This window comes from Heptranchias perlo, chromosome 22 (genome assembly GCF_035084215.1).
Source record: "Heptranchias perlo isolate sHepPer1 chromosome 22, sHepPer1.hap1, whole genome shotgun sequence".
NCBI lineage: Eukaryota > Metazoa > Chordata > Chondrichthyes > Hexanchiformes > Hexanchidae > Heptranchias > Heptranchias perlo.
This window is the reverse complement of record NC_090346.1, coordinates 13,310,463-13,382,551: the sequence shown is the minus strand read 5'-3', so window position 1 is coordinate 13,382,551 and position 72,089 is coordinate 13,310,463. Positions and strand designations below refer to the sequence as shown.

At 45.6% G+C, this 72,089-nt stretch overlaps 2 protein-coding genes across 2 annotated transcripts; both read right to left on the bottom strand.

Moving 5' to 3' along the window:
• Window positions 1–35,560: 35,560 nt before the first annotated feature.
• LOC137340870 (protein ELFN1-like) lies at window positions 35,561–37,987 on the bottom strand. Its single transcript, XM_068003675.1, has one exon. It carries the CDS (start codon window positions 37,959–37,961, stop codon window positions 35,589–35,591), a length of 2,373 nt encoding a protein of 790 aa, XP_067859776.1. The 5' UTR covers window positions 37,962–37,987; the 3' UTR covers window positions 35,561–35,588.
• A 21,222-nt stretch (window positions 37,988–59,209) lies between these two features.
• LOC137340869 (protein ELFN1-like) lies at window positions 59,210–61,731 on the bottom strand. The gene has a single exon (XM_068003674.1). It carries the CDS (start codon window positions 61,621–61,623, stop codon window positions 59,257–59,259), a length of 2,367 nt encoding a protein of 788 aa, XP_067859775.1. The 5' UTR covers window positions 61,624–61,731; the 3' UTR covers window positions 59,210–59,256.
• Window positions 61,732–72,089: the final 10,358 nt, after the last annotated feature.

Here is a 72,089-nt window from a genome sequence, read left to right as displayed (position 1 = left end):
TCTCTGTCAGTGTGCAGCACTCTGTTGGTCCATGGTATGCTCTCTCTCTCCCTCTCTCTCTCCCTCTCTCTCTGTCAGTGTGTAGCACTCTGCTGGTCCATAGTATGCTCTCTCTCTCTCTCTCCCCCTCTGTCAGTGTGTAGCACTCTGTTGGTCCATAGTATGCTCTCTCTCTCTCTGTCATTGAGTAGCAATCTGTTGGTCCATAGTATGCTCTCTCTCTCCCTCTCTCTCTCTGTCAGTTTGTAGCACTCTGTTGGTGCGTAGCATGCTCTCTCTCTCTCTCTCTCTCTGTCAGTGTGCAGCACTCTGTTGGTCCATAGTATGCTCTCTCTCTCTCTCCCTCTCTCTCTGTCAGTGTGTTGCACTCTGTTGGTGCGTAGCATGCTCTCTCTCTCTCTCTCTGTCAGTGTGTAGCACTCTGTTGGTCCATAGTATGCTCTCTCTCTCTCTCTCTCTCTCTGTCAGTGTGCAGCACTCTGTTGGTCCATAGTATGCTCTCTCTCTCTCCCTCTCTCTCTGTCAGTGTGTAGCACTCTGTTGGTGCGTAGTATGCTCTCTCTCTCTCTCCCTCTCTGTCAGTGTGTAGCACTCTGTTGGTGCGTAGTATGCTCTCTCTCTCTCTGTCAGTGTGTCGCACTCTGTTGGTCCATAGTATGCTCTCTCTCTCTCTCTCTCCCTCACCCTGGCTCTCCGTCAGTGCGTAGCACTCTGTTGGTGCATCGTATGCTCTCTCTATCTCTCCCTCTCTCTCTGTCAGTGTGTAGCACTCTGTTGGTGCGTAGTATGCTCTCTCTCTCTCTCCCTCTCTCTCTGTCAGTGTGTAGCACTCTGTTGGTCCATAGTCTGCTCTCTCTCTCCCTCTCTCTCTCTGTCAGTGTGTAGCACTCTGTTGGTGCATCGTATGCTCTCTCTCTCTCTCCCTCTCTCTCTGCCAGTGTGCAGCACTATGTTGGTCCATAGTATGCTCTCTCTCTCTCTCTCTCTGTCAGTGTGCAGCACTCTGTTGGTCCATAGTACGCTCTCTCTCTCTCTCTCTGCCAGTGTGTAGCACTCTGTTGGTCCATTGTATGCTCTCTCTCTCTCTCTCTCTCTGCCAGTGTGCAGCACTCTGTTGGTCCATAGTATGCTCTCTCTCTCCCTCTCTCTCTGTCTGTGTGTCGCACTCTTTTGGTGCGTAGCCTGCTCTCTCTCTCTCTCCCTCTCTCTCTGTCAGTGTGTAGCACTCTGCTGGTCCATAGTATGCTCTCTCTCTCTCTCTCCCTCTCTCTCTGTCAGTGTGTAGCACTCTGCTGGTCCATAGTATGCTCTCTCTCTCTCCCTCTCTCTCTGTCAGTGTGTAGCACTCTGTTGGTCCATAGTATGCTCTCTCTCTCCCTCTCTCTCTGTCTGTGTGTCGCACTCTTTTGGTGCGTAGCCTGCTCTCTCTCTCTCTCCCTCTCTCTCTGTCAGTGTGTAGCACTCTGCTGGTCCATAGTATGCTCTCTCTCTCTCTCTCTGTCATTGAGTAGCAATCTGTTGGTCCATAGTATGCTCTCTCTCTCTCCCTCTCTCTCTGTCAGTGTGTAGCACTCTGCTGGTCCATAGTATGCTCTCTCTCTCTCCCTCTCTCTCTGTCAGTGTGTAGCACTCTGTTTGTCCATTGTACTCTCTCTCTCTCTCCCTCTGTCAGTGTGTAGCACTCTGTTGGTCCATAGTATGCTCTGTCTCTCTCTGTCATTGAGTAGCAATCTGTTGGTGCATAGCATGCTCTCTCTCTCTCTCTCTCTGTCAGTGTGCAGCACTCTGTTGGTCCATAGTATGCTCTCTCTCTCTCTCCCTCTCTCTCTGTCAGTGTGTTGCACTCTGTTGGTGCGTAGCATGCTCTCTCTCTCTCTCTCTGTCAGTGTGTAGCACTCTGTTGGTCCATAGTATGCTCTCTCTCTCTCTCTCTCTCTCTGTCAGTGTGCAGCACTCTGTTGGTCCATAATATGCTCTCTCTCTCTCTCCCGCTCTCTCTCTGTCAGTGTGTAGCACTCTGTTGGTGCATAGTATGCTCTCTCTCTCTCCCTCTCTCTCTGTCAGTGTGTAGCACTCTGTTGGTCCATAGTATGCTCTCTCGCTCTCTCTCTCTCTGTCAGTGTGCAGAACTCTATTGGTGCGTAGTATGCTCTCTCTCTCTCTCCCTCTCTGTCAGTGTGTAGCACTCTGTTGGTGCGTAGTATGCTCTCTCTCTCTGTCAGTGTGTCGCACTCTGTTGGTCCATAGTATGCTCTCTCTCTCTCTCTCTCCCTCTCCCTGTCTCTCCGTCAGTGTGTAGCACTCTGTTGGTGCATCGTATGCTCTCTCTCTCTCTCCCTCTCTCTCTGTCAGTGTGTAGCACTCTGTTGGTGCGTAGTATGCTCTCTCTCTCTCTCCCTCTCTCTCTGCCAGTGTGCAGCACTCTGTTGGTCCATAGTATGCTCTCTCTCTCTCTCTGTCTGCCAGTGTGCAGCACTCTGTTGGTCCATTGTATGCTCTCTCTCTCTCTCTCTCTGCCAGTGTGCAGCACTCTGTTGGCCCATAGTATGCTGTCTCTCTCCCTCTCTCTCTGTGTGTCGCACTCTTTTGGTGCGTAGCCTGCTCTCTCTCTCTCTCCCTCTCTCTCTGTCAGTGTGTAGCACTCTGCTGGTCCATAGTATGCTCTCTCTCTCTCCCTCTCTCTCTGTCAGTGTGTAGCACTCTGTTGGTCCATAGTATGCTCTCTCTCTCCCTCTCTCTCTGTCTGTGTGTCGCACTCTTTTGGTGCGTAGCCTGCTCTCTCTCTCTCTCCCTCTCTCTCTGTCAGTGTGTAGCACTCTGCTGGTCCATAGTATACTCTCTCTCTCTCTCCCTCTCTTTCTGTCAGTGTGTAGCACTCTGCTGGTCCATAGTATGCTCTCTCTCTCTCCCTCTCTCTCTGTCAGTGTGTAGCACTCTGTTGGTCCATAGTATGCTCTCTTTCTCTCTCTCTCTGTCATTGAGTAGCAATCTGTTGGTCCATAGTCTGCTCTCTCTCTCTCTCTCTCTCTGTCAGTGTGTAGCACTCTGTTTGTGCGTAGCATGCTCTCTCTCTCTCTCTCTCTCGCTCTCTCTCTGTCAGTGTGTAGCACTCTGTTGGTCCATGGTATGCTCTCTCTCTCCCTCTCTCTCTGTCAGTGTGTAGCACTCTGCTGGTCCATAGTATGCTCTCTCTCTCTCTCTCTTTCTCTGTCAGGGTGTAGCACTCTGTTTGTCCATTGTACTCTCTCTCTCTCTCCCTCTGTCAGTGTGTAGCACTCTGTTGGTCCATAGTATGCTCTCTCTCTCTCTCTCCCTCTCTCTCTGTCAGTGTGTTGCACTCTGTTTGTGCGTAGCATGCTCTCTCTCTCTCTCTCTCTGTCAGTGTGTAGCACTCTGTTGGTCCATAGTATGCTCTCTCTCTCTCTCTCTCTGTCAGTGTGCAGCACTCTGTTGGTCCAAAGCATGCTCTCTCTCTCCCTCTCTCCCTGTCAGTGTGTCGCACTCTGTTGGTCCATAGTATGCTCTCTCTCTCCCTCTCTCTCTGTCAGTGTGTAGCACTCTGTTTGTGCGTAGCATGCTCTCTCTCTCTCTCGCTCTCTCTCTGTCAGTGTGTCGCACTCTGTTGGTGCATAGCATGCTCTCTCTCTCTGTCAGTGTGTAGCACTCTGTTTGTGCGTAGCATGCTCTCTCTCTCTCTCTCTGTCGGTGTGTAGCACTCTGTTGGTGCGTAGCATGCTCTCTCTCTCTCTCTCTCTCACACAGAGTCAGTGTGAACTGTGAAGGGTTTTTAATACTTACCCTACTTTTTCCTGACACCTCTTCACGTGAATATACACAGGAGTAAGTCTGACCATTCACATCAGGCTCTGGATGTGAGGGGCTGTGTTTCGGTCCCTTTTAATATGTGCTGTGGCTGATGGGTCCTTGAGTAAGAAAAGCCACTTATTCCGTGTGAGTTCTGCAGCAATAACCTGGGCTGAGCTGAGATTAGAGGGGAGTCCCTGCACGACACACATATTGCCCAATTTGTGTAACTAAAGCAATTCGTACAAATTGGATGATTTCTGACCTCTGTCGGACTCCTGATTAAGTTTCAAATCACTGTGATTTCGGTCTGACCATGTTCACATTTGACGCTGAAATACAGCATTGATCACGGCTTGGGCTTCGGCTGATTTTGGGGTTTTTTTGTTTGTTCTATAGTTGTCCCCAGAGTTTCTTAGTTTTTTCTGTCAAGGCTTTTTGTGACTTTCCTCTGACCTTTTACAAGTGAGGAAGGGGGTGGAGTAATGAAAGAAAGAAAGGAAACATTTGCATTTATATAGCTCCTTTCACGACCTCAGGACTTGAGGTTTGACTTACAAGAGATTGTTGCAAGAGAGTAAATGTTATACCCTGCATCTAACCCGTGCTATACCCTGTGTCTAACCCATGCTATACCCTGCGTCTAACCCGTGCTATACCCTGCGTCTAACCCGTGCTATACCCTGTGTCTAACCCATGCTACAGCCTGTGTCTAACCCGTGCTATACCCTGCATCTAACCCGTGCTATACCCTGCATCTAACCCATGCTATACCCTGCATCTAACCCGTGCTATACCCTGCGTCTAACCCGTGCTATACCCTGTGTCTAACCCATGCTATAGCCTGTGTCTAACCCGTGCTATACCCTGCATCTAACCCGTGCTATACCCTGCGTCTAACCCATGCTATACCCTGCGTCTAACCCATGCTATACCCTGCGTCTAACCCATGCTATACCCTGCGTCTAACCCATGCTATACCCTGCGTCTAACCCATGCTATACCCTGCATCTAACCCATGCTATACCCTGCATCTAACCCGTGCTATACCCTGTGTCTAACCCATGCTATACCCTGCATCTAACCCATGCTATACCCTGCATCTAACCCGTGCTATACCCTGTGTATATCCCATGCTATACCCTGCATCTAACCCATGCTATACCCTGCATCGAACCCGTGCTATACCCTGTGTATATCCCATGCTATACCCTGCATCTAACCCATGCTATACCCTGCATCTAACCCGTGCTATACCCTGTGTCTAACCCGTGCTATACCCTGTGTCTAACCCGTGCTATACCCTGTGTCTAACCTATGCTATACCCTGTGTCTAACCCACGCTATACCCTGTGTCTAACCCATGTTATACCCTGCGTCTAACCCGTGCTATACCCTGCATCTAACCCGTGCTATACCCTGTGTCTAACCCATGCTATACCCTGCATCTAACCCATGCTATACCCTGCATCTAACCCATGCTATACCCTGCATCTAACCCATGCTATACCCTGCGTCTAACCCATGCTATACCCTGTGTCTAACCCATGTTATACCCTGCTTCTAACCCGTGCTATACCCTGCGTCTAACCCGTGCTATACCCTGTGTCTAACCCATGTTATACCCTGCATCTAACCCGTGCTATACCCTGTGTCCAACCCGTGCTATACCCTGCGTCTAACCCATGTTATACCCTGCATCTAACCCGTGCTATACCCTGCGTCTAACCCGTGCTATACCCTGTGTCTAACCCGTGCTATACCCTGCATCTAACCCGTGCTATACCCTGCGTCTAACCCGTGCTATACCCTGTGTCTAACCCATGCTATACCCTGTGTCTAACCCGTGCTATACCCTGTGTCTAACCCATGCTATACCCTGCATCTAACCCATGCTATACCCTGCATCTAACCCATGCTATACCCTGCATCTAACCCATGCTATACCCTGCATCTAACCCATGCTATACCCTGCGTCTAACCCATGCTATACCCTGTGTCTAACCCATGTTATACCCTGCATCTAACCCGTGCTATACCCTGCGTCTAACCCGTGCTATACCCTGTGTCTAACCCATGTTATACCCTGCATCTAACCCGTGCTATACCCTGTGTCTAACCCGTGCTATACCCTGCGTCTAACCCGTGTTATACCCTGCATCTAACCCGTGCTATACCCTGTGTCTAACCCATGTTATACCCTGCATCTAACCCGTGCTATACCCTGTGTCTAGCCCATGCTATACCCTGCGTCTAACCCGTGCTATACCCTGCGTCTAACCCGTGCTATACCCTGTGTCTAGCCCATGCTATACCCTGCATCTAACCCGAAGGGATTCGCAAAATTTCACATGGTTCCCCCCCCCCCACCCGAAGATTTATTGAAGTTATTAAAGAAACCCTGGTGTGACTGTGTTTTAAAAAAATCCAGGGTCTTTCAAAATGGCTGCGGTCAAACACATGGCAGGCTTCGTTTTTCAGACAGGTTTCCTTGAACAATGCAGTTGTATTCAAGCCCTGAGGCAAGCCATCAACATGGCCGGCCTACACATCAAAATTCATGGAGTCATAGAGTTATACAGCACGGATAAAGGCCCTTCGGCCCATCGTGTCCGCGCCGGCCATCAAGCCCTGTCTAATCTAATCCCATATTCCAGCATTTGGTCCGTAGCCTTGTATGCTATGGCATTTCAAGTGCTCATCCAAATGCTTCTTGAATGTTGTGAGGGTTCCTGCCTCCACAACCCTTTCAGGCAGTGAGTTCCAGACTCCAACCACCCTCTGGGTGAAAAAGTTCTTTCTCAAATCCCCTCTAAACCTCCCGCCTTTTACCTTGAATCTATGCCCCCTTGTTATAGAACCCTCAACGAAGGGAAAAAGCTCCTTAGTATCCATCCTATCTGTGCCCCTCATAATTTTGTACACCTCAATCATGTCCCCCCTCAGCCTCCTCTGCTCCAAGGAAAACAAACCCAATCTTCCCAGTCTCTCTTCATAGCTGAAGCGCTCCAGCCCTGGTAACATCCTGGTGAATCTCCTCTGCACCCTCTCCAAAGCGATCACATCCTTCCTGTAGTGTGGCGACCAGAACTGCACACAGTACTCCAGCTGTGGCCTAACCAGTGTTTTATACAGCTCCATCATAACCTCCTTGCTCTTATATTCTATGCCTCGGCTAATAAAGGCAAGTATCCCATATGCCTTCTTTACCACCTTATCTACCTGTTCCGCCGCCTTCAGGGATCTGTGAACTTGCACACCAAGATCCCTCTGACCCTCTGTCTTGCCTAGGGTCCTCCCATTCATTGTGTATTCCCTTGCCTTGTTAGTCCCTCCAAAGTGCATCACCTCGCACTTTTCCGGGTTAAATTCCATTTGCCACTGTTCCGCCCATCTGACCAACCCATCTATATCGTCCTGCAGACTGAGGCTATCCTCCTCGCTATTTACCACCCAACCAATTTTTGTATCATCAGCGAACTTACTGATCATACCTTTTACATTCATATCCAAGTCGTTAATGTAGACCACAAACAGCAAGGGACCCAGCACCTATCCCTGTGGTACCCCACTGGCCACAGGCTTCCAGTCACAAAAACAACCTTCGACCATCACCCTCTGCCTTCTGCCACTAAGCCAGTTTTGTATCCAAAGTGCCAAGGCACCCTGGATTCCATGGGCTCGTACCTTCTTGACCAGTCTCCTGTGCGGGACTTTATCGAAGGCCTTACTGAAATCCATGTATACCACATCCACTGCGTTACCCTCATCCACACGCCTAGTCACCCCCTCAAAAAATTCAATCAAATTAGTCAGACATGATCTTCCCTTGACAAAGCCATGTTGACTATCCCTGATTAATCCTTGCTTCTCCAAGTGGAGACTAATTTTGTCCTTCAGAACTTTTTCCAATAATTTTTCTACCACTGGTGTTAGGCTCACTGGCCTGTAGTTCCCCAGTTTTTCCTTACTCCCCTTCTTGAATAATGGTACTACATTAGCGGTTCTCCAGTCCTCTGGCACATCCCCTGTGGCCAGAGAGGTTCTGAATATATGTGTTAGAGCCCCCGCAATCTCCTCCTTTGCCTCACACAGTAGCCTGGGATACATTTCGTCCGGGCCTGGGGATTTATCCATTTTTAGGCCTGCTAAAACCGCCAATACCTCCTCCCGCCCGATGTTAATATGTTCGAGTATATCACAGTCCCCCTGCCGTATTTCTATGTCTACATCGTCCTTCTCCATAGTGAAAACAGATGCAAAAAATTCATTTAGAACCCCTCCTACATCTGCCGGCTCCACACACAGATTGCCATTTTTGTCCCTAATGGGCCCTATTTTTTCCCTAGTCATCCTCTTACCCTTAATATACTTATAAAACATCTTAGGATTTTCCTTTATTTTGCTCGCCAGTGTTATTTCATGGCCCCTCCTTGATCTCCTAATTTCTTTTTTAAGTATCCCCCTGCACTTTTTGTACTCCTCTAGGGCTTCCTCCGTCTTTAGCCTTTTGTATCTGCCAAAAGCCCTCCTTTTTTTCCTAATCCATTCTCGTATATCCCCTGACATCCAAGGTTCCCTGGAGTTCTTGGAACCACCCTTGACCTTTACGGGAACATGTTGCCATTGCATGGTCTCAATCTCCCTTCTGAAAGACTCCCATTGCTCCGATGCGGATTTTCCTACAAGCAGCTGATCCCAGTCCATTTTGGCCAGATCCTGCATTATCCTATTAAAATCGGCCTTCCCCCAATTTAGAACCTTTATTTCTGGCCCCTCCCTGTCCTTTTCCATGACCACCTTAAATCTCACCGAATTATGGTCACTGTCACCAAAGTGCTCACCTACTAGCACTTCTTCCACTTGGCCGGCCACATTCCCTAGAATTAGGTCCAGTACCGCCCCCTCTCTTGTAGGACTTTCTACATGCTGGCTCAAAAAGCTCTCCTGGATGCACGTTAAGAATTTTGTACCCTCTAAGCCTTTTACACTCTGAGTATCCCAGTTAATATTGGGGAAGTTGAAATCCCCCACTATTATTACCCTATTATTTGCACAATTTTCTGAGATTTGCCTACATATCTGTTCCTCTATCTCCCCCTGACTGTTTGGGGGCCTATAGTACACTCCCATCAAAGTGCTTTCCCCCTTTTTGTTTTTAAGCTCCACCCATATGGCCTCATTAGAGGAACCTGCTAATATATCATCCCTCCTTATGGCAGTAATTGATTCTTTAATTAATATTGCGACCCCCCCTCCTCTTATACCTCCCCCTCTGTCTCGCCTGAAGATTCTGTACCCTGGAATATTGAGCTGCCAGTCTTGCCCCTCCCTCAACCATGTCTCTGTGACAGCAACAATATCATACTCCCATGTGTTTATCAACACCTTCAGTTCATCCACCTTATTCGCAAGACTCCTTGCATTAAAATAGATGCCATCCAGCCTTGCCCTCACATATTTGCCCTGTCTTCCAAGCTGACTTTTTTTTTCTCTATATTTGGCTGCACATCATCCCCTATTGTAGCTCCACTCTGTATCCCATCCCCCTGCCAAGTTAGTTTAAGCCCCCCCCAACAGTGCTAGCAAACCTCCCCGCAAGGATATTTGTCCCACTCTGGTTCAGGTGCAACCCGTCCAACTTGCACAAGTCCCACCTTCCCCAGAAGCAGGCCCAGTGATCCAGGAAACTGAAACCCTCCCTCCTGCACCAACTCTTTAGCCACGCATTCATCTGTTCTATCCTCCTATTTCTATACTCACTAGCCCGTGGCACTGGGAGTAATCCAGAGATTACAACCTTTGAGGTCCTGCTCTTTAATCTGCTACCTAGCTCCCTAAATTCTTGATGCAGGACCTCATCTCCCTTCCTACCTATGTCGTTGGTCCCAATGTGGACCACGACCTCTGCCTGCTCACCCTCCCCCTTGAGAATGCCCTGTAGCCGCTCAGTGACATCCATGACCCTGGCACCAGGGAGGCAACAAACCATCCTGGAGTCACGTTTACGGCCACAGAAACGCCTGTCTGTTCCCCTTACGATAGAATCCCCTACCACTATAGCTCTTCCACTCTTTTTCCTCCCAGCCTGTGCAGCAGAGCTACCCCTGGTGCCAGGAAGTTGGCTGTTGCTGCCTTCCCCTGATAAGTCATCCCCCTCAACAATATCCAAAGTGGTATATTTGTTTGAGAGGGGAACGGCCACAGGGGACCCCTGCACTGCCTGCCTGCTCCTCTTACTCTGCCTGGTGGTCACCCAATTACTTCCTGCCTGTACAACCTTTACCTGCGGTGTGACCATCTCACTAAACGTGCTATCCACGACGTTCTCAGCATCGCGAATGCTCCTTAATGAATCCATCCGCAGCTCCAGCGCCGCAATGCGGTTTGTCAGTAGCTGCAGCTGGATACATTTCCCGCACACATGGTCGTCAGGGACACCGGAAGGGTCCCTGATTTCCCATATAGAGCAGGAAGAGCATAACACGGGGCTGGGCTGTCCTGACATGACTTACCCTTTAACTAATTAATTCAAATTAAATGAATCCCACCAATTTCACTTCAATTAAAAGGTATACTCGAGCAGGATAAATCCCAAAAGGTGAACCATCAAGGTACATTCGGAACAATGGAAAACAGTTATGGAACAGATCAGTACAGGAACCGGCCATTTATGTAAATGGGCCAGAGATTGGGGTCCTTTGTCTTACGTTTTCGTGCTTAAATCGAACAATGAAGCAAGCTGATGAGGTACGAAAAAAACCTGTTACCAGGAGGGTATAACTGGGGCTTGCCCAGTATCTCTCGCTCTCTTCTCTCTTCGCCTCATGGCCCGGTGTCCTGTCTGCTTACTAGCAACTAAGAAGGAAGGCCAGCCAGTAAACCTCGCAACCACATGTCGACGGCAGCAGCAGAGCACCGGGGCCAGGCCTTTTCATCTGTTTTCACCGGTGAGCATTAATTTTCTGGCCGCCACAAGACAACCTAGCTAATGTAAGGGTGGGGGTTAAAGGGGTATTGCTAAAATTGTGATTTTAGAATTTTCCCTCGATGTGTCCGTTTTCTTCCACCCCGTTAAGTGTAAGACTGTATTGCATCCATAGCGATTTTCTTTTTTTATCTTCTGTATAATACTGTTTACCTTGTAGTTTCAGTTTTCTTATCAATAAACATTGGTTTTCCTTGTACCAATCCACTGGTCTGTTGGTCTGTCTTTGTTACCGCCCGATAAGTCCTCAGCTCAGAATCAGGAAGGGGTAAGCGATTCGCAACCGCACAGCGGGCAGGGCAGCTCAGGAAATCATAACTGGCTGACCTATAATAAGCCCGAGAAACAGTAAAAACCCCTTACAAACCCATGCTATACCCTGTGTCTAACCCATGCTATACCCTATGTCTAACCCATGCTATACCCTGCGTCTAACCCATGCTATACCCTGCGTCTAACCTGTGCTATACCCTGTGTCTAACCCATGCTATACCCTGCATCTAACATCTAACCCATGCTATACCCTACATCTAATCCATGCTATAACCTTTGTCTAATCCATGCTATACCCTATGTCTAACCCATGCTATACCCTGTGTCTAACCCATGCTACATCCTGCATCTAATCCGTGCTATACCCTGTGTCTAACCCATGCTATACCCTGCATCTAACCTATGCTATACCCTGCGTCTAACCTATGCCATACCCTGTGTCTAACCTATGCTATACCCTGTGTCTAACCCATGATATCCCCTGCATCTAACCCGTGTTATACCCTACATCTAACCTGTGCTATACCCTGCATCTAACCTGTGCTAAACCCTGTGTCTAACCCTTGCTGTACCCTATATCTAACCCATGCTATACCCTACATCTAACCTGTGCTATACCCTGTGTCTAACCCATGTTATACCCTACATCTAACCTGTACTATACACTACATCTAACCCGTGCTATACCCTGCATTTAACCTGTGCTATACCATACATCTAACCCGTGCTATACCCTGCATTTAACCCGTGTTATACCCTGCATTTAACCCGTGCTATACCATACATCTAACCCGTGCTATACCCTGCATTTAACCCGTGTTATACCCTGCATTTAACCCGTGCTATACCATACATCTAACCCGTGCTATACCCTGCATTTAACCCGTGCTATCCCCAGTCAGGGATTGGGTGATAGATGCAAAAGGTGGAAGAGTTCCATTCTTCTTCAATAAGCAAAAAATCCACTTCGCTTCCCTACAAAAGTTGAAAAGATTACTGTTAAGTGTGTGGAAGTAGCGAAAAGCAATTGTACTGTAAGGTTCAGTACACTGCTAAAGGGCAATGGTTTCAGATTTCATTGAAGGTAAATAGAGGAGAAACCAGCTCAGCCAACATGAACCATGAGCTGTCAGCTCAAAGTGAGTCAGAGACTGGAGCTGAGCGAAGTTCAGGAACAGTCATAAGAGGCCAGCATGAAAGTGCTTAATCGTTACACTGAGCTTCACCAGGGAACGGATTCAAAACCAGGAGACGATGTTTGAACAATGAGTATCGAGACACATACCCAGCAGCAATGACTCTGCACTCATGCTTCACAGCACAGCACTGTCTAATGTTTGAATCCACCAGCACAAGGGGAAAGGGGATTCAATCAATTCTCCCATTCCAGTGTCAAATCATTAGCTAAAAGACAGCGCAATGTATTTTTCAAAAGAGACAGATAGGATTTGAATTGCCCCCTCCCTCTGCCCCTTCCCCAGGCCCAGGGTTTGGCGTTTAGCCATACTTACAATGAGTTTATTAGTTCTCTTGGCTGTTAAGCAGGATTCTTTGCAATTTTCTTACATCCTCTCACCTCAGGAGGAGAGCAATCTAATATCTTTTCTCTCACCCACAGCACGGTGCCTTCCTGACAGTGGAGTGAATTGCAGTAATGGTGCCAAAGTCTTGGTTCAATAGTTTGCCTTCTATTAGAGGGTTAGTGGAGAATGAAAGAATTGGGGCAAGTAGTCTGGTCCAAGAGCAGTTTATAATGAGGATCTTTTACTCAAATCATATTGTAATAAGATGTCATTTCTGTTGCCAAGTTGATATATTAGGAGGCCGTTCTGTGTTGCAAAGTTGACATTTATGTTATGTTCCTTTTGCAGTAGAAAATAAGAAAGACAGACTTACATTTCTACAGCTTTTCACAGCCTCAGGACGTCCCAAAGCGCTTTACAGCCAATGAAGTACTTTTGAAGTGTAGTCACTGTTGGGTAAACTCTGGGTAAAGCATTCATATAATTAAATATAACTGACATTTACCCACGTGGAGGTGCGCTTTCGCCTGAGCCAGCACTGTTGGTTTAAAAGAGACACACTCAGGAGTGGAACGGCACCGTCAATTCATGTCAGCCCATATCAGTCCATGCCAGTCCATGTCAACCTGTGTCAACCCATGTCAGCCCATATCAACCCATGCCAGTCCATATCAACCCATGCCAGCCCATGTCAACCTATGCCAGTCCATTTCAACCCATGCTAGTCCATGTCAATCCATCAGCCCATGTCAGCCCATGCCAGTCCATGTCAACCCATGTCAGCCCATGCTAGTCCATGTCAATCCATCATCCCACGTCAGTCCATGTCAGCCCATGTCAACCCATGTCAACCCATGTCAGCCCATGCCAGTTCACATGGAAGCTGAACTTCTGCAGGAGAGTTGGATGAACCATGACAGATATCAACCATGTTGGCTTGGTTTGAAGAGGTCAAAGAGCAAAGGGAGCATTTGTTGAAGGAAGAATGAAGACTTTCGTTGAGAGAGTGAAGTAGCTCCTGCAGCACAAAGCTACATGTAGGATTTTAATATGAAGAAAGCAGCTTGTTTTATTGAAGATAAAGGCACACTGGTTCTTTCATCTAGTTGGTCTTGGATTCTTTGCCTTGCAGTGTTCACTCTCTGAAGTCCAGCAGTGAATAGTGTAGTGTAAATAACTTTAGCTGAGGAAAGCCAAGAAAAACATACCAACTGTGTCTATGACACGAAAGCTTTTCCCTTTCCGCATTGATTTTGAAATTATTCTTCAATGAATTGGAGATGAGTGGATTTTGACCAACTGGGAAGCGGCTTTTACCAGTCCTTTAGGTCCAGCAAGCTTTAAAGAGCTGGAGTCTTCTCCCCACACCCTGTGTTGCTTTACTGACCCCAAAACCAGATCTCTCCCACCTCCTGTGGTCATAGAGCAAATGTCTTTGGACTCGGGAATTATGTTATTGAAATTAATGGAATCTTTGTGAAGATGTGTTGTGGTGTGAAAGGAGGGCGAGGGTGGGGGAGTGGGGGGGGAGAGAGCGCGAGAGAAGCAGAGAGTGGGAAAGAAAGAGAGAGAAGCAGAGGAGGGAGAGAGAGAAGTAGAGCAGAGATAAAGAATGAAAGGGAAAGGGGTCAGATGAAAAGAGAGATGACCAAAAAAGGAAAGGGGGAGGGGTGGCTAGGAAGATAGAGAAAGAATAAGAGAAGAGAAAAGAAAATAAATATTTGTATTTATATGGCACCTTTCACTACCTCTCAACATCCAAAAGTGCTTTACAGCCAATGAAGTATTTTTGAAGTGTAGTCACGGCTGTAATGTAAGAAATGCGGCAGCCAATTTGCACAGAGCAAGGTCCCACAAACAGCAATATGGGTAATGATCAGATAATCTGTTTTTTATTTAGTGATGTTGGTTGAGGGATAAATATCAGCCAGGATGCTGGGGAGAATTCCCCTGCCCTTCTTTGAATTAATGCGATGCGATCTTTTATGTCCACCAGAGAGGGGGCCTCGGTTTAATGTCTCATCTGAAAGACAGCACCTCCAACGGTGCAACACTCCCTCAGTACTGCACTGGGAGTGTCAGCCAAGGTTATGTGCTCAAGTCTCTGGAATGGGACCTGAACACATGACCTTCTGTCTCAGAGGCAAGAGGAGAGAAAGAACCAGGCTTCAGAGGAATAGGAAGGTGGGGGATAAGGAGGATGAGTGGAAAGGAAGATTGGTGTCTCACTTTTTAATATATGGGGGCTTGCAGTATTGTGTGATCGAATGCAGCCCACTGGTTTTGACACATGTATCTTGCCACCAATTCCAAAAGGTTGCACGTCGCTGATATACAACTCACTGTAAAGGAAGGACATAGAGGGGCTATTCAGTGAATGAGGAAATCCAGATAACTCAGAAGTGAAGTTACAGTATACCATATTACAAATGGAGTACACAGAAAGGAGACTCATTGAAAGCCATATGTGAGCTAAAAGATTAATTTCCTATGGTAGTGCAGTGATACATCAGAGCTGCACACTAAAGGGGTGTTCAACCTGTCAGCACAACAATAGAGTGGGCTGCAGAAGTCTAAAGCTCAAGCCCTCTTTTGGTCGTGGTAGAGCCTGATGACACCTGAGAACCATTATAAGTGTGAGTTGTGAATTCAGGAAAATTGAACGGGAGTAAAACTAAAATATTCCATAGAATTACATGGAATTTTACAGCATAAGAACTGGGCTGTGCCAGTGTTTATGCTCCACATGAGCTTCCTCCCATCTTACATCATCTAACCCTATCAGCATATCCTTCTATCCCTTTCTACCTCGTGTTTATCCAGCTTCCCCTTAAATACACCTATGCTATTTGCCTCAACTACTCTATGCGATAGCGAGTTCCACATTCTAACCACTCTCCGGGTAAAGAAGTTTCTTCTGAATTCCCTATTGGATTTATTAGTGAATATCTTATATTTATGTCCTCTAGTCTTGGACTCCCCCACAAGTGGAAACATCTTCTCTACCCCTTCATAATTCATCTTATCCAACCCCTTCATAATTTTAAAGACCTCTATTAGGTCACCCCTCAGCCTAAATAATACATCTATACTCTAATCATAATTCCTTGCTTAATATTCCAATTACACCATTCAGCAGCTTGATTTTTTTTAAGATAACTGAAAAAGAATGTGTTCCTGTAATGAGGACCATTATAAATATGTGCGGGCGTGAAGGCTTGAATACAACTTGCATTGAGCTCTCGGCCCACCCTAGGATTGAGTGGGTGCCATTTTGAAAGTTCCTCTCAGTGTAGGATTAAAAATATTAAATTCATGAGACAATCTTGGTCCAAAATAGAACATATTGTGTCACTGAGTTACAAGTTTTAGTTCCATGCCCTATGTAAAGAGAAAAAAAGAAAAAACATTCTTCTTAACTCATAGTAAAATCTACTGAGCTGTGTGAAAATCAACTATCCCAACGGGCTGAAAACCTTATTGTAAACCATGCAGTTCATAGCAACATAAGAAATTATGGAACAAGAAAAGACCATTTAGCCCATCAAGCCTGCTCCATCCATACCATATCATAGACCCAGGCCTACCCGTTCAATCTCCTGAAAGTTCGACATAAATATTTCCTGTTACCCAAAGTTAATCAACGCCCCTTTTATCCTGACCTTTGAACCTGGGAAATGGGTGTTCCCTGGGGGGGGGCAAAGGTCAGGAAAATCAACCTCTCCACTTGTCTTGCTGGAGGTATATCAGTTTTAACTTTGTGTCCTCTAGTTTCTAGTCTAAATCAAGTAACCTACTTACTTTGATATCATCTGCGACTCTTTTGAAGGCCTGGATCATGTCCCCTATAGATCTTCTTTTCAGAAATGGAAACCTGTTCAGCTCTGCTACAGAAGCCTGAATAAAAGGCCACATAATCCTAACCTCCCATGGAACTCATCAAATACATGAAACCAATAATTTCTCATAAATATTGGGATAGATTGCAGTTTGATAAATTACTGTTCTTTCCTTTTATTAGATATAAATATTAAAAAAGAAAGACTTGCATTTATATAGTGCCTTTCACAAACTCAGCACATCCCAAAGAGCTTTACATCCAATGAAATACTTTTGAAGTGAAGTCACTGTTGTAGGAAACGCGGCCAAGAATTGCGCACAGCAAGATCCCACAAGCAGCAAGGAGATTATTTGTTTTTTAGTGATGTTGGTTGAGAATAAATATTGGCCAGGACATTGGGGAGAATTCCCCTGCTCTTCTATGAAATAGTGTCACAGGATCTTTTACGTCCACCTGAGAGGGCAGACAGGGCATCCAAAAGATGGCACCTCTGACAGTGCAGCACTCCCTCAGTACTGCACCAGGAGTGTCAGCCTGGATTATGTGCTCAAGTCTCTGGAGTGAGAGACTTGAACCCACAACCTTCTGAGTCAGAATTGAGAGTGCTACCCACTGAGCCACAGCTAACTACTTTTTTTTAATTCGTTCATGGGATGTGGGCGTCGCTGGCGAGGCCAGCATTTATTGCCTATCCCTAATTGCCCTTGAGAAGGTGGTGGTGAGCCGCCTTCTTGAACCGCTGCAGTCCGTGTGGTGACGGTTCTCCCACAGTGCTGTTAGGAAGGGAGTTCCAGGATTTTGACCCAGCGACAATGAAGGAACGGCGATATATTTCCAAGTCGGGATGGTGTGTGACTTGGAGGGGAACGTATAGGTGGTGTTGTTCCCATGTGCCTGCTGCTCTTGTCCTTCTAGGTGGTAGAGGTCGCGGGTTTGGGAGGTGCTGTCGAAGAAGCCATGGCGAGTTGCTGCAGTGCATCCTGTGGATGGTGCACACTGCAGCCACAGTACGCCGGTGGTGAAGGGAGTGAATGTTTAGGGTGGTGGATGGGGTGCCAATCAAGCGGGCTGCTTTATCTTGGATGGTGTCGAGCTTCTTGAGTGTTGTTGGAGCTGCACTCATCCAGGCAAGTGGAGAGTATTCCATCACACTCCTGACTTGTGCCTTGTAGATGGTGGAAAGGCTTTGGGGAGTCAGGAGGTGAGTCACTCGCCGCAGAATACCCAGCCTCTGACCTGCTCTCGTAGCCACAGTATTTATATGGCTGGTCCAGTTAAGTTTCTGGTCAATGGTGACCCCCAGGATGTTGATTGTGGGGGATTTGGCGACGGTAATGCCGTTGAATGTCAAGGGGAGGTGGTTAGACTCTCTCTTGTTGGAGATGGTCATTGCCTGGCACTTGTCTGGCGCAAATGTTACTTGCCACTTATCAGCCCAAGCCTGGATGTTGTCCAGGTCTTGCTGCATGCGGGCTCGGACTGCTTCATTATTTGAGGGGTTGCGAATGGAACTGAACACTGTGCAGTCATCAGCGAACATCCCCATTTCTGACCTTATGATGGAGGGAAGGTCATTGATGAAGCAGCTGAAGATGGTTGGGCCTAGGACACTGCCCTGAGGAACTCCTGCAGCAATGTCCTGGGGGGCCAGTCAAAAACATCAACCAGCAGGTACGATAGCTTTTAATTTTTCCCACGAGCAGAATCTTACCTTTTTCCATCACAGTAAAACCTCTCTCCTTGGCAGGAAGGTTTAATTATATGAAGAAATCCATAAGTACATAAAAAGCAATGGAGCGAGTGGCTACATGTTGCAGTAAATGTATAAAACTTCAGTGAATAATTGCGCTGATAAATTTAGACATGAATCTTTGAATGAATGAGAAGCAATCAACAGAAGTAAAAAAAAAACACTCATAAGTGAGTTCACATACCGAGGAAAAAATCAATGTAACATTAAATATATAAATAGAGTAATGGACCCAGGGAGTGATTACATGGCTATAATCTAATTGAGGGATTCAGATGACATTATAAAGCATGAGAACCAAGAACTACTGTCTGTTTATTTTCTGATTTCTATTTTTCTGTTTTTGGAATGGTGCGATGTCTATGGACATATTGCCTGTGGCACAGGCTGGTGTACTGCCATTGTACTGCCATTGGAACAGAAATTGACTGTCAGTACTTCGAGAAAACTCCCTCTATGCACTTCAGTTCGAGGTGACTCGGATTGTACTGCTGCAGGGCACCGGCTGAATGGTTATGTGTACAGGAAGCTCTTGGACTGTACTAACACAGGGGTACAGGCGATGGAGACCTGTTTCTGATTCCAACCCAGATTGATGAGATCAAAGTATTCTCTTTCTGCCAGGACTGAACATCCTAATTAAAATGAGTTTGAGACACTCTCAACCCAGATCCCGGCAAGCATGAGTTCTCCCCACAGAACCAATCGGAATTTGGCACTAATTTAGTGCTGAATTGACACACTCAGTCAGAGATGGCACAGGTCGAATGAATGGCTGGTGTGCAAAAAAAAGACAGGCCTTGAACACTGAGGACTACCAGCTCTCTCACACATGGTGAGGATCTAAAGGGAGAGATTGCAATCGTCTGATCTTCTGTCAGACAGCAAGAGGAACCAAGAGATCACCATGGAAGTAGCACTATCCCAGCATTCACAGCAATAGTGAAAGCCTTGTATTAAACGTATTGGACTTGCAGTTTTAAATGGAGGGCTTTCACTACCATTATGAATGCTGGGATAGCCATGTCAGTAAGAGCTAGCCCGATTATCTCCCCCAGTAAGAGACAGTAAGAGAGAAATCTTGCATGGACCAATAGGCAGGTAGGCTGTGAGGAAAGAGACTTACAGAGAAAGAGAGAAAAATAAATGAAAGACAGGGAGCAGAGCATAAAAGAAGGGGAGCGAGAAATATAATTAGTGCCACTTAGCCATTCCCTGAGGCCCATGTGAAGAGACGCAGCCTGCCACTTTGAGCCATGTTTGAATTTGCAATGTGAGATGACTCCTGCGAATTACTGCTTGTGACTGAAAGTCTCACAGCCAGAATCCTTGGTTTTATAAGCAGAGGCACAGAGTACAAAAGCAAGGAAGTTATGCTAAATCTTTATAAATCACTGGTTAGGCCCCAGCTGGATTATTGTGTTCAATTCTGGACACCACACTTTAGGAAGGATGTTGAGGACGTGGAGAGGGTGCAGACGAGATTTATCAGAATGGTACCAGGGATGAGGGATCTCAGTTATGTGGATAGGCTGAAGAAGCTGGGATTTTTCTCTTAAGAACAGAGAAGATTAAGGAGAGATTTGATAGAGGTGTTCAAAATTATGAGGGGTTTTGATAGAGTAAATAAGGAGAAACTGTTTCCACTGGCAGGAGGGTCAGTAACCAGAGGATACAGATTTAAGATAATTGGCAAAAGAACCAGAGAGGAGATGAGGAGAAATGTTTTTACGCAGCGAGTTGTTATGATCTGGAATGCGCTGCCTCAAAGGGTGGAGGAAGCAGATTCAATAATAACTTTTAAAAAGTAAATGGATAAATAGTGGAAATGGAAACATTTGCAGGGATATGGAGAAAGGGCAGGGGGGAGTGGGACTAATTGGATAGCTCTTTCAAAGAGCCGGCATAGGCACGATGGGCCAAATGGCCTCCTTCTATGCTGTATGATTCTATCTGCCTGATGTTCGACAGCTCCACAAACGCTTGACTCGCTCGCTCTTCTGGGTCTGTTGGCTGTACCCACTGCTGTTCTACATGAAAGGTGCAGCTTGTCTGATTATCTTGTTTTGGTACATTATAACTCAGCCCAGCAGGCTTCCTGTTCAAAACAATAGGGTTCTGTAGCAGACAATGATTTACCTGATTGCTACTGAGAATGCAGTTTCCCCTGTATTTATCGAAATAGTCATTATCCAATATTCATGCACAGGTAGCAATGAAAGAATCTCTTGCAGTGTGTACTTGCTTGGTAATAAATATGTGGCAGATCCTTTATCTGCTTGCCACAAGAGCTGTATTAATGGTACATCTGAGAACTCTTTTCATTTTCACTTACATGACAAGTGTGGAGAGAACTTTCTAGATTTAGTATTCGAACGCTGCATGGAGCAGGAAAAAGACAAGCAGTGTGTTTCATAATATTAAATACAATTATTGGGGCGGCATATTGGAATGTTTCGGAGGAATAACACTGCAGGCAAAGCACCAGCCCAACCTTTAGTGAATTGACCCCATTATGCGTCGTCAATGTCAGCCTTATAACATAGGCATGGATCTCCTCTGCAATTGGGAGCTCAACTCTTGGTGAGCAGGGAAATCAGGACTTGCTGCAGGATTTAAAGGCCTGCAGCAGCACAAAGGGGCAAGATTAGGATCTGAGCAAGCTTCTTGAGAAAACAACGTAAGGAGAATAGTGAGCACTTCACTTTTGGATGGTGCTATTGAAGGAGAGGTAGAGGAAGGGTAGTATACCGTAGACTATACCGTGGAAGCCATGCAGCAACCGTATGGTGCTATGGTATGACTGCACCTTGAGCACTGTGTCAAGTTCTGATCACCGAGACACAAGAACAACATTCAAGCACTGGTAGCAGTGCAGAGAGGAGGCACGAGGCTGATTTGCAGCACCAGGGGCCTGAATTATGAGAAAAGATTGGAGGAATTGGACTTTTCAGTCCAATGAGGCATCAGAGAGATGAAGTTATAGAAGATAGTTATGGGTATGGAAAAGTAAATCCTGAAAAATTATTTGAAGTTAAATTGCAAGAGTAGGTCAATGTGACATAGGTTCAAGCTAATAAAAGGTAAGTTTAGGTCTGATATCTGGAAGTTCTTCTTCACACAAAGAGCGATCAACGCATGGAATGGACTCCTGAATGGTCACCGTAGGGTTTGTGATCATCTTCTGCTTCCCCTTCTCATTCTGTTCCTTCATTCACTCACTTGGAGTGAAGTATATATTGAGGTACTTTACCACCTCACTCCTACTGAAAGCTGTATCTGAAGGCTGCTCATAAGCATATAACTGTGACCTTCTCTTTCTCTAGTGTGCTATGAGAAGCCGAGCCAATCCCCTCTACCTCCGGGCTCACCAGTATTTCACAGTGTACACTTTTACTCACTCCCAAGCCTTGGTTCAGATGCACCCACACTGGGAGATCTGGACAGTGAGATAGAGGGGGGAGTGCACTGCGGAGAGGCACAACATGAGTGAGGAGGAACATAGGAACAGGAGGAGGCCATTCAGCCCCCCAAGCTTGTTCCACCATTCAATGAGATCATGGCTGATCAGTGTCTTAACTCCATCCACCACCTTGGTTCCATATCCCTTAATACCTTTCTTTTATCCTCTGCTCCCCATCTTGCATTTCTCCTTGTCTGTATATCTCGTTCCTCACAGCCTGCCTGCCTGTTGGGCATGCAAGTGTTCTCAGAGGCAAGAACGCTACCACTGAGCCACAGCTGACACCCATATCTCCTCCTAGCAGTCTGGGTGGGGAAGGAGGGGGAAATTCAGTCCAGGGTCCTAGAAGAGTAGGTGGTGGTTGCAGAAGAAGAGGAGATACCTGCTTTGCCCTGCCTCAGCTGCTGCAGCCTTGGGTTCTGGGCCTCAAGGAACCTGCTTTTAAAAGAAGAAGGCTCTGAACATCGAGGCATTGGGGATCATGCCAAGCAATAGACTGCTGATGGCAGCTTGGATGAAAGGGTTCACCAGCCACAATTGCACAGACTTTCCCAGTTGTTTTGTAACGCTGCAGTCCACCATGGAGCATATAGCGACTCCAGGAACATCTGCAGAGGCCCTGAAGACATTTGGTTCTTCTCCCATGGATGCTCAGGCTGCTGCCATAAAGGTCTGGACTTCCAGAGTGGGACAGGTTGTCTCTTTCAGCTTCAACAGGCTTGGGGATTGATTAGAGAGAACTACGGCGGGGGGTGGCAAGGCTTCACTGATTGGTGCCGTTAGATCTTTTGTCGTGCCAATCAGTGGCCACAGTGGGGCTAGTCGAGCATGGTTTATGGTGCTGTCCCTCAAGGCAGAAACACCCAGACCCTCCCACCCAGCCTACCCAAATGCCTCCATTTGTCGTACAATGCGTATAAGCCACCCAGCTGCTCTAATAAAGCCCTCAATCCACGGCACAATCTCAGCAAACAAAAGTGTTGTGCCAAGAATTGCTGTTTGCTTGAATCAGGATTTCCATAAACCAATGAATAAAAACAGCCCTCGGCAAATCATTGCACTACACTCCATTCAATCATTTCATTCATTAATTCATTCTGCAATTCAACCTCAATAACAGTCCTTAACAGTAAAAGTGATTACCTTTCTAAAATGTGTTTCTTGTCTCTGAAATTTGGCAGTGTATTTATTTTAGTTACATTGAAATTCCATCTAAACTACAGCACAGAAACAGGCCATTCAGCCCAACTGGCCTAGGCTGGCGCTTATGCTCCACACGAGCCATCATTAGGATAATGTTTTTGTTAATATATGTTTTCAATTCATCTTTTTCTTTGCCTTCTTAGGAATTTTTCTTTTTTCTTTTTTTTGATTGCTTCCTACATTACAACAGTGGCTACACTTCAAAAGTACTTAATTGGCTGTAAAGCCCTTTAGGACGTCCTGAGGTCATGAAAGGCGCTATATAAATTCAAGTTCTTTCTTTTTCTTTCTTTTTTTCCTTCCCCTCTTTCTGTCCCCATTTCCCAGCCCCAGGTCTGCCATTGAATGTATTTGGCCCATCGTGCCTGTGTCAGCATCCATTAGATGTGTGAGGGGGCGGTCCAACGTTCCATCTGATTTTTCCTCCCCGCAGGTTTTCAGGATTATGAAGGAGATTGGCAGAACTGACCCAGGCAAATTTTTTTTATTCATGCATGGGATGTGGGCGTCGCTGGCGAGGCCGGCATTTATTGCCCATCCCTAATTGCCCTTGAGAAGGTGGTGGTGAGCCGCCTTCTTGAACCGCTGCAGTCCGTGTGGTGACGGTTCTCCCACAGTGCTGTTAGGAAGGGAGTTCCAGGATTTTGACCCAGCGATGATGAAGGAACGGCGATATATTTCCAAGTCGAGGTGGTGTGTGACTTGGAGGGGAACGTGCAGGTGGTGTTCCCATGTGCCTGCTGCTCTTGTCCTTCTAGGCGGTAGAGGTCGCGAAGTTGGGAGGTGCTGTCGAAGAAGCCTTGGCGAGTTGCTGCAGTGCATCCTGTGGATGGTACACACTGCAGCCACGGTGTGCCAGTGGTGAAGGGAGTGAATGTTTAGGGTAGTGGATGGGGTGCCAATCAAGCGGGCTGCTTTTCCTGGATGGTGTCGAGCTTCTCGAGTGTTGTTGGAGCTGCACTCATCCAGGCAAGTGGAGAGTATTCCATCACACTCATGACTTGTGCCTTGTAGATGGTGGAAAGGCTTTGGGGAGTCAGGAAGTGAGTTACGCGCCGCAGAATACCCAGCCTCTGACCTGCTCTGGTAGCTATAGTATTTATATGGCTGGTCCAGTTAAGTTTCTGGTCAGTGGTGACCCCCAGAATGTTGATGGTGGGGGATTCGGCGATGGTAATGCCGTTGAATGTCAAGGGGAGGTGGTTAGACTCTCTCTTGTTGGAGATGGTCATTGCCTGGCACTTGTCTGGCGCAAATGTTACTTGCCACTTATCAGCCCAAGCCTGGATGTTGTCCAGGTCTTGCTGCTTGCGGGCACGGACTGCTTCATTATTTGAGGGGTTGCGAACACTGCGGAACTGAACACTGTGCAATTATCAGCGAACATCCCCATTTCTGACCTTATGATGGAGGGAAGGTCATTGATGAAGCAGCTGAAGATGGTGGGGCCTAGGACACTGCCCTGAGGAACTCCTGCAGCAATGTCCTGATGCTGAGATAATTGGCCTCCAACAACCACGACCATCTTCCTTTGTGCCAGGTATGACACCAGCCACTGGAGAGTTTCCCCCCTGATTCCCAATGACTTCAATTTTACTCGGGCTCCTTGGTGCCACACTCGGTTAAATGCTGCCTTGATGTCAAGGGCAGTCACTCTCACCTCACCTCTGGAATTCAGCTCTTTTGTCCATGTTTGGACCAAGGCTGTAATGAGGTCTGGAGCCGAGTGGTCCTGGCGGAACCCAAACTGAGCATCGGTGAGGAGGTTATTGGTGAGTAAGCGCCACTTGATAGCACTGTCGATGACACCTTCCATCACTTTGCTGATGATTGAGAGTAGACTGATGGGGTGGTAATTGGCCGGATTGGATTTGTCCTGCTTTTTGTGGATAGGACATACCTGGGCAATTTTCCACATTGTTGGGTAGATGCCAGTGTTGTAGCTATATTGGAACAGCTTGGCTAGAGGCGCAGCTAGTTCTGGAGCACAAGTCTTCAGCACTACAGCTGGGATGTTGTCGGGGCCCATGGCCTTTGCTGTTTGAATACCAGGAGCTGCAAAGTTATTAATTATGAAGCTGGGGGTGAGAAGGGAAGTTCGGCAGAACTTAGTCATCCAATAGAGTTGTGGAATAAGTGGAGGCCACTCCTGTTGACAAGAGCATTGGGCTCGAGAGGCAATTAGAACATAAGAAATAGGAGCAGGAGTAGGCCACATGGCCCCTCAAGCCTGCTCCGACATTCAATCAGATCATGGCTGATCTTTGACCTCAACTCCAGTTTCCCGCCCAATCCCCATATCCCTTGATTCCCCTAGAGTCCAAAAATCTATCGATTTCAGTCTTGAATGTATTCAATGACTCAGCATCCACAGCCCTTTGTGGTAGAGAATTCCAAATATTCAAGACTCTCTGAGTAATGAAATTCCTCCTCATCTCAGTAATAAATGGCCGACCCCTTATCCTGAGACTGTGCTCCCTAGCTCTAGACTCTCCAGCCAGGGGAAACATCCTCTCAGCATCTACCCTGTCAAGCCCACTTAGAATCTTATATGTTTCAATGAGATCACCTGTCATTCTTCTGAACTCCAGGGAATATAGGCCCATTCTACTCAGTGGTGCAATTAGATGCATTTCAGGAGAGTAAAGGGATTGAGGCATAAGACAGATGACTGGGTTGAGGTCTGTTAGAAAGGAATGGCCTTGTTGGGCCCTGTAACTAAAGTTCCTGTAACTAAATATTCTACCTTCTTAAATGCCCAGCATCCCCCTCCTGGGAGCCTCATTAATCACTGAACATCACTCGAATGTGATGAACCATCATCGACCTGAAACATTAACTGTTTCTCTCTCCACAGATGCTGCCTTGACCTGCTGAGTGTTTCCAGCAATTTTTGTTTTTATTTCAGATTTCCAGCATCCGCAGTGTTCTGCTCTTGTGTCAGTAATTGTGATGCTGCTTATCAACCTTTTTGCTGGTTTTCTAGGTTGCTGTGTCTGGACTCCATGCTTCAATGACTTCAGGCTTTCTTATGAAACATGGGTAAAAGGGGACGATGTCAGATAGCGCACAGGCGGGAAACTGCTCTCTGTTCTCAGTCAGCCTCATTAGGCTGAATGCTTCTCTTTCTTATTTTATTGATCTGCATGAACAGCATTGCAGCTTGTATCAGTGAAATGCAGTAGCTGAGATTATGAACAGTGGCAGGAGTTTCACCATCACACTGTACAGGTTCAGACAAGATCAAACACAATGATGCAGACAACTAGATTATTTCGATTAAAGTAGCTGTTGCAATTGCATTTTGTAATTGCATCAAATTATCACATGTGGGAATATTATAAACTTAGCCTTGTAGTTTTCTGTTTGGAACTACAGGATCTAGTGTTAGTCCAGTGGGCCTGGGCACAGTAAGTTAGTGCATTATCCTATTACCTCTGGAATTCCTGGACTGAATATCCTCCTCCTTCCTCACCCAGACCGATAGGAGGTGATATAGGTGTACGCCATGGCTCAGTGGTAGCACTCTTGCCTTTGTGTCAGAAGGTTGCAGGTTCAAGTGCCTCTCCAGGGACTTGAGCACATAATCTAGGCTGACACTCCCAGTGTTGCACTGTCGGAGGTGCTGTCTTTTGGATGAAACCTCTCAGGTGGATGTAAAAGATCCCACAGCACTATTTGGGAAATGCAGGGGAAGTGACCTGGGCCAATATTTATTCCTCAACCAACAAAACAGATTATCTGGTCGTTATCTCATTGCTCTTTGTGGGATCTTGCTGTGCGCAAATTGGCTGCTGCGTTTCCTACATTACAACAGTGACTACACTTCAAAAGTACTTTGTTGGCTGTAAAGCGCTTTAGGACGTCCTGAGGTCATGAAAGACGCTATATAAATAATACAAGTCTTTGTTTTTATATAGGAAGATAAAAAAGCTTTGAATATAGCTTTGTCTCTTGCACTCACTTGCTGGGCTCTACCATGGTTGAAGATGGGGATGTTCACGGAGCAGCCTCTACCCACTAGGAATATAGGAATCGCCAGATGAGGAAAGACCAAGGTCCATCTAGTTCACCTGCTACCATCCTGGTAGTCACATGGCTTAACAATAATGGAGTTGTTGACTAATCATAACAATCAATCTCTATCAATTAGTCTACAACAGACCCAGATACAAGGCGAGGAAAGAAAGAAAGAACTTGCATTTATATAGAGCCTTTTACGACCTCAGGGCATCCCAAAGCTCTTTTCAGCCAATGAAGCACTTTTGAAGTGTAGTCACCGTTGTAATGTAGGAAACGCAGCAGCCAATTTGCACACAGCAAGATCCCACAAACAGCAGTGTGATAATGACCAGATCATCAGTTTTCTTAGGTGTTGGTTAAGGGATAAATATTGGCCAGGACACCAGGGGGAGCTCCCCTGTTCTTCTTTGAAAAAGATAGCCCACCATGAGGGCAACTAAGGATGGGCAACAAATGCCAGCCTTGCCAGTGATGCCCACATCCCATGAACGAAGTTAAAAAATGAGGGAGCTTCCAGCCCAGCTGAATAGCTGGAACAGTCAAAGAACAGCTCGCTCTGAAAATTCCACCAGAATGATGGCAGCATGAAAATTTTCAAAGCTGAATTTCATATTTTGTTTGGGTTAGAACGAGGCATGAAGAGATAAAATTTGGTGCTTGACGTGGTAACTAATTCATACAGGCAAAGACTAGGTTTGGTACCCTTCTCAGTGCTGATTTCAGCCAGGGTGACACTTTTAACTGCCTGCCCATGCCTTCATTCTCTCGCAGTGCTCCACGTGACCAGACCAGGCCATTAAAAGAGCCTCAGCATGGAGCGGGACGAACAGGAGGCTTCTCAAACAGGAGGCAGCCCCTTTCAAGGCTGGGGCTGCCAATTAGGGGTGACACGAGCCTGTCTTCTGAGGGCTGATCTTAGACAGGCTGTGCTCCCTTCACTCGCAACACGAGAGGCCTGTTCGTGCAGACGCTGGAGCTGACGAGATCAGCCGCAGGTTTCCAGGGATGGTGCCTGTGTCTGTCAAGTTAATCAGTGCATGACTAAGACCGCTCCAGTGGATACCGACCGATCTCATTAGTGGATTGGCGCAATTCAGCACTGCTGGCCTGCTGACTCTATTTCTTTCAGGAATCAGTTTGTAGGTGATCGGATTCTTTCTAATCCTCTTAGAAATATGTGCGGAAATAATGATTGCATGCTGCTTAATCCAACACACTGCTGCGTGCTTTACCATTCCAGCCCAGATATGCTGAAGCTTCTGCTTCTAAGGTCAGATCTGTCGGAAATTCTCATCTTCATGTTCAAATTCCTCCATGGCCTCGCCCCTCCCTAGCTCTGTAACCTCCTTCAGCCCTACAGCCCTCCGAGATCTCTGCGTTCCTCCAATTCTAGCCTCTTGCGCATCCTGCACTTCCTTCACCCTACTATTGGCGGCCGTGCCTTCAACTGTCTTGGCCCTAAACTCTAGAATTCCCTCCCTAAACCTCTCCGCCTCTCTTTCCTCCTTTAAGACACTCCTTGAAACCTACCTCTTAGACCAAGCTTTTGGTCACCTGTCCTAATGTCTCCTTCTTTGGCCTGGTATCAATTTCTGTCTGATAATCATTCCTGTGAAGCACCTCAGGACGTTTTATCATGTTGAAGGCGCTATATAAATGCAAGTATTATTGTAGTTGTAGTTTTCAGTGCTGCCCATGGTGAATAAACTTGTATACACTGCATTACTGAGCCCTTACAGAGCAGTAGGTCTTAAGTCCCTGGTCTGTGCGGAGTTAGCTGGTCTCAGCTAGGGCACCATTTAGGATGCTACAATTGGCCATGGTGACTCTGCGCAATGGAGAGGAACAATCAGTCAAGGTTCCTGTTCCCGATGGCGATTCCTGGATACTGCATGTGTACGGACATCGGGCGAGCACGGGATGGGATGAGTTTCAGCTCAAGTTGTTCCAGGGACATCATTGACCCGACCTCTTCCCCACACCTACGATTCAACAATACACCTTTAAGGCCCACCCAGGTGTAAGTGTTGTTCTTCCTTTGGTGATATTCTGTAATGATCACAAAACTTTTCGATAAAAAAATGACTGAAATCTCTTGCCCTTAAAGGGGGTAAATCGAAAACCAAATGGGCTCACTTGCTCCTGCTGCCCTTCTCACAGGTTTTACCTTCATCTGTAAATCTCATTGAAGAGTTGGTATTAAACATGAAAGCAAAGCCCTTGAAAGCATGAATATCAAGCCCCCTCAGTCCCAAACCATTAACACCACAACACCTAACCTTCTACAGCTTTGTGTCGCTGTGTTACAGCCTCAGTCACAGTTTGTAGAGTATTAACAGTGGAAGCTGCTGTGTATTGAGTCAGTAAGGGGCAGCATTGAGTATAAATAAACATTCCAGCAGCGTTTTGTTATTGGAAGCTGCTCAGTTAGAGATGCCAACTGCCTGCAGTAAAGGATCGCCAGCTGAAAGATTAACTTGCGGGGTGGATTTTAACCCCTCCCGCTTGGCGGAAACCGGGCAGGTAAGAGGTTAAAATCCACCGGGCAACTTACCCGCCGATGTCCCGCCCGGATCCAGCCATTTCCAATTTCCAGCAGACCTTCTGGACAGGTGGTTAAACCGCCCGCCTAAAGCTGGCGGGGTCCTTCATTAAATGTGCAGATTGAGGTCAGATGATGTCATCGGAGTCAGATGATGTCATCTGGATCTAATGATGTAATCGAGGTCCGATGATGTATTCAGAGTCCCGACTGCAATTTTAACTCTGGCCTGAGGGGGGCAGGGAATAGTCTTTCCCCTCCGCTCAGGCTGGACCAGGTCAGAAGAGGATTGTGACGTGAAGACACCCTGAAAGGTGAGTCTTTCGCTTTTCTTTGTGGGGTCAGGAGGAGCAGGAGGAGCACCTCCGGACCCCACGAGGAAAGTTTAGGCCTCCCCTGCCCGGGTCTACTCCCCCTTCCCTCCCATGAGACCCTCCTGTTACCCCCGTCCCCACACTTACATGCAAGTGTAGATACATGAGGAGAGGGTCCCTAAACCCCACACAGGAAAATTGGAAAACCACTAGTTAAGGATTAGGTAACAATTCAGTTCACTGCCCCTTTAAGAATATTTATTTTTAAATGAAGTTTTTCTGCTGCTTGGCTATATATTTTTGGCATAGACATAGAGGTCACTTTAAGTAGGAACAGTGACTTACCTACTTTAACAGTGCAGTTATTGATCAAATTGGCAGCGCAGAACTCTGCTTCCAAACAGACGTTTGAAAATCTGAATACAACAAGCATTGGATAAATACTTGAAGGGAAGAAAATTGCCCGCTCTGGTGGACGTAAAAGATCCCACGGCACTATTTCAAAGAAGAGCAGGTGAGTTCTCCCCAGTGTCCTGGCCAATATTTATCCCTCAACCAACATCACTTAAAAACACATTACCTGGTTATTATCTTATTCCTGTTTGTGGGATCTTGCTGTGCAAAAATTGGCTGCCATGTTTCCTACATTACAACAGTGACTACAATTCAAAAGTACTTCATTGGCTATGAAGTGCTTTGGGACGTCCTGAGGTCGTGAAAGGCGCTATATAAATGCAAGTTCTTTTTTTTCAATAACTACCAGGCTTCATATGGCTTCCCCTCTCTCCGGAACGACACAGTTTTCATGATCTTCTCCATCTCATGAAGACTTACACCTCCCTCCACCCCAGGGCCCTTCATTTGCGTGCTTCTGGTTTCAAATTTTTACCCTCATTGTAAATGATGGGAGAGCACTGTCTGATTATTCCTGGCCGTGTGGAGCCTACGCTCCCTTGCCCATGCACCAGCCAGCAGAGGAAAGATAGGCAACTCTCTCAAAGTGGAGGTTGAAATCAGCTGAGAAACCAAGCGCCTGTTAAATGTAGAAGGTGACAATGAATTAGCACTCCCCGACTCATTCCTTGACAATGCCAGACAAGGAGGAACTATTTTCACATTATCTCTGCATGATCCCTGCTCTCTTGTCCCGCTTTCCTCCAGACTTGCTCGGTCCGCACTTGTTGTAATGTCGCTCACTCCCTTCCATCCTGCACAGCTGCAAAGAAAGATACCATCTGGCTTCTTTAAACCAGGAGGGAACTTGTTGTGGCAGCCAATGCCAAATGCTTTTTTAAGTAGCGGATGAGTTAGTAATTGTTACAATTGTCTATGACAAGTGGGAAAAAAAGCCCTCCACTGCAATTATTTCATCATTGTACTGAGCTCTGAGGAACTGTTTACTAACCTTGGTGTGTGACACTGGTGCTTTGTTCCATTTGTTTTACTGCTGTCGGAATGTTTGAACCGAAGCCAGCACAGTGCAAGGCAGTACTAGCCTTTTCTTTAAAACAAGTGAGATTCACCCTTTCGAGATATTGTTATGGGTTGCCAATAAGAGTCCCTAACTTCCTTCTCTTTGCAATCAAATCAAAACTTTTTGCGTTGCCTCCCTGCTCTAACTCATTCTTACTCTGAAACTCAACGCTGTCGAATTCTTCACCTTCATCAGTCTTCCTTCATGCAATCCTCAAACTCTTGAAACCTGAAGTCAGCGTCGCTAATTCTTGATTTACCTCGTTGTTTAAAGGAGCAGCCATGTCTTCAGCTACCTACGCCCTAAGCTCTGGAATTCCCTCCTTAAACCTCTCCATCTCTCCACCTCTCTCTCCTATTTTAGGACGCTCTTTAAAACCTACCTCTTTGCACTGTCCTAATATCTCCTTATGTGGCTTGGTGTCAAATTCTGTGAAGTGCCTTGGAACATTTTACTAAGTTAAAGTCGCTATATAAATGCAAGTTGTTGTTGATGGAGTATTTACAACCAATGAGCCTTTGAGTGAAAAAGTTGGAGGGGTGGGGGTTCTAAGTGTCCTGCCAACCACCCATCGAGGACAACAGCAGCATTCCTGTCAATCACGTAAGCCCCACCCAGCCCAGTTGGCAAATGCATGATGGTACTGAGCAATACGGAGACACAGTGCTGAATCAGTGATGAGCTGGCAAACAACGTGTTACCATTGGCCTCTGCATCCCTGGGTTAGAAAGGGGTGAGGGGTGAGGGGGGGGGGCAGTGGTTGGCAATCAAGCAAGCCTTCCTCTCTCCATCAATACCCAGTAGCCTCCTGCTGCAGAGTCTGTGTATGACTGTTGAGTGAGAACAGGATTGGGCTTGTGTGGGACAACCCCCCAATGTCACCAAGGATCAACAATCCTGTCACTAGTCACTGTCAGAGTTCATAATGGTGGCTTGAGTGAGGTGGCAGAGGGTTACTCGTGTCCATAGAAAGACATCCCAGAATAACTCAGTGCCTTCAAGACAGGAGAGATTAGGGACAAAATCGCAAATAAAAAAATTAGTAATGTAACAAGATAATTTTTGCTTAATGAGATCTATGTCAAGAAATGCAAGTTTAAATCATGGTTATTAACCTGCTTTGGGAGATTAATCCAAAACAGAATAAGTTTCACCTGGTCCATTGGAAGGAGTAGACTTTATCGGCCCAAATGGCCTTTTCCCTTTTCTGTAGTGATGTGGATATGTCCAGTTATTCTTAAAGATCACCACATTGATCCAGGAGGTATGACCATGTCAGCCCAGAGTCTTCTCACCATAGGAATAAGATAGAGGAGGAAACAGAACAGGGAAACAATGGGACGTAAAAGGTGCAAGAACGCAAAGATTGATCTTCACTCTAGATGCTGTACAGCACATTGGTGTTCCAACAAGCCATGGCACCTATTAGTGGGGCACTGGTGTATGAATGAGATTGCCCCTCATACCATGATTCAAGTTATAGGCATGGGGAGAGGAAGAAGGGAGAGAGAGAGAGAGAGAGAGAGAGATGGAGGAGAAGCCAGACACTGTACAATATTGAGGGATGAAAAGTGGAGGAGACCCTAGGACCACTTTTGTGCACCCGCTGACAGCTGGGTATAGAGCAGTAGTAGAGGGAGTGTGTACACAGCAAAGGTTAGCACTCTGATGGAGGATGGGCTGAGCACCTCTTCTATGAAGTTTAGGTAGAAGCTGACACTTCTGCCTTCCTGGATCATCCTGACCAATAGTTTGCACTGGTTTAGCTGCAACAAGTTATTATCTGATTTCAGCATTTACCATTGATCCATACACATTTCCTATTGCAGTTAGCAAAAAAGTTACAGCTTGCTGAAAAAAATACAGATTAAGTGAAAGATCAATTTTTTTTTCTCCTTTGAATCTCCATCTGTGGGTATTTCGTGTTAAAAAAAAAGTGTGAACTACTGAAAATTCCTTGCTGGCAAATCTCATGTGACTTGGTGTGATCTGAATGGATTGTGTGTTGTATATCTGTCTGGCACTGAACTGGAATGGATTCAGTGTTGTGTGATTTTAATTAATCTGAGTGTTCATTATCCATGGGGTGTTTAAAAGTTTAAACAAATGAGTCATTAGTACATGGATAATAAAAGTGATTAATATTTTCAAACCACATGGATGGTTGGTTTTACTTCAGTGAAAGGCTTGTGTTTACAAAGAGAGAAGGGAGTTGAGGAAATGGTTGCAGAACTGGGAAGTCTTGAGGTCATCATATACAATGATGAGATCAGGGGGTGGAGCAGCATTTCTGTTTGTGGGGAAGTCAAAGCGGTGGGTGAGGTTGAGGGAAATGAGCGCAAGATTGGCCACTGCTGTGATGTATCATAAGATACTATACCGCATAGTAGACTCATAGCTAACATCAGAGCATGTGGAGTCAGGGGACAAGTAGTAGAATGGATAGCAAACTGGCGACAAAACAGAAAGGAGAGGAGGGGTTAAGGGTAGTTACTCAGACTGGCAAAAGGTGGGAAGTGGTGTTCCACAAGGATTGGTGCTGGGACCACTGTTGTTTACCATTTACACAAACAATTTGGACTCGGGAATCGGAAGCACAATTTCAAAATTTGCTGATGGCACCAATAGTTAGATCCGAGGGGGACTGCAACAAAATACAGGGAGACATTAATAAACTTACAGAATGGGTGTGTAACTGGCAAATGAAATTCAATATAGGCAAGAGTGAAGTGGTACATTTTGGTAGGAATAATAAGGAGGCCACTTACTTCTTGGATAATAAGAGTCTAAATGGGGTAGAGGAGCAGAGGGATCTGGGGGTACAGATACACAAATCATTAAAAGTAGTGCTGCAGGTTAATAAGGCCATAAAAAAGCAAACCAAGCACTGGGGTTCATTTCTAGTGGGATAGAATTGAAAAGCAGAGGAGTTATGTTAAACTTATATAGAACCTTGGTTAGACCACATTTGGAGTATTGTGCACAGTTCTGGTCTCCATATTATAAAAAGGATATAGAGGCACTGGAGAAGGTGCAAAAAAGATTCACAAGGATGCTACCAGAATTGAGAGGTTATACCTATCAGGGAAGACTGAACAGGCTGGGGGTCTTTTCTCTAGAAAAGAGAAGGCTGAGGGGTGACCTAATAGAGGTCTTTAAAATTATGAAAGGGTTTGATAGGGTAGACGTAGAGAAAATGTTTCCACTTGTGGGGGAGACCAGAACTAGGGGCCATAATTATAAGATAGTCACTAATAAATCCAATAGGGAATTCAGGAAAAACTTCTTTATCCAGAGAGTGGTTGGAATGTGGAACTCGCTACTACATGCAGTAGTTGAGGTGAATAACATAGATGCATTTAAGGGGAAGCTAGATAAACACATGAGGGAGAAAGGAATAGAAGGATATGCTGATAGGGTGAGATGAAGTAGGGTGGGAGGAGACTGGTATGGAGCATAAACACTGGCTTGGACCAGTTGGGCCGAATGGCCTGTTTCTGTGCTGTACATTCTATGTAATTCTATGTAAGATCAAATAGCCTGAAACAGTCATTATCTAGATTCAGACATGAAGAATTATCATTTGGGTGTGCACCCATCAAACCTCACCCCAGTAAGAACAGTTCTTCAAAGTACTTCATTGGCTGTAAAGCGCTTTGGGACATCCTGGGACCGTGAAAGGCGCTGTGTAAAAGTTCGTTCTTTCTTTCTCTCTTTTTTGCTTTCTTTTATTTCTGCGTCCCATTGGCAGTAAAGACTTTACTCTCTCTGGGAAGAACCCGCGACTTGGAACCAATGAGACAGACAGAGAGTGCGACAGAAGAAACCATTCAGTTCATTTCTTTCACCAGTCCAATTTTATCCAACGCTCGGGGGTCAGTTGTCAGACAGACATTGGAAATCAAACAAACTGTTCTGTAAAATCCGCGATTAAAACCTGATACAAACAGGTGAAAAAATCCAGAAACATAGTTGCAAATATAGAAATTTATCTGTACAGAACTGCGGGTGATGGGGGAAGAGGAGGGTGTTTACCGGTAAATATTACTGTACAATGCAAGGTGTGAGCGGTGTGTGAGCTACAATTACACGGCACGATCCAGTCACGGTGTACATTGTACAACGAACAATGTCCCATGTACACTACAGCGAGTCACACAGTCACAGGACAGAGTCATGCGATAAATAATATCCAATATTCCAAGGCTTATAGGTTTCCTTTTTATATATAAAAAAAGAAATCCTTTATACAGGTTTTAGAGTTCAGTTTCAAGAATTCTTGGTGCGTTCAATTTTTCTTTTAAGAACAGTTAATTTGATTGGGTAAAAACAGTTGCTTTAAAGTTTTTTTTTGGTCCAATTTAGTCTTGATGAATGAATATCTGAGGAATCAGGATTTGTGCTGGCTGGAAACTCCCTTCCAGTACTCTAGAATTTCGTGCAAGTCCTCGTCTGTCGCAAACTGGACTTTCTTCCTCAGCGCGTACCCTGCGGCGATGTACTCATCTTTTCTGTGCCATTTCTCATGAGGTTTGTAACGCTCCCACACTCCCTTGGAGGGCTTGCTGGAGTATTCCGGGCTGGAGGCATAGCTCACACTGTGGTACTGGGGGGAGAACTGAGAGTAGACCAGATTCCGCCTGGATCGAGATCGTGGAAGTGGTTCTAGGACACATGGGCTTGGGCTCCTCGCTTGTTTTCGATCTCCATGGTGTAACCCTGCGTAGAGGTGAGAGTGGTCACTGTAGGGTAGCATTTGACCCGCTTCTGATCTCACAATACGACACGGGGTCCCGGTCAGGATGGCACTGGGTGTAGGAGATGATCTTTCAATGTATTTCGCCTCTGATTTGTACCTGGGACCAGCATAGATCTCAGAGCGCACCGACCTGGGGCTACGTACGGAGCAGTTGGACGAGATGCTGGGACATTTGGGTGCTGCGTCCATACTGCTGTGCCTCTTTAATGGGTGGTACCTTTCTCGATAAATAGGGGACAGAAACCCCGATTGCCCCTGCGATTGTTCGGCGATCAGAAAGCTCTGGGGCTCCACTGAAGCCATGGCCCCAGCGCTGGTACCCCGGAAAGAGCCAGTCTCTGTCTTCAAGGCATCGATGCAGTTATTGATAATCAGATTCACTTGATCCACCTCTTTTGTTATGGTCGATATCTCAGTGGCGGAGTCCTGACTCTCCCCAAACATACACTCGAGGACGTCTCTGTGATACGGGTGTTTCCCCGTCCTCACGTCGATGTAATTGCCCCGGCTGGGTTTTGGACTTTCGATCACCTCCTGGAGATTGTACTCTTCCAGGTCCCCCGACGAAGGCAGGAAAGGCATCCTGGATGACATGGTGTCGGAGGGTGGGACGGGTTTCTGTGCCAACTGGGTGAAGGTGATTGTCTCCAGCTCTGGGGCGTATTTCAACTCAATGATGGTCTTCTTGGCGTTTCCCGATTTCTTGTTCTTTACCCGTTCCTCTTTTCTTTTGCGCAGACAATAATAGGTCACACCCAAGATGATGACTATTCCGAAGAGGCAACCCAGGATGGTCATGATGTAATGAGTGGTATTGGATGCGGCTGGTAATAGCTTTGCTTTGGTTTTAGCCCTTGTGGAGAATGTGACACAAGTTCGATTGTATCTCAGGGAATTCTGAATGGAAGTCACACAATACGTGTAGTTAGTGTGGGGACTTAAGTTCTCAATTTTAATTTCCTCCCTTTCTGTGACGAGGTCCTTTATGTCTATGTAGAAGCTGTTGTTATATTGTACCAGGATGTTTGCTTTACTAATAGGGGCGGGGATATGGACCAGCAGGGTTGCTGTTGTGTAGGTAACTTCTTTTAACTTTATTACCGGTGTGTCATCAGCCTTCATCAAGGGGGTTTGAAAGGACATCAATGGGGTAGATTCTTCGCCTGATGGACAATCTTCAGCTCCGCAAGGACTTTCTGGGACGGCAGTAGTTGAGGGTTTTTGTGTGAAGATGAATCTGGGATCAAAGGAATAAAGATCTTCATTGCACATGGAAGCAAGCGCGCCCAATGCATCCTTGGAACTGGCATGGCCTTGGCTCAGCAAAAGATAGCCAGCAAAATTTGAAGGAGATGTACATTGAGTCCGATCGTAGCTCCTGGTGGCGTTGTTAAACTGCACCAGCCATTTCAGGAAGCCCAGCAGGTCGCAGGAGCAGTAGAACGGGTTGCCGTACAGTTCACAGGTGGAGAGTTTGCTGAGACCGAGGAAGGTGGAACTTTCCAGCGTCTGCAACTGGTTCATGGACAGGTCGATGTTCATGACGTTGGGACATTCCCAAAAGGAATTGGGACTCACCACCTCAATAAGGTTGGCCTGGAGGTAGAGGTATTCCAGCCTGCCCAGTCCCCGCAGGATCCCCTCGGTGATATTCCGAAGCTTATTGAATCCCAGTTGCAAAACGCGCAGGTTGTACTGGGCGGAGAAGGCTCCATCCTCGATGTAGGAAATCTGATTCTTGGTCAGATTGAGTTCCGTCAAGTTGCCGAACCTGTTGAGTGAGGAATATTGGACACTTTTGATCTTGTTCTCGTTCAGCCGGAGGTCCACGATCGTGCTGTTGATGTGCTGAGGGATGGATTCGTACGGGGGCTGGTTTTGGCTACAAATTGCCAGCCACACGAATCCTTTCTCTCCTTCGATGAGCCAGCAGTCACCGCAAACTCCAGCAGCATTCATCAGCGAGGCTAGAGAGACCCAGAGACAGAGACTGTGCAGAGCCATCCCCTTGTGCTCTAGGGGTTGTGGGCAAAGAGCTTTCAATAGCACCCAGCTGTTAAACAAGTTGTTGAATTGTTCTATGGGCCTTAAAATGAAACTGTCCTTGAAACTCTAGCTTTTCAACTGAAGTGCCGTTATTTCCTTGTCCATGTAAATCATGATATTTCCCTGCTCCAAATTCCTTTGTACGCGGTTCTGTTTTGTGCACTGTGCTTCCAAAACATCTCTTCGGATATTTTCATCTGCTTTTCTTAGATTTCCTGGGGAAAAAAAACGAAGAGAAAAATTCAGTAAAGATTATCTGAGATGGTTTTTAACCAGGTTGGTTCCTATTTTAAGGTTCTTGCCAAGCAAATCTCTTAGGCTGGTCTTGTTTTGAATCACTGTTACCCATTCCACTTTAGCACCACGTTCACTCCCCCACATACTTTCTGACTTTTGAAACAAAAAATGAGTTCTAATGAGGGGTTTTGATAGAGTAAATAAGGAGAAACTGTTTCCACTGGCAGGAGGGTCGGTCACCAGAGGACACAGATTTAAAATAATTGGCTAAAAGGACCAGAGGGGAGATGAGGAGAATTTTTTTTACGCAGTGAGTTGTTATGATCTGGAATGCGCTGCCTGAAAGGGCAGTGGAAGCAGATTCAATAGTAACTTTTAAAAGGGAATTAGATAAATACTTAAAAAGGAAAAATTTGCAGGGCTATGGGGAAAGAGCAAGGGGGGAGTGGGGCTAATTGGATAGCTCTTTCTGAGAGCCTGCACAGGCACAATGGGCCGAATGGCCTCCTTCTATCCTTGTTTTCAAATCCCTCCATGGCCTCGTCCCTCCCTATCTCTGTAATCTCCTCCAGCCCTACCACCCTCCGAGATCTCAGATCCCCTCCAATTCTGGCCTCTTGCCTCGATTTTTATGGCTCCACCATTGGCAGCCGTGCCTTCAGCTGCCTAGGCCTTAAGTTCTGGAATTCCCTCCCTAAACCTCTCCGCCTCTCTACCTCTTTTGCCTCTTTTAAGACGCTCCTTAAAACCTACCTCTTTGACTAAGCTTTTGGTCACCTGTCCTAATATCTCATTATGCGGCTCGGTGTCAATTTTTGTTTGATAATCGCTCCTGTGAAGCGCCTTGAGACCTTTTACCATGTTAAAGGCGCAGTATAAATGCAAGTTGTTATTGTTGGAATGAATCACATCGCACCTTGATCACAACAGGTCAATGGGGACTCGGTTTAACATCTCACTGAAAAAAGGTATCACCTCCAACGGTGCAGCCTCCTCTCAGTACTGTGCTGAACTGCCAGCATAGATTATGTGCTCAGTTCCTGGAGTGGGGCTCGAACCCTTAACTTTCTGAGTCGGAGGGGGAGGAATTGCTTCAGCATTCCTGGACTAAAGGGGAGGAAACAAAAACAATCAGTGGCTGGTCAACACCCTGTTGGATAGTGCACGTGTGGACATTATGTGAAGACATATAATGGACAAATAGTTCACACATAAAGAATGGCCATTTGGGTAAGTTATCAGAGGCTTGCTTGCACAGCATAAAACTGCACATAAGACGGCACCTTGAGGAGAAGGGGGAATAGTGTGTGTGGAGAGTACAACAAGTCTGCAGGATACTGAGGGAATATGAACATCGTCTGCTAAATTGCAGATATAAATACCGCCGTGACCTTGGATTAATTTGCAATCACTGGAGCATCCATCCCTCACAGCCATTGCTTTGCAATGTGTGAATGGAGATGGTAATGAGATGTAACACTGAATCAAAGTCGAAATTGTAAGGTTGGTACAGGCCCTGGGAGCTGAATAGTTGTCTCATGAGAATCTGCTCCTCACAAGTGTCGTCTGTTTCCGAGAAGCAGGACTCTGTTACTGGCTGCCAGTGTCTGATTGTGCAGGGACACATACCATCTCGTTTAAAACATTTTATATAGTGTGAAATTTAAATGAAGAGCCAAGGTCCCACTACAGGAGACCCGCGAGGTTGAAAAGATGAGATAACTCGAAAAGTAATTAGGTGATGCATTAGTCCGTGGCTTGAAGGAAAGAAAGTAAGAACTTACATTTATATCCACGACCTCAGGACGTCCCAAAGCCATTGAAGTATTTTTGAAGTCTACTCGCTGTTGTAATGTAGGGAAACACAGCAGCCAAGATCCCACAAACAACAATGAGGTAAATGACCAGATAATCTGTTTTAGTGATGTTGGTTGAGGGATTAATGTTGGCCAAGACTCCAGGGAGGGCTGCCTTGCTCTTCTTTGCAATAGTGGCCATGGGATCTTTTACATCCACCTGAGAGGGCAGATGGGGCCTCAATTTAACATCTCTATGTGAAAGAAGGCACCTCTGACAGTGCAGCATTGGGAGTGTCAGCCTAACTTATGTGCAAGAGTGGGGCTTGAACACACAACCTTCTAACTCAGAGGTGAGAGTGCTACCCACTGAGCCAAGGCAGACACTGGGCAAAAGGGATGAGTGAGAGGAAAGAATTTAACGGTTTTGAGAACCTGGAAAAAAATGAGTTGGAGTGGCAGATGGAACATTGTGTCTTGGCTCCAGCAGAATAAGGATTCTAGGAGGAATTAAAGAGCATACCATAGCATTTTTGGACCTCAGGTGGAACAAAACAGGACACTGAGAGTCACAATGACCATATTTGTATTGCTAAAACAAAGAAAGATTGTTACAGAGAGGTTGGGGGTTAAAGGTGAGAGAGGGGTCAGCTATCAGATGACAAACTTTTTGTTGTACCCTGCTCAGAGGGATTTCGACAGAGTAAATAAAGAGAAACTGTTTCCACTGGCAGGAGGGATGGTAACCAGAGGACACAGATTTAATAAACCAGAGGGGAGATGAGGAGAAATTCTTTTACACAGCGAATTGTTATGATCTGGAACGCACTGCCTGAAAGGGTGGTGGAAGCAGATTCAATAGTAACTTTCAAAAGGGAATTGGATAAATACTTGAAAAGGAAAAAATTGCAGGGCTATGGGGAAAGAGCAAGGGGGAGTGGGACTAATTGGATAGCTCTTTCGAAGAGTCGGCACAGGCACGATGGGCCGAATGGCCTCCTTCAGTGCTGTCAGATTCTATGAATATGAGAGGTTTTTTTTAAAACACCTCTATTATCAGAATTGAGACATTGTGGAGAGATTCTCGTCCTGACAAACACTGATCACCATCCCCAGAAAGTGCAGGAACAGCCCCATCAGGAGGACTACCTCATAACATTTCAAGATTTCTAAAACATTCTTATGGCTGGGTCTATTAATAGCAAAACGACCAATATTATTGATGTGTAAGAGTGCAGGGAAAACCTTGATAAGTTGGATGCTCTTCTATTCTTGGCCAGTGTTCATTCGAAAGGATTACATTATGATTTCATAAAAAAGAGAGTGCTTTCACAAGAGTATAGGCAGCTTTAATGGAACCCATTAAGACTAGAGGCATGCAGAGACATGACTAGAATATCCATTCATGACCACTGAAACACTGGGTGTAACTGATCCAATGGCTGTGCTAGGGGAGGGCTCTAAGGCAGAACACAGGAACTCAAATAGTTTGATGAGCTGTATGTGTGTATTTAATCAGAGCACACCCGCATATTCATGAGACTCTCAGATTGCAGACAGTAATATATGCGCAAAATAAGGACTTGTAGACGACAGCTGATTACAAGTTGTGTCTGTATATGTGTGTTATGTAATTGCACATAAGCTAGCTTTAGGTTAATTAAATATTTGCATAGATTCAGGAGGATTTATTTATTTTACTGAGTTATTCTCACTATTCTATAAGGTCCTGACTTGGGTACTTTTATGCAGCTGATGTGTAAGTGTGTGTGTATATATATATATATATATGTGTATGTGTATGTGTGCATGTGTGTATGTGTGTATATATGTATGTGTATGTGTGCATGTGCGTGTATATATATATGTGCATGTGTGTGTATGTCTTTTTTCTGTGTGTGTCTGTATATGTGTGTGTATGTGTGTCTGTGTATATGTGTGTGTATCTCTGTGTATACGTGTGTGTATCTCTGTATATACGTGTGTATGTGTGATTTTCTGTTTATGTGTATATATGTGTCTGTGTGTATATGTGTGTGTGGGGACAGGGGGATGCTTTATACATTCAGGTCGGCTGAAGACACCGTTTTGGGTTCAGTGGCATCAGTCAGTCCCTTAAGTGGTTTAGGCATCTCATTGTTATGGGCAGTGACTCACATTGCCCTATATCTACTTGTACAATAGCAAAACCCAGGGATGTAACAATAGTAGCCCCTTGTGATCTGGAGCGAATACTTGCACCACATGCATATCCATTAAGCTGCTTTATTCTGCAGTAAGATGAATATACAGAGCAATGGGTATGATCAGATTTGTTTAGTTCAATCAAAACAACTTACCTCGCCGCAATGCGACAAAATAAAGAACACGCCACACTTTCCCACTTCAGTGGGTCATCTTACTTGACTTAAGCAAGGGGTCTTCTATCATCCAGCATTCCTAACATCTTCACTTCAGCGAAGGTCCTAATTCCCCCCCTTGCCCCTCTCCTCCTCAAGAGTGGAATCCACCATCCTAACTTGGCAATGACCTTTGGCAGAGCTCCAATGAGTAGGGTTGTCACAACAGCAATGAGTGTGAATGACCGCTGGATTGTCACATCATCTTTCATTGTCCCTAAGATGCCTTGACTGAAACCTAATCCATACTATTCAGCTCTAATGTCCTGTGAATGTAACCCCTTGAGAGGTAAGTTTAGCTCAATAGCAGCATTAACATATTCTAACATTTTAAAATTTTCAACCTTTTGTTCAAATCCCTCCATGGCCTCGCCCCTCCCTATCTCTGTAACCTCCTCCAGCCCTACAACCCTCTGAGATCTCTGCGCTCCTCCAATTCTGGCCTCTTGTGCATCCCCGATTTTTATTGCCTCACCATTGGTGGCTGTGCATTCAGCTGCCTGGGCTCTAAGCTCTGGAATTCCCTCCCTAAACCCCGCTCTCTCTCTCTCTCTCCTCTTTTAAGACACTCCTTAAACCCTACCTCTTTGACCAAGCTTTTGGTCACCTGTCCTAATACCTCCTTATATGGCTCAGTGTCAAATTTTGTTTGATAATCGCTCCTGTGAAGCGCCCTTGGGATATTTTACTACATTAAAGGCGCTATATAAATGCACGTTATTGTTTGTGGTGTTAATGTCTGAAATCCCAAAATTTGACAATTACATTAGTCTGAGCATAAGAACGTAAGAAATAGGAGCAGGAGTAGGTCATACTGCCGTTGGAGCCTGCTCCGCCATTCAATAAGATCATGACAGATCTTTTACCTCAACTCCACTTTCCCACCTTATCCCCATAGATGTGTTACTTTGACTGTATTCATGTGATATTACATTGGTCTAACTGCAGGTGACTTAGTTTGACTGTGGGGATGTGGGATGTTCTTCTGATTGTGAGGCGCATTACTCTATCGTTCTTGTGGCGTACTGTCAAGCTTCTTGTGTATTGTTGGAGCTGCACCCATCCAGCCTTGTAGGTGGCAGAGAGGCTTTGGGAAGTCAGGAGGGGAGCCACTCAGTGCAGAATACCCAGTCACTTCATATTGTGCCGTTGATCATGTGTGATTGACAGCATTGATTCCAGAGACCTTTAGCCTGTATAAGACCTGTGAGATTCTCTTGCAATCTTTAGTTCTGTCTCAGGTACGTGGACTGCATGGGTGAACTGGAGCTCAAGTTGTCCATGGACCACATTCAATCTTGAAGGTCTAAAAAGGAGACAAACTTAAAGATCTGCTGCCTGTCAGATACTGCCAAAAAAAGCCGTTCTAAACAGAGCACATCGATCGCGCTGTTTAGTATCCTGCTGTGTCATTTGCTTCTTTGTATTCTTTTACTTGTAAATTAACCCAACCAAGAAGTTTTAGCCTGTGAATATTGGTCCGATTGCATGTTATTTTCTGCTTTCAGAAGGAATGGAAGAGTGATTATTGTGATTGGGGGTTAATTGTTAAACCTGTGCCCACTACCCTGCACATGGCAATGAATAAGATACAAGTTTTGGTTCATAAAGAACTCATAGAATAATAGAATCATAGAAAGGTTACAGCACGGAAGGAGGCCATTCAGCCCATCGAGTCCATGCCAGTTCTATGCAAGAGCAATCCAGCTAGTCCCACTCCCCCGCCCTTTCCCTGTAGCCCTGCAAATTTTTTACTTTCAAGTACTTATCCAGTTCCCTTTTGAAGGCCATGATTGAATCTACCTCCACCACCCCCCCAGCAGTGCATTCCAGATCCTAACCAATCGCTGCGTAAAAAAGCTTTTCCTCATGTCACCTTTGGTTCTTATGCCAATCACCTTAAATCTATGCCCTCTGGTTCTTGACCCTTCTGCCAATGGGAAAAGTTTCTTTTTTTCTACTCTGCCTATATCCTTCATGATTTTGAATACCTCTGTCAAATCTCCTCTCAAGCTTCTCTGTTCCAAGGAGAACAACCCCAGCTTTTCCAGTCTATCCACATAACTAAAGTTCCTCATCCCTGGACTCAGTCTAGTAAATCTCTTCTGCACCCTCTCTAAGGCCTTCACATCTTTCCTGAAGTGTGGTGCCCAGAACTGGACACAATACTCCAGCTGTGGCCGAACCAGTGTTTTATAAAGGTTCATCATATTTTCCTTAATTTTGTGCTTTTTATAAGTCCCAAGATTCCATATGCGTTTTTAACCGCTTTCTCAACCTGCCCTGCTACCTTCAACAATATGTGCACATATACCCCCAGATCTCTCTGTTCCTGCATCCCTTTTAGAGTTGTGCCTTCTAGTTTATATTGGCTCTCCTCGTTTTTCCTACCAAAATGTATCACTTTGCATTTTTCTGCATTAAATTTCATCTGCCACGTGTCCGCCCATTCCACCAGAGTGTCTATATTCTCTTGAAGTCTATCACTATCCTGCTCACTGTTCACTACCTTTCCAAGGTTCGTGTCATCTGCAAATTTGGAAATTGTGCCCTGTACACCCAAGTCCAAGTCATTAATATATATCAAGAAAAGCAGCGGTCCCAGCACCGCCCCCTGGGGAACACCACTGTACACCTCCCTCCAGTCTGAAAAACAACCGTTCACCACTACTCTCTGTTTCCTGTCACTTAGCCAATTCTGTATCCATGTTGCTACTGCCCCCTTTATTCCATAGGCCGCAATCTTGATGATAAGCCTACCATGCGGCACTTTATCTGCTTTCATCTGCTTATGGAGATTATCCTAACTTGTCACAAATATACGAACAAATGGTAAAGTGAGATCATTATCATTCAAGACACCACCAAGGCTGTTTAAAATTTAAATTAAAATAATCTGTCAAATGTAAACGGTACAAGATCTCAGAAAGAGGAGGACAGAGAGTTCAAATTGGCCGTTTGCAGTGGAGGAAAGGTAATGCCAACATGAAATACATAGATTGGTGACAGAGGAGGGAAAGGAATGCCAGAGGCTTGAGGCTGAAGCAGAGGAGCTTCACCGCAAGGCTGAGCAACACCAGCGTGAGGAGGAAGAAGAGGCATATTAGTGCAGGCAGGAGGCCAAAGAAAAGCCGTGTCAGTCCAGACATGAGATGGAGGTAAAGGAGGAACAGCATCATGGAATTATACAGCACAGAAGGAGGCCATTCGGCCCATCGTGCCTGTGCCAGCTCTTTGAAAGAGCTGACCAATTAGTACCACTCCCCCCACCCTTTCCCCATAGCCCTGCAAATTTTCCTTCTTCAAGTATTTATCCAGTTCCCTTTTGAAAGTTATTATTGAATCTGCTTCCACCACCCTTTCTGGCAGTGCATTCCCGATCATAACAACTCGCTGCGTAAAAATTCTCCTCATCTCACCTTGGGCCCGTTTGCCAATTACCTTAAATCTGTGTCCTCTGGTTACTGACCCTCCTACCAGTGGAAACAATTTCTCAACATAGCTTTGAATTGGAAGAGAGGGTACGATGCCTTTCAGGCCAGTGAGTGAAGGTGCAGGTGATTCAGATCATAACTGCCTTTGAGTCAGAAGGTTGTGGGTTCAAGTCCCACTCCAGAGACTTAAGCACATAATCTAGGCTGACACTCCAGTGCAGTACTGAGGGAGTGCTGTTCTGTCAGAAGTGCCATCTTTTGGATAAGACATTAAACCAAGGCCCCATCTGCCCTCTCAGGTGGACGTAAAAGATCCCACGGCACTATTCCAAAGAAGAGCAGGGGCGTCCTGACCAATACCTAACCCTCAACCAACATCACAAAAAGAGATTATCTGGTCATTAACACATTGCTCTTTGTGGGATCTTGCTGTGTGCAAATTGGCTGCCGTGTTTCCTACATTACAACAATGACTACACTTCAATTGTACTTAGCACTTTGGGATGTCCTGAGGTCATGAAAGACGCTGTATAAATGCAAATCTTTCTTTCCAAATAACTTCAGAAAAGCTAACCTTATTTCAAATTATAAGGAAGGGAATGATACAAACAGATTTGTAAGAACATTTGGATTGTTAGGAAACCATTATGGACGGGGGGAGAGAGGTTTAGGTCGAAAGGCTGCCATCATTATTTAGGGGGAAGGCACTTGCTACATTTTCATGAGTGGCGTAGTGCAGATTATGATGTAGTAAATTGGGGGATTCTGGCAGGCCCGAGAGGTATAGTTTTGAAATATCACTGAAAGCTCAGGGCTGTGGTTACTGACAGCTGGTGCTAGAGATGAAAAATGTACGGAGATTGTGGTTAGAGGGACAAAATACCATAACTTATGATGAAGTGTGGGAACTAATGCTGGAATATCATTTTCTGGACGTTGCTCCAGATGATTTAAGGGTTTGGTTGATTGACTAAGCAACCAAAATCCTAATTCAGACACATGAGTGAGCCATGTCGTTTCTTTTCCAGCCTCTTAAGCGCTGGGGATCCCAATGGCGGATGGTCCAGTCCCGCTGACTGGCGAGTGATTGGCCAATCTGGTGGCCAGCTGACACTTTGTGAACTGGAGACTGATTAACCCAACAAATTACGAAGAGGGATGATTCGAGAGACATTTAAATGAGACAAATGCACAGGATCAAGTGAGAAGCAAACAAGAGAAAGAGAGAGAGTCCCAGGCGCAGTCGGGGAGAATGAGACATGGGATTGCCAGCAGCTGAGGTGAGCGAGTGTGAGCAAGCAGCTAACAGGGGCCTTGCACGATATAAGGGCGGGGGTCTTGCTGCATTAACTAGCTCGCTGGACTAGTAATCCAGAGTCCTGGACTACTAATAGAAAATAAAGAAAGACTTGCATTTCTATAGTGCCTTTCATGCCCTCAGGACTTCCCAAAGCACTTTACAGCCAATTAGGTACTTTTGAACTGTTGTAATGGAGGAAACATGGCAGCCAATTTACGCACAGCATGATCCCACAAACAGCAATGAGATAAATGACCAGATATTCTGTTTTTTAGTGATGATGGTTGAGGGATAAATATTGGACCAGGACACCAGGGAGAATTCACCTGCTCTTCTGCGAAATAGTGCCATGGGATCTTTTACGTCCAGCTGGGAGGGCAGACGAGGACTTGGTTTAGCATCTCATCTGAAAGACAGCACCTCTGACATTCCCTCAGTACTGCACTGAATTGTCAGCCTAGATTTTGTACTCAAGTCTCTGGGGTGGGATTTGAAACCACACTATCTGATTCAGAAGCAAGACTGTTACCCAATGAGCAATGGCTGACACCAATCCAGAGAACGTGAGTTCAAATCCCACCACAGGGACATAGAAACAGGAGCAGGCTATTCAGCCCCTCGAGCCTGCTCCACCAATCAATTAGATAAAGGCTGATCTGCACTTCAGCTCCATTTACCTGCCTTTGATCCATTTCCCTCAATACCCTCACCTAACAAAGTCTATCGATCTCAGTCTTGAAAGCTCAATAGTCCCAACATCTGCAGCCTTTTAGGGGAGAGAGTTCCAGATTTCTACTACCCTTTGTGTGAAAAAGTGCTTCCTGATTTCGCTCCTGAATGACCTGGCTCTAATTTTAAGATTATGTCCCCTTGTTCTTGATTCCCGCACCAGAGGACATAATTTCTCTGTATCTACCCTATGCACAACAAGAATTCTTCATCACGGGCTGCTTTTCTTACTCTTCTTTCTCCCCAAAATGACTACTGTTAGTGGGGCTTCAAGGACTAAGGACTCGTTGATAAAGTGCACTGGAGAGTGAAAGGAAGCAGGCAGATGAGAGTGGGGCAGTAAAGTAGGAGCAGTACATCGGTGCGCTGTGCCATTGTGTCACAGGATGGTGGGACATGGGCTTAAGACTGATTCTTCACAGGGATGAGTTGATATTCTCAGTCATTCCCACAGGGTGGGTGGGTTTCCAACAGTGAGAAAGTTGAAGCAAAAGCAAGACTTGCATTTATATTTTCCCAGGGGTAGAATTAGACTTGGGGGATGTAGTACAAACCAGAGATAGTGAATCAGCCGCCCGTTCCCTTCAATTGAAAAGAAAATGGGGTGGGATTGTAAAACCTGCTGCTGATTCACTATCACCGAGAACCAATTTAACCCCCTCCCCCACCTGTGTCAGAAATGTCTCCAAGTGCCTGCCACACACTGAATCAGTTCGCTGTAAAGCGCAGTGACCGTAATGTAGGAAAACACAGCAGCCATGAGATTATTAGAGTGCTGGCCGACTACCGAGAGGAACCCCCTACTCTTCTACCTGTAGTGCCAAAGGGTCTTCGAACGTTCACCTGACGTGGCAGACGGGGCCTCGGTTTAATGCCTCATCCAAAGGACGGCACCTCTGACAGTGCAGCACTGATTACCTGCTCAAACCCTGGCCAAGCCCTAACTTCTGGTAGCCTGTTAGAGGTGACAGTAGCAGAAAGAAGTGCGAGCAAGTTGTCTCCTCGACGGGGAAGTGGCACGTAGGGTGTGGAGAGAAAAGTGTTGTGGCACAGAGGGACGGAGAAATAAATAAACTAGATATGACAGATCAATAATAAGGAAAGATAATGAGAGAGTGAGGAGATAAATTGCTGGGATAACAATGAGGCAAAGAAACACCAGATGATAACTCTTTACAGTTTTAATGAAAATTTAGTTATTTGCTTTAATGAAATATCTAGTAATTGACATGAGAACTCACAGGATCCAGTTATGTTTACATAAATAATGAAACATGAGGTTTCTGGTATCATTAACTTGAGTGTTCTATCCAAGTGCACAATTTAATAAGGCTTACATAAAGGGTTCATTAATAAAATATACTAAGTGTATTTAACAGCCTTTGCTAATATAGACAGTTCCACAGCTTATTTTACTAAAGGCAGGCTGCAAGTTTGAATAGCTGAGATGAGATGGAAGGAATATTTAGATTATTTTACTCACCCTTTCTGATTGACCCCCTCCCCTTCCTGACAGAACTCAGTCTTGGTTCTAAGGGTGCTGGTACCTGCATGAAATGGCCACTCTTCGAATGTGAGCCTAGGCCAATCTTCAAGTGTCAGCCGTGGCTCAGTGGATAGCACTCTCGCCTCTAAGTCAAAAGGTTTTTGGGGTCAAGTCCCGCTCTGGAGACTTGAGCATATAATCCAGGCTGACACTCCCAGTGCAGTACTGAGGGAGTGCTGCACTGTTGGAGGTGCCGTCTTTCGGATGAGATGTTAAACCGAGGCTCCTCCTGCCCTCTCAGACGGACATAAAAGATCCCATGGCCACTATTTTGAAGAAGAGCAGGGGAGTTCTCCCTGGTGCCCTGGCCAATATTTACCCCTCAACCAACAATGCTGTTTGTGGTACCTTGCTGTGCGCATATTGGCTTTCCGACATTACAACAGTGACTACACTTCATTGGCTGTCAGGCGTTTTTTTGGAATGTCCTGAAGTTGGGAAAGGTGCTATATAAATACCAAGTTCTTTCTTTTAGACAGTGTGTAACGGCATCTTATTTGACTGAGAAAGGCATCAAAGCCAAGCCCAGGCCTGTCCTAACAATATCTACACAGACACACTTTCCAGCAGCAGTCATGGAATTACACAGAATTTACAGCACAGAAACAGGCCATTCAGCCCAACTGGTCTATGCTCCATATGAGCCTCCTCCCACCCTACGTCATCTAACTCTATCAGCATATCCTTCTATTCCTTTCACCCTCATGTGTTTATCTAGCTTCCCCTTAAATGCATCGATGCTATTCGCCTCAACTTCTCCATGAGGTAGCGAGTTCCACATTCTCACCACTCTTTGGGTAAAGAAGTTTCTCCTGAATTCCTTATTGGATTTATTGGTGACTATCTTATATTTATGGCCCCTCATTTTGGAATCCCCCACAAGTGGAAACATCTTCTCTACCTCTACCCAATCAATCCACTGCATATATTTTAAAGACCTCTATTAGGTCACCCCTCAGCCTTCTCTTTTCTAGAGAAATATTTTCTGGAGAGCAGTCAGGAGCAGGAACACTGCCTGGTTCTTCAACTCCCCAACCCAATTGCAGCCTCCCTATCGTGACCCAAGTTGAGATAAGTTAACTCGACACAAGGCAGTGATTGAGCCTGAGAATTTCCTAGCCTGGTATGGCTCAGTTTCACTGTATATACCAACTGAGACCCAGGGTAGCTTAGAAGCATATCTTGATGCTTGGGTATCTGCGGTTTTGTGATATTATAAGGGTTAGGGTTAGGGAAGGGTTTTTTCAATCCTTTGGTTCTAGAAGAGCTGAGTGCTATTTTCACATTGGTCGCCTCACCTGCAAGCACGCAGTGACACTTGAATGCCACAGTGTGATAGGAATGACATGAAATCATGTCTTTATAAATGAAGACAGGTCTTTTTCCCATCCAGTGGATTGAAAAAACAGCACTGGCATAAGCCAGAGAGTTGGTCACCTTCCTCAGCCAAGGTGGGACAGCGCAGAGGGAAAAGGGGAAAAAAATAATAAACCCCAAATATTGTGGATATTTACACAGAACATATGAGGGTACAAGAAATAGGCAGTGGGAGACCACTTCATCCAACAGATCAAATACAGTCTGCATTGCCATAGACTGTCCCCAACTTATCTTATCTCCTAGAGAATCTGTTGTAATGTAGGAAACACAGCAGCCAATTTGTGTACAAGGTCCCACAAACAGCCATGGTGCCGTGGGATCTTTTATATTTACCTGAAAGGGCAGATAGGGCCTCAGTTTAACATCTCATCCCAAAAATAGCACCTCTGACAGTGCAGCACTCCCTCAGTACTACAATGGGAGTGTCAGCCTAGATTATGGGCACCTGTCTGAAGTCCCTGTATCAGAGGCGAGAGTGCTACCCACTGAGCCATAGCTGACACCTAAAGAACTTTAAAGAATGGCTTTACTATTTTGCTAGACGCAGCATGGAGAGAAACCCTTCCTCCCATGTTTCCCTTCCAATGAATTACAAGGGGTTGAAAACCCTTCTCAAGAAAGTTATAGTGCAAGATATCACTGGACTAAAAGTTTGAAGGTGTAGGGTTTATTCAAAGAAAAGTTTCATTTTTCCATTAATTTCAGTGGGCCAATTTCTCTACATTGAAAGAAAAAATGAACAAAACAAGACAAGCTCACTTGAATGTTAAAACTTTAGATCTCCATTTCTTTCCCCATGGTGCTCTCGAGCTTGAATATGTGCAAAGTTATTTTGCTGTGCACACAAGCGTTAAATTGAGTTTGCACTGTGGACCAATTTTCAGGCCTGTGCTTGCCTGGGAGCTAAGTTGCTGTACATGGGTAATTTCTGCACTCCAGCAAGTGCATTAATTAGGGAATGTAAACAGCCACTTTGCCCATTACATGCAATTATCTAGCTCGAGTGCAACTGCAAAAATGTGAATGCTGTTTAGACCGAGTTGAACTAACAACAACAACAACCACAACTTGCATTTCTATAGCATCATTAACGTAGTAAAATGTCCCAAGGGGCTTCACAGGAGCATTATCAGACAAAATTGGACACCAAGCCACATTAGGAGATACTTGGACAGGGGGCTTGATCACAGAGGTAGATTTTAAGGAGCGTCTTAAAGGAGGAGAGAGAGGTAGAGAGATGGAAAGGTTTAGGGCTTAGGCAGTTGAAGGCACAGCTGAGTCTTTAAGTGAGGACAATTCATGCACAGAATGCTCACAGCATTAAGGAGAATTGTGTTTTTATTATGTAGCAAGACAAAATAGGAAATTGATAAGAATTACATATTATATAGAATTTACAGCACAGAAACAGGCCATTCAGCCCAACTGATCTATGCCGGTGTTTATGCTCCACATGAGCCTCCTCCCACCCTACTTCATCTCACCCTATCAGCATATTCCTTTCTCCCTCATGTGTTTATCTAGCCTCCCCTTAAATGTATCTATGCTATTCGCCTCAACCACTCCATATGGTAGCAAGTTCTACATTCTTACCACTCTTTGGGTAAAGAAGTAACCCAGAGATGGGTTAATCTGCATCTGTGTTTCTTAGCAGCCTTGGGGAGAGAGTCTAGGGAAAGTTGCAAGTACCCGAATTAACAGGCAGTTAAACCAAGTGTCTTGTCTGTGCATCTAAATCATTTAATGGAAAACAGCAACATGAGTAGCGACATAGATAATCCACTTGGCAGCTTATTATTTTGTAGTACCTGTCCCAGGGCAGAGGATATTTTGCATAGTCTTTCTTCCTTTGTTGTGATTGCCCAACCCCCAGAGGTCCTGTATCGTGAATGTGTGATTCATTTCTCATTCTTATGTGCCCAAGTATGCTGGGATGATCTGGAATATCAGCTACTTATCAACAATGTCAGGAAATGAAATCTGGTCACACTCCATTTCAAATTCATATCCTTGGCTTTTTTTATTTCCAGCCTTGCCTGTGATAGATTTAAGCTTACACAGCAAGCCCTTCTTATAAGTAATTCAACTTTTCACAATCCTATACTGCAACAAGATATTTCATCATTTCAGAAAGAAATAATAGTTACAAAGGGAGTTAGAGTTGAAATATTTTGTAGCGAACAAGGGAGCAGGAGGGCAAAATCGACATATCAGCATATCCTTCTATTCCTTTCTCCCTCATGTACTTATCTAGCTTCTCCTTAAATGCATTTAGACTATTCGCCTCAACCACTCTAACCACTCTCTGGGTACAGAAGTTTCTCCTGAATTCCCCATTGGATTTATTAGTGACTATTTTATATTTATGGCCCTAGTTTTGGTCTCCCCCACAAGTGGAAACATTTTCTCTACGTCTACCCTGTCGAACCCCTTCATAATTTTAAAGCAGGCAGAAAAGATTGTGAGTAGCAATCAGTAAGCAGGAGCTGGGTGATTTCTCACCTCCCCAGCCAAGGCCAATTGTAGCACTTTCACATCCCCCTCGGGAAAGATCAATAGACTTGGCACGGACCAGGGGTTGAAACTGTGACCTTTCCTTGTCAGTTTGATAGTCAGCACTGAGCCATTTTCTAAACTGATAGACCTTAAACATCTTTTACACTGTGGAGTTGTCTCACATCCTCTTAATGTTTTTGTTTGCCTTGGAACAGCAACTCTAGTTTCTCTCCCACACCCTTACTACTGTAGGTACAATACAAAGCCAGCCTGTGTGCGCATGGCACACTCCCTTTCTTGTGTGTTTCTCTTACTCTAATTGACCCCTTCAAAAACACAGGAAAAAAGTGAATCCCAAAATAAAGACAACTAAATCCTTTCTGTCGTTCTCTTTAAAAGGGTGCACTGAAACTCTCCAATATAGTGTGTGGTGTGTGTGAATTGCCCACACTTAAAGACTTAGCCACACAGAGTGTAAAGATCCAAAGTTTAACCTGGTTACTTCAGACCATGAAAATATTAACAGCTTCTCTGATAAGCAGTGATAAGCCTGGAGTTCAGATATTCCAGCTAAGGACTTCCTGAGTATAATCATGGAAAGCTCGTAGGGTTTTGTATGTGAATGAATACTGGCTGGCACTAGCTAGGCTATAAAAAGCCTAGGGTAAGCTAGAGTCACTATAAGTATATGCAGAGTAGCAGAGAGCCTTACTGTTAGCTTGAAGATTGTAATTACTATGGTTCTAGCAGTGCTATAATAGTTATAAAGTCCATGAAAAAAGAAATAAAGATTTATATTTATATAGCGCCTTTCACAACCTCAGGACATCCCAAAGCACTTTAGAGCCAATGAAATACTTTAAAGTGTGGTCACTGTTGTAATGTAGGAAACACAGCAGCCAATTTGCACACTGCAAAATCCCACGAACAGCAAGATCCCACAAACAGCAATGGGACATTGACCAGATCATCTGTTTTTAGGCGTTGTTTGAGGGGTAAATAGTGGCCAGGACACCAGGGAGAACTCCCCTGCTCTTCTTCAAATAATGCCATGGGATCTTTTAGATCTACCTGAGAGGGCAGACAGGGCCTCAATTTAACGGCTCATCCAAAACAGCACCTCCAACAGTGCAGCGCTCCCTCAGTACTGCACTGGGAGTGTCAGCCTAGATTTTGTGCTCAAGTCTCTGGAATGGGACTTGAACCCACAAACCTTCAGACTTGGAGGTGAGAAAGCTACCCACTGAGCCACGACTGACAGTAACAGATAATCATCCTGATGTTAATAAAATAGTTGCACAGCCTTATAAAGGTAATTCTGTTTTTCATTTGTCTTTTAAAGCCTTCCAGAATAAGTCCTGCAAAAGCCCACTTCATGAGTGACATTACCGATTTATAGCTGGCCTACGGGTGTGCTCACTATTTATGTACAACCTTTACAGTGATGGCTGCTCCTGCCATTGGGTAAAGAATTGGATAACCTAAAGAAGAGAGAGAAAGCGATTGGATAGCAGGTTGTTAAGACGCTTCCCATTTGACTCTACACTGAACTGCAGAAAGGGTCAGCGGACATCGAGAGGTTGAGTTTCCATTTGTTTCCGCCAGTAATATCAGCACAATCCGGGTGGAATCAACTGAACCAGCACAAAAGATCGGGGAATTTAAAATGTGACTTATGCCCAAAACCACTTACAATCGTGTTTCCGCGCTCTTTTACGCTGGTTCAAGATTCAATTCGCCCGGATCAGGCCCCGCCTACAAAACTGACCACGCCCCCAGGTCGGCTGTGCGAGATTACACCAATTATACTGGTTCGGGAAGGCTCTTCAAATTGAGCTCACTTTCTTAGGCGCACAGGCACGTTTTAAAAAAAATTTCATCTCAAAAAAATATTTAATTTTCCATGAAACTGACTAGTATACACCAATGAAACAAGTAAATGATTCAGTATAGTTTTTTAATGTCATTTTCAGTGATTTTAAATCAGATTACTCACAGGTGGAGGACTGGACACTTATTAAAAATGCTTATTTTTTTATATAAACCTATTTTCAGCTGTATTAATAAAACTACACCAGGTTACCACTCTTAAATACGTCAAGGAATATTATTTAATGGAAAGAAAAAGAAATGATTACGTTCTACTACGCTGCCAATTGCGCTGATTCATTGAAGATTTTACATTTCTGATTATGCAAATGAATTTTAGCGGAAACTTGAAGCTTAACCTAATCTAGTGCAATTTCAATGGCATTTTCCCAATTATGCCCAAAGCTGAAACTCTACCCCCATCTCTTTATTGCAAAACTTAGATGAAGGGTCAAGGGTCATTGTGCAGGACGCAAAGGCTGAAGGGTTAGACTACATGAGATGTATCAAGATGTAATGGATAGGCAATGATTCACATCTAGCTGATGCCATGCTCAAGTTTTAAAAGTATTTCACCTTTAGGAGGAAGGGAAGACTGAGGAAGGTGAAGGATTTTCCAATCATAGGAATTAGTTAGAATCGGACTGTCTTGATTTCGGTATAGTAAAGATGGATGAGGGAGAAAAGAGGGTGTAGGACAGTATACTTGCAGCTTAGGAGAGAATAAGAGAGCAAAGTTCAAGGAAGTAATAAGTACAGTGGTATTGCTAAAATAGAGAAAGGGAAGGAAGGTTTCAATGGAAAGAGAAGAAGGGCTTGAAGTTATATTTTTGTAGCGTATAGACAAGGTAACCATGAATATGTTTAACATAGTCACAGATTCTACAAGAGGGCATTAGAAGGCGGTAAAAGGCCAGTTTAGATTTACACAGAGGGCAGTGAATGTATGGAATGGGCTGCCAAGGAGAGTAGGATAAGTACCTGGTGAAAATTTTGATCGCGAGCTATGTGGGGTATCATGGGATATGCTATTTTCTAGAAACTGGGACCAGCCCAATCAATGCAAGTCTTTTCTGGTCCTCTGCAATCCAATATTCCTATGTGTAGTGCCTCATAGCTTCTCAGAAACATCTCACAGTGATACAGTGAATCAGGTAAATTATGACTTTGTGCGATAGTGTAAAACAGATAATAGTGAATTGGCAGTCCATTTTACATCTCTCCTGATTTTTATTTCCATTGAAGTCACCTGTTTTATACTATCACACAAAGTCAAGATCTACCCCAATTACATTAAAATGCAGTGCACAGTAAGATCCCACCACCAGCAATGAGGCAAATGAGCAGTTAATCTGTTTTTATGGTGTTGCTTGAGGGAAGAATGTTGGCCAGGACACGGGGAGAACTCCATGCTCGCCTTTAAATAGTGCCATTGGATCTTTAAAATCCACCTGAACTACAGAAGGATGAGATCTTAGTTTAATATCTCATCCAAAGAAAGGCAGGTCCCTCAGTAGTACATCATATATTCACGCCATGGAGTGGGATTTGGAACCACAACCTTCTGACTCAGAAGGCTGAGCGATTGAATGTCACAAAACACGTTGTCCAGACAAAACAATGGACTGTCCCTCTAAGATGGAACTTTCACCCTCATTCAGCCCTAGACCGAGGCCCTGTCTGCCCTCTCAGATGGACGTAAAAGATTCCACGGCACTATTCAAAGAGCAGGAGAGTTCTCCAGGAGCCCCGGCCAATATCTATCCCTCAACCAACATTCACTAAAGTAGATTATCTGGTTATTATCACATTGCTGTTTGTGGGAGCTTGCTGTGCGCAAATTGGCTACCGTGTTTCCTACATTACAACAGTGATTACACTTCAAAAGTACTTTATTGCCTGTAAAGCGCTTTGGGAAGTCCTGAGGTCATGAAAGGCGCTATATAAATGCAAATCTTTCTTTCTTCCTTCATTCACATGGACTCAGCGTCAGGAAGAAGTGAAGAAAGTTTTGATATCTTGGGCCTTGCCCAATGTATAGACAGAGCATGTATAGCACATACTGACTGTGCTTTATATATCAGTTAGTCCAACCACAGTACAAAGACTATATATATTGATCAGTGGGGAGAGAAGGGAGGCAAATTCAACTTTGGCGAGAGTGAAAGATGGGAACTTCAGCAGAGAGTAAAACCGGGGAGGTGGATAACAGGCGGCCGATCTGCTATTGCCTGTTTTGCACCCCTGCCAAAGTTGAATTTCATCCCCCCAATGACTGTTAACATTGACTCTTCCTCAAGTCTTCCTGAAACTGGGCCTCTGCTCCCATCCTCTGCCCCATCCAGGATTCTAACCCCCTCAGTTCCAAGACTCAGGTATCCATCTCCTCCATCACTGTCACCTACAAGGCCCAGCTCCTGCTCCCTGGCAAGTTGTTCTTTTGTTTCAATACCACTAACATGTTTGTACATTCAACGGAATCGCGTTTAAGTTTTTAGCATTATCTAGGCTGACATTCAGTGTCTGGCAAGTGGGGTGGGAGAATCCATCTTGTGATGGGCCTGTCAAGGTCACCTCTACCAGAAAGTTCACCATTTTACATAAATAAATTCTTCTTCCTCATTTAGTTCTTGCCTGAGATTTTCTGGGGTTGCAGAGCACATTTATATTGTGTGCAGACCATCGCTGGTGTCTGCTGTAAGCATTGTTTGGTTGCTTGCTTTCTTACTGAACTGTGCAAGCGGCGATTGTCAGGGAATGCGCCGGGTCTGCGCACCAGCCCGGGATTCACGTAACAACCAGTGGCTCGGGCCCACACATCAACACTTTCAAATACAGAAAGGAAAATGAAGTCCCAAACACTCAATTACCGTTTCCTTCTGTTCCAAATCCCCTGCCCCGATTTAAGTGTAGGAGCCAATAAATCATTTGGTTGCAGCTTTTCCAAGTGGCAGCCTTAAAGGCAACGCTTCCCCCTCAGGAATCTGTGTCAAGTAATCGACACTAGAGATAGGCTCCTAAAGGACCCTTTTTTTTCTCTCCGTCTGATTCCTGATAACTGGTTCCTCAGTCGGAATCAGTCTTATTTTCATCCTAACCCTAACCCACCTGTTCAGTACTTCAGGCGTTTGCCCAATTTTTTTAAAGTCAAGATTCACCTACTCCAATTCATTCTTTTCCCAGGAACTCCTGGACAGCTCAGGATCCCTTCCTCCTACAACCTTTCAAAAGCATAACCTTGGCGTCATCTAACCTCTTGATTTATCTGGTCTTCTCCACGCTCCTCAACCTTAGGACTTCAACCGGGCCTCTCAATTTAGCCAAACTTTACAACGTGCCCCCTACAGTACCAGACTCCCCCCACTAGTCCCATTGGCAGTAAAGACTTTACTCTCTCTGGAAAGAACCCGCGACTTGGAACCAATGAGACAGACAGAGAGTGCGACAGAAGAAACCATTCAGTTCATTTCTTTCACCAGTCCAATTTTATCCAACGCTCGGGGGTCAGTTGTCAGACAGACATTGGAAATCAAACAAACTGTTCTGTAAAATCCGCGATTATGACCTGATACAAACAGGTGAAAAAATCCAGAAACATAGTTGCAAATATAGAAATTTATCTGTACAGAACTGCGGGTGATGGGGGAAGAGGAGGGTGTTTACCGGTAAATATTACTGTACAATGCAAGGTGTGAGCGGTGTGTGAGCTACAATTACACGGCACGATCCAGTCACGGTGTACATTGTACAACGAACAATGTCCCATGTACACTACAGCGAGTCACACAGTCACAGGACAGAGTCATGCGATAAATAATATCCAATATTCCAAGGCTTCCGGGTGTCCTTTTTATATATAAAAAAAAGAAATCCTTTATACAGGTTTTAGAGTTCAGTTTGAAGGATTTTGCTGCACAGAAGTGTGTGTGTGTGTGAGAGAGGCTAAAGTTTTTTTTTTACGAACAGTAGAGTTGGTCGGGTTAAAAACAACAGCTGTAAAGTTTGTGTTTGATTTTTTTTTTTGTTATTGTTTTGGTCCAATTTTAAGTCTCTTAATATCGGAGGACTCAGGACTTGTGCTGGTTGGAGACGCCCTTCCAGTAATCGAGAATATCGTGCAGGTCCTCGTCCTTGGCAAACTGCACCTTCTTCCTCAGGGCGTGCCCCGCCGCGATGTACTCCTCCCCTCCCTCTTTGTGCCGCTTCTTGTGCAGCCTGAATCGCTCCCAGATGCCGGGGGTGGGCTTGCTGCTGCTGCTGCTGCTGTACTCTGGGCTGGAGGAGTAGCTGAGGTTGTGGTACTGAGGCGAGAGCTGGGAATAGGACAGGTCCCGGCGGGGCCGGGGTCGGCTCAGGGGCTCCAGAATGGAGGGCTTGCGGCCGCTCGGCCCCTCCATCTGGCGCCAGCCCGGGTAAGAGTGGCGGTGCTCGGAGCGCTGCTGAGCCTGGGACCGCGGCACCGCCCCCGGGCTGGCCACCGCCGCCGCCACCGCGGTCGGAGATGCCTTCTCGATGTACTGGACCTCGGATCTGCACCCCACGGGGCCTGGCGCCGAGACCTCGGAGCGGAATGACCTGGGGCTTCTGGTGGAGCCGCTGGAGGAGGTGCTGGGGCGTTTGGGGGCGGCCTCCATGCTGCTGTGCCTCTGCAGCGGGCGGTAACTCTCCTTAGAGACGGGGGACAAAAACCCAGGCTTGCCCTGGGATTGCTCGGTGATCATTAGCACCTGGGGGTCAACCGAAGCCATGGCCCCAGTCTTCCCACCTTGGAAAGAGCCAGTCTCCGACTTCAGGGCGTCTATGCAGTTGTTAATGATCTGGTTCACCTTATCCACTTCTTTGGCGATGGTGGAGATCTCAGCGGAGGGACTGCGCCCCTGCCCCTGCCCGCCTCCCTCCAGATCCCTCCGATCTGCAGGCTCCCCGGTCCTCACCTCGATGTAGTTGCCCTTGGCGGTCTTGGGCGTCTCGCTCAGCTCCTGCGGCTTGTACGGCTCCGTGTCCCCCGACGAGGGCAGGAATGGCATCCTGGGCGCCGCCTCGCAGGGTGGCATTGGTTTGTGGGACAGCTGGGAGATGGTGCTGGCTTCCATCTCTGCCCCGTACTTTAGCTCAATGATGGTCTTCTTCATGTTCCCTGATTTCTTGTGCTTTTCCTCCTGTTGCCTCTTCTTGCGCAGGCAGTAATACACCAAGCCCAGGACTATGACCATCCCAAAGAGGCAGCCCAGGATGGTCATGATGTAGTGCGTGGCAGTAGATGGGGGTGGCACGGTGCCTCTCGTCTTGTCGCTCCCTGTAGAGAATGTGACACAGGTGTGATTGTACCTTAAGGCATTCCGGATAGATGCCACGCAGTATGTGTAGGCAGTGTGAATCTGGAGCCTATCCAGCTTAATGACCTCTTGCTCTGTGTGCAAGTTCTTTATGTCTGTGTAGAAGCTGTTGTTGTATTGCACCAGGATGTACATTTTGCTAAAGGGCCGTGGGATTTGCACCAACAGGGTGGCAGTGGTGTAGGTAACGTGCTCTACCTTTATCGCTGGTGCCCGCGTTTCGTGGGTGGGGGAGTGGAAGGCTATAATGGGAGTGGAATCATCGCCTGAGGAGCAGTCTTCAGCTCCGCAGGGGCTGTCTGAGGTGACGGTGGTCGGGGGCGCCCGGGTAGGTGTGAACTTGGGGTCAAGGGAGTAGGTGTCGTCGCAGGCTGAGACAAGCGCGTTGTAGGCGCTCCGCGTCTGGCTTTGGCTCAGCAAGGCGTAGCCGACATAGCGGAAAGGGGATTCGCACTGCATCCGATCGTAGCTCCTGGTGGCGTTGTTAAACTGCACCAGCCATTTCAGGAAGCCCAGCAGGTCGCAGGAGCAGTAGAACGGGTTGCCGTACAGTTCACAGGTGGAGAGTTTGCTGAGACCGAGGAAGGTGGAACTTTCCAGCGTCTGCAACCGGTTCATGGACAGGTCGATGTTCATGACGTTGGGACATTCCCAAAAGGAATTGGGACTCACCACCTCAATAAGGTTGGCCTGGAGGTAGAGGTATTCCAGCCTGCCCAGTCCCCGCAGGATCCCCTCGGTGATATTCCGAAGCTTATTGAATCCCAGTTGCAAAACGCGCAGGTTGTACTGGGCGGAAAAGGCTCCATCCTCGATGTAGGAAATGTCGTTCTTGGTCAGATTGAGTTCCGTCAAGTTGCCGAACCTGTTGAGTGAGGAATATTGGACACTTTTGATCTTGTTCTCGTTCAGCCGGAGGTCCACGATCGTGCTGTTGATGTGCTGAGGGATGGATTCGTACGGGGGCTGGTTTTGGCTACAAATTGCCAGCCACACGAATCCTTTCTCTCCTTCGATGAGCCAGCAGTCACCGCAAACTCCAGCAGCATTCATCAGCGAGGCTAGAGAGACCCAGAGACAGAGACTGTGCAGAGCCATCCCCTTGTGCTCTAGGGGTTGTGGGCAAAGAGCTTTCAATAGCACCCAGCTGTTAAACAAGTTGAGAAATTCTGCGGGGCTCAAAACAAACTCATTTTTTTTGGAAGGCTAATTATTAAACTGAGATGCAGTTATTTCCTTGCTGGTGCATTTCATGACATTTTCCTTGTCCAGTTTTTCTCTACACACAGTTCTCTTTGAATTCTTTTGTGCACTGTGTCCCCATTCGCAGACATTCCTTGAGATAGTTTCAACAGCTTGTCCTGGTTGTCCTGAGGGGGGAAGAAAAGACAATATAATAAGGCTGATTTGAGATCATTTTTGACCATAATTACTTCCTAGTTTAGTTTGGTCTCCAAGTAAATCAGGCCTTTTTAACTGAAATACCACAGGATTTTTTTTTGTGTTTGATATTCTCTGTGGCTTTAAATACCTCAAAATTGTGGAATTCTGCCGAGTTTGTTATTCCAGCAAGATTTCCACAACTCCAAGCTACTTGAAAACCAGGAGATTTTAGATATAGGTTTGGACAATCGTTATCCAACTATGGTCGTCCAATTTTTCCAGGAGAACCTATCATTGGAGGGAAGTTGTAACATTAACCTTTTGCCTCTGTGACCAGATGTGCAGGCGTCTCTCTCTGATGATGGATTGGATATATTAAAATTTCATCTCACAAATGGTATGAAAAGACTCACTATAATACATCTGCCATGAAACATCCATCCCTTAGCTCTCCAGATGACTCAATGGATAAATGCACGCATGGTTTTATCATAGAATCATAGAATGGTTACAGCATAGAAGGAGGCCATTTGGCCCATCGAGCCCGTGCCATGATACTGAGATATAGACCAGAAAGTGCCAGGATCAATTCCCGTTCTGTACCGAGTTAGCTGATCTTAATCAGGCTGTTAAAATTAGCCTCTGCACCATTAGGCTAGGGAGAGGAAAGTAAATTAGCCACAGTCCGACTCCTATCCCCTCCTGGAAAGTACACATGGTGGAAGTCAGGACCCGGATTCACTGTGACGCCTTCTATGGTCAAATTGCCCGCTGAGATCAAAACATGGGCACTTAGAGTGAAGTATTGCAGGGGCTGCTGACACTCGCAACTATATCCCAGAAGGAGCTGACGCCTTCAGGAGAGAAGGGAAGAAAATTGGAAAAAGAAAACATCCAGTCATGGGCTGCACCCACCCAACTGTCGGCTGTGATTCAGTGGGCAGCACTCTCGCCTTTGAGTCAGAACATCGAGGGTTCAAGTCCCACTCCAGAGACTTGAGCACAAAACTCTAGCCTGACACTCCCAGTGCAGTACTGAGGGAGTGCTGCATTGTCAGAGTTGCCATCTTTCAGATGAGATATTAAACCGAATCCTATCTGCCCTCTCAGGTGAACGTAAAAGATCTCATGGCACTATTTCAAAGAGGAGTGGCGGAGTTCTCCCCAGTGTCGTGGGCCAATATTTATCCCTCAACCAGCATGACTAAAAACAGATTATCTGGTCATTATCTCATTGCTGTTTGTGGGACCTTGCTATGCGCACGTTAGCTGCCAAGTTTCCTACAGTGATGACACTTCAAAAGTACTTCATTGACTGTAAAGTGCTTTGGGATATCCTGAGGTTATGAAAGGCGCTATATATGCAAGTCTCTCTTTCAAGGGTCAGGGCCAGAATCACATGAATATAATTTACAACTGCATCAAATCAATTTGAATTAGCTCAGTTTGGAGCAGAGGGGTGAAATCATCCATTCTAAACTGAGGAGTGACATAGAGATATCCATGTGCCACTTCAGCTCAGATTCCCAATTTATTGCCGGGTTTGATGGAAAGGAGCGGAATTAGGGAATTAGTTCCAGCAAAATAAACGGTGCTTCTGTCCATAGGCATTTCCTTCGTGCTCCCTCATCACTTCAGTAATAACAACAACAATTTGCATTTATATAGCGCCTTTAACGTAGTAAAACGTCACAAGGAGCTTCACAAGAGCGTTACCAGACAAAATTTGACACCAAGCCACATAAAGAGATATTAGGACAGGTGACCAAAAGCTTGGTCAAAGAGATAGGTTTTAAGGAGCGTCTTAAAGGAGGAGAGAGGCGGAGAGGTTTAGGGAGGGAATTCCAGAGCTTAGGGCTTTGGCAGCATGGCCGCTAATGGTGGGGTGATGAAAATCAGGGATGCAGAGATTTCGGGGGGTTTGTAGGGCTGGAGGGGGTGGCAGAGATAGGGAGGGGCGAGGCCATGGAGGGATTTGAAAACAAGGGTGATCATTTTAAAATTGAGGTGTTGCTGGACCGGGAGCCAATGTAGGTCAGGGGTGAGGGGTGAATGGGACTTGGTGTGAGTTAGTATACAGGCATCCCAGTCAGAAAGTGAAGGCAGAGTCTATTGACAGATCTCTGCCATGTAGCTCTTTTCATTTTCTTTAGAATTAATTTTGGTGAGAAATGGACAGGTGTATAAACTATGCAATGAATCTAAAGTATTGAGAGAATCTGAACACTGCCTGTTAATTTGCAGGGTGTCTTATTGAGCTCTGTTTATAATAGAGTGGAATGATTGAAGCCATCTTCTCCTGAGCTTGCATCAATTTACAATCACTACAGCACGCATCTCTCACATTCACCGCCTTGCAATGTGTGAATGAATTTGGCAGTTTTAGTAAGATGTAGCATTGAATCAATCGTCACTTTTTTTATTCATTTCTTCAAGTGAGAGCTGGACCTGTTTCTTTCTGGCTGGGGCATAGATAATCTCCTACAAGAGGTAGGTTCTGTATGACATTAATCAGAGTGATCTCCTGGACTAGTTTCGATCGCCTAAGAGGGTCAGAGAGGAATTTCCCAGATTTTTGTTTCCCAAATTGGCCTGGGTTTTTATCTGGTCTTTCGCCTCGCCCAGGAGATCACATGGTTTTGAATGGGGTGGGGAGTGTATATATTGCGATACACGCGGCATCACAGTTGTGTGGGACAGGCTGGACGGACCAGAGGGTCTTTTCCTGTCCGTCATTGTTTGTCTGTTCGTAACGTTGGCACTCAGAGCTGAACAGCCTCCCCGACAGTCTGTTTTCAAAGGCGTCACTGGTGTCTGTGCAGCAGAACCATGTAGCTGGGGGCCAGTGGCTGAGAGGGCATAGACACACACTCTCTCTTCTGATTATGTGCATCTATTTTAAATTTATTCTCAGGATATTGGTGTCGCTGGCAAGGCTGGCATTTGTCACCCATCCCTAGTTGCCTTTGAGAAGGTGGTGGTGAGCCGCCTTCTTGAACCACTGCAGTCCGTGTGGTGAAGGTTCTCCTACATTGCTGTTAGGTAGGGAATTCCAGGATTTTGACCCAGCGACGATGAAGGAATGATTGATATATCTCCAAGTCGGGATGGTGTGTGACTTGGAGGGGAACTTGGAGGTGGTGGTGTTCCCAAACACCTGCTGCCCTTGTACTTCTAGGTGGTAGAGGTCGTGGGTTTGGGAGGTGCTGTCGAAGAAGCCTTGGCGAGTTGCTGCAGTGCATCCTGTGGATGGTACACACTGCAGCCACTGTGTGCCGGTTTTGTAGAGAGTGGATGATCTGGCGAATGAAATATTCTTATATTTCAGTCTTGGGGTGCAATCAGGTTGGGTGTGGAATGGGTCAAATGAAAGGCCAAGTTGTCCTGTACTGCCTTGAGTATCCTGCTCCCAGCAATGTAATTCTTTAGGCAACCATTAGGAGGTGCTTGAGTGTCACTTCCTCTGTCCTTCTGGAGGCTGAGATAAGGCGCTCAGTGGAGCAGGGATCGAACCTGCAGGATGGCGCTCAGTGGCATGATGTTGGGGGCTGTAACCGGCTGGCACACCTTGGCACTATGTTCCAGCTGTCTTTTTAAATCTTCCTGCGCTTTCATTCCTAAAGCATTAGTAACAGTATTTGCTCTGCTAACTGTGGAGCTGCAGTTTACTCAGTAGGGAAGGGGCAAAGGGGGAAAGCATCAATCACAGTATTTGTGGTGTTAACCCTGCGCAGTAGTGCTAACACTTTAGCTCGGCTGAATGAGGTGGCTCTCCACACAGTTAGCATAGCTAATACTGTGATTAATGCTCCAAACCTTACCCTGTTAAATCACTGCAGTATTTCCTGTGTGTACAATTCCTGTTTATTCAGCATAGAAAGGTTGAGAGCGTTAATCACACGCTGGTACTAATCACGTGGAGTTCCCATTTATTCAGCATAATAAGGGTTACTGCACTGTACCTTGCATCAGGTGATTAGTGAGGCTCGTCAGCAATGTGAATTAAATTTCAATGTAATTTACAGAAGAGGGTTCTAACCCAGCAAAGCAGGACAGTAATATCTCTCAATAAACCTCCCTCTTGTGTCCTAAACTCATTTCAACACCCCAGAGCTATACTCAGGCAGTAAGGTGCTAGGTTTGATCCCTGGTCTGTTAGCTGATCTGACCAGGGGCAGTGGTATAGCAGCTACAATCAGCCTCAGTACACCTGGACTAGGGGGTGAGAAATAAATAAATAAATCAGCCAGGGTTTGTGCCCCCTAACCCCTACCCAGCGACCAGTGCTAGAAACTGATCATGGGCGGGCATTGGGTGAGGATTGGTTCAGGGTGCGGCTGGAACTGCAAAGCACCCATGGTCAAATAGCCTTGTGATGCTCACCATCACATATGAGGGATGACCCCCATTGAGTGAGGTGGAGGAGAACCTAACCTGTCCCCTACGTGGGTGAGCCGTCTAGACGTTCCCCGCCTGCCTGACCACCGGTGGAGATGTGGCAAGGTCAGCCTTCCACTTTGCCCCAGGTGGTCAACAGCACCGACTCTGGGCTCAGATCACTTTATAAGTATTTTCCGCGGATCCCACCCCCCCCCCCACAACCCGTGCTTGGGGACTCGCCGCAGAAGCGAGAAGTGGCAGGTGCTGCTCACAGCGGGGGCCAGCAGTCTCCCGAACAGGGTTGCCAACCCTCCAGGATTGTTTTGGAGTCTCCAGGAATGAAAGATTAATCTCCTGGACACTGTTGAGGCATTAACAACAACAACTTGCATTTATATATTGACCTTAATGTACCAAAACGTCCCAAGGCACAGGAGCGATTATCAGACAAAATTTAACACTGAGCCACATAAGGAGATATTAGGACAGGTGACCAAAAGCTTGGTCAAAGGGGTAGGTTTTATGGGGTGTCTTAAAGGGGGAGAGAGAGGTGGAGAAGTTTAGGGAGGGAATTCCAGAGTTTAGGGCCTAGGCAGCTGAAGGTACGGCCTCCAATGGTGGAGTGAAGAAAATCGGGGATGCACAAGAGGCAAGAATTGGAGGAGGGCAGAGATCTCAGATGGTTGTAGGGCTGGAGGAGGTTGCAGAGATAGGGAGGGGTGAGGCCATGGAGGGATTTTTAAAAATTGTTTGTTTTATTTTCATTTTCTTTCAACATTTTTGTTTTACTTTTAACAATACTAGAGATATTAGCAAAGGGTATTTGACTAACGGTCGAGTATCATTCAATCGGGTAACGAAGAGCCTGCTCATTTTCCGATTGGCCGCGGGAAGGAGGTGCACCGTGAAGATGGACATGTCAGGCGTCCAATGGCAGGAGCGTGAGGGCAGGGCGGTTCGGGGTGAGAGGTTATGTGATGAAACCTCCTGGAACGCATCCAACCAGAATTGGCAACCCCACTCCCGAACAGAAAACGTGTTGCTGACTCCGACCAAGATTCGAGAATAAAGCAACGAGAAACGGGCCCTCGATCATCCCCCTTTCGAGTCAAGTTGCTGCTGTGGCCATTCGAATGTCCCTCTACATTGTACAACCCCTAGCAACACTAGATGTCAGGCGTACGTTACATGAAGCATTTCAGTGGCAGTAATGACAGGAAATAAATTGCATGATGTCATACCGTCTATATTGCCTTGTTTAAATATCCCTGCCCAAATATGGGCATCTGGCAGAAGAGTATCAGCTGTGGCTCAGTGGGTTGCACTCTCACGGATTCAAATCCCACTCCAGAGACTTGAGCACATAATCCAGGCTGACACTCCCAGTGCAGTACTGTGGGAGATGTTGTCTTTCAGATAAGATGTTAAACCAAGGCCCTGTCTGCCCTCTCAGGTGGCCGTAAATGATCCTAGGATACTATTTTGAAGAACAACAGGGGAGTTCTCCTTGGTGTCCTGGCCAATATTTAGCCCCAACCAATGCCTAAAAACAGATGATCTGGTCATTATGGCATTGCTGTTTGTGGAATCTTGCTGTAGCAAATTGGCCTTTCCCTACATTACAACAGTGACTACACTTCAGAAAAATACTTCATTGGGCTGTGAAGTGCTTCGAGACATCCTGAGGTCGTGAAAGGTTTTATATTAATGCAAGTTCTTTCTAATAGCAGAGAGGGGACCCCAATTTTCCACTCTCCCCCATCCCAGTACTGCCAGAAAATGGGTGCAAAAAATAAGAGGGGAAGATCAGATGCAATTTCACCTAGAGGGGCTGGAAGTAAATTGAAAAAAATATTTGTTCATCTAAAAAAAATCTGGCAAGTTTCAAAAGAGGAAGTCGGGAATAAGGAAGATGACATTGGAAATAGAATGTGCAAACTCCAATAGTAAGCTCAAACACAGAAATATATTATTATACATTATTACATTAAGAGAATGCAGAAATACTGAAGAGTCTTCAAGGGTTTTGTATACTCTTGAGCTTCTGAAGACATTGCTAATCTACTTGAGCTGCCTGATAATACTTGATGCCATCTGCTGCTGTCTCTATATTACACCCTCAATCCTTTGAGAGCTGCAGTAACATTGCTGTACCAAATTAAAAAAAAATTAAAAGAGATTAAAAGATTATAATGAGCTAGTTTGTACAGAAAAGGCGGTGGATTGGGGCTGTACTAGAGAGCACTTGACACACCGTCTGTAAAGAATAGATGATTTGTACAAGATTGTCGGAATCATCAGTCTAGTCTCAGAAGTGACTCGCAATATTTCAAATTCCAACCAAACATGTCGGAGTCAACGCTGGGTTGTGTGCCAGTAGTGTTAGAAAGAAACGGCAGCACCTCTCAAACCCATGACCTCCACCACCTGGAAGGACAAGGGCAGCAGGTGCAGGAGAACAACACCACCTCTAAGTCAAGCACCTTCCTGATTTGGAAATATATCGCCGTTCCTTCATTGTCGCTGGGTCAAAATCCTGGAACTCCCTCCCTAACAGCACTGTGGGAGAACCTTCACCACATGGACTGCAGTGGTTCAAGAAGGCGGCTCACCACCATCTTCTCAGGGCAACTAGGGATGGGCAATAAATGCTGGCTTTGCCAGAAACGTCCACATCCTGAGAATGAATTTTTAAAAAAGCGGGTTAGCCTCTAGGGACAAAGGTCAAACCCAGCCTGGACTGACCGTCTCTTTTTGATGTGCCTATGTAGCCACTGTTAATACACTTTGAAGTGGTTCACTGCGTGTGAAATGCTTGTGTCTCAATGTGATAAGGTGCTATCTAGACGCCAGACTTTTTTTTCTGGCTTCTTGCGCATCCCCGATTTTCATCACTTCACCATTGGCGGCCGTGCCTTCAGCTGCCAAGGTCCTACTCTCTGAAATTCCCTCCCTAAACCTCTCCTTCTCTCCACCTCTCTCTCTTCCTTTAAAACGCTCCTTAAAACCTACCTCTTTGACCAAGCTTTTGGTCACCTGTCCTAATATCTCCTTATATGGCTCGGTGTCAAATTTTGTCTGACACGCTCCTGTGAAGCGCCTTGGGACGTTTTACTTCGTTAAAGATGCTATATAAATGCAAGTTGTTGTTATGTGTGAGGCTGAAGTGAAGCGAGTCCAACTGTCCCCTCGATTCAGCACAGATCGGTCCTCAGAGAGGGTTGGGCAACAACTAGTGGTGGATGCGAATGAGGATGGTCAGACTGTGGTCTATAAGGGAATAAATCAAACACTGGAAAATACGAGCAGCACCAAATGTCTCGTTGATTTGTGAAGGAGCTGTGGATTGAGCAGAGAGTGAGGGTCACTGAGCTTCCACTCAGGCTTCTTACTGAACACTGATTAGATGAAAATGAAAAGAAATGACAGTAGCTATGAGGCTCCCTTTTCCTTTGGATTCCAGTATTCAGTTTTATTATTGTGCGTCTTTACTTGATAAATAAATAAGATGTTTCTAAATGTCATTGACTCCGATGCATGAAAAAATCTCTCATATTGGTGGGAGTGTTAACTTCTGCAGCATTCGTGTTCTCAAAGGAATAAGGCACCAGACTCTGTAGATTCCTCCAAGAGGGGTATGAACTTGCCATTTTTCACCCAAGAATTACTCCTCATAACCCAACCCCTCATCCCCTCTCAGTCCTGCCTAGCACGACCCTCCGAATCTCTCTAGTGTCTCCACGGAAAGACCAACTCATCTCAGAGTCATCTCACTCCTGCTCACTCCTTCTTTGAAGGATCACCTGACTTATTGTGGTCCTGTCGGGATGGCAGGAATCATCATCATTCCTTTGGGAGAATCCTGCAGCCCCTCCCTCCCCCCCTCTCTGCTGCCCTTACCCAACCAGGGAAATACTCTCAAGCACCTTCCAGTTGATCTCATTCCCTGCAACTGGCACTCAGGCCGATTTAATAATCAGGCTGTCAGTAAGTAGGTGGCTACAATAAAATCAAAATAATGATAATTAAATAATCGCAGAAGGGAGTGAGGCCAAATTTCTTTATAGATGCGTCTTTTATGTAACTGACACAAACTAGGAAGAAAATATTGAGGTTTTAATAATCGTGACGTTCTATCCACTGCTGTGGGGGGGGGGGGGCAACACAATCTTTAAGTTACAAAAATAAAAGAATCCATTCCATCGATCCTCCATTTTCTTTACATAGAATGTACAGCACAGAAACAGGCCATTCGGCCCAACAGGTCCATGCCGGTGTTTATGCGCCAAACTAGCCTCCTCTCATTCTATTGACTTCATTTAGCCTTATCAGCATATCCTTCTATTCCTTTCTCCCTCATGTGTTTATCTAATTCCCTTTAATACATCTATACTATTTGCCCCAACTACTCCTTGTGGTAGCGAGTTCCACATTCTAACCACTCTCTGGGTAAAGAAATTTCTCCTGAATTCCTTATTGGATTTGTTAGTGACTATCTTATATTTATGGCCCCTAGTTTTGGTCTCCCCACAAGTGGAAACATCTTCTCTAGGTCTACCCGATCGAACCCCTTCATAATTTTAAAGACCTCAATTAGGTCACCCCCTCAGCCTTTCTCTTTTTCTAAAGAAAAAAGCCCCAGCCTGTTCCGTCTTTCCTGATAGTTGTAACCTCTCAGTTCTTGAACCACATAAAATGATTTCGGAGCTAAGTTTTTTTGTGCAGGAGATTTAGTGTCTGGTTGAGGAGGGTTTTTTTGTCTCTGCACTGAATCAGGTGATCTGAGCCACTTTGTCACTGGGTGAAAGATGGTTCACACAGGCCAGGCTGAGGCGGTGCTGGAGGATTAAGGTGATAAATTAAAATCATAAATTTGTAATCAGGCCCAGCTAAAAGGCAGCATACGTTAAAATGAATGAGTGCTTGAGTTTTTAATCTAAAATAATTGAATCCGGGCTTTCTGCCCATGAAACATTTATTGAGTGTGTTTAACTCTTTGTGAACTAACACACATCCTTTAAGGCTTGCATCAATCAATAAGATATTTCATTGGGTAGGAGAGAGGACTTTGCACAGAAGCAAGACCCTGATTAATGGGGATCGATCACTTGCACTCAAATGACCTGAAGAACACTAAAGTAATTTCCATTATTAAAGAGTGTCAGTTACCAAACCAAGGGCATCCCAAATTAATGCTTTAAAGAAATAATTACAATACCAGTGAAAGGCCCTTCAATCCAAGACACCTGCCAGGTTGAAAAGAATGCAAGAGAAGTTGAGATAAAGGAGGAATCGAAGATTAGAAGCCTGCAGACTGTAAGAAGGCTGAGGTAGATGAGGAGTTCTACAGCTTTCAGGTCCTGGGAAAGAATGGATTAGAGTGCGATGAATCTTGATATCCACACAGTGAGGACACTGGGAAAGGAAGAGTGTAACTGGTGATCAGGAAAAGAATGAAAAACTTGTATTTCTATAGCGCCTTTCACGACCTCAGGACACCCAAAGCACTTTACAGCCAACTAAGTAGTTTTGAAGTGTAGTCACTGTTGTAATGTAGGAAACACGGCAGCCAGCTTGTGCACAGCAAGATCCCACAAACAGCAATGTAATAATGACCAGATAATCTGTTTTTAGGTGTTGGTTGAGAGATAAATATTGGCCAGGACACCAGGAAGAACTCCACTGCTCTTCTTCGAAATAGTGCCGTGGGATCTTTTATGTCCACCTGAGAGGGCTGAAAGGGGCTCGGTTTAGTATCTCTTCTGAAGGACGGCACCTCCAACAGTGCGGCACTCCCTCAG

What these genes read in the sequence shown, in the direction of transcription:
- LOC137340869 (XM_068003674.1), bottom strand. Translation starts at nt 61,623, where the DNA reads ATGGCTCTGCACAGTCTCTGTCTCTGGGTCTCTCTAGCCTCGCTGATG.
- LOC137340870 (XM_068003675.1), bottom strand. Translation starts at nt 37,961, where the DNA reads ATGGCTCTGCACAGTCTCTGTCTCTGGGTCTCTCTAGCCTCGCTGATG.